The sequence below is a fragment of the Lolium rigidum genome, chromosome 6 (genome assembly GCF_022539505.1).
Source record: "Lolium rigidum isolate FL_2022 chromosome 6, APGP_CSIRO_Lrig_0.1, whole genome shotgun sequence".
Classification (NCBI taxonomy): domain Eukaryota; kingdom Viridiplantae; phylum Streptophyta; class Magnoliopsida; order Poales; family Poaceae; genus Lolium; species Lolium rigidum.
In genome coordinates, this window is record NC_061513.1 from 119,769,228 (window position 1) to 119,841,316 (window position 72,089).

The 72,089-nt window shown below is 41.0% G+C and overlaps 4 protein-coding genes and 1 long non-coding RNA gene across 7 annotated transcripts; 2 read left to right on the forward strand and 3 right to left on the reverse strand.

The window, feature by feature from the left end:
• Nucleotides 1-9,279: 9,279 nt before the first annotated feature.
• LOC124661910 lies at nucleotides 9,280-11,308 on the reverse strand. Its single transcript, XR_006990333.1, has 2 exons — nucleotides 11,177-11,308; nucleotides 9,280-9,636 (listed from the first exon to the last, which is right to left on the reverse strand). It is a non-coding gene; the product is annotated as an uncharacterized LOC124661910 (long non-coding RNA).
• Nucleotides 11,309-28,847: 17,539 nt separating this feature from the next.
• On the forward strand, nucleotides 28,848-32,260 carry LOC124660581 (fe-S cluster assembly factor HCF101, chloroplastic). Its single transcript, XM_047198404.1, has 14 exons — nucleotides 28,848-28,981; nucleotides 29,179-29,321; nucleotides 29,407-29,457; nucleotides 29,704-29,859; nucleotides 29,932-30,075; nucleotides 30,155-30,297; nucleotides 30,536-30,605; nucleotides 30,702-30,797; nucleotides 30,891-30,980; nucleotides 31,070-31,123; nucleotides 31,203-31,326; nucleotides 31,531-31,655; nucleotides 31,741-31,863; nucleotides 32,022-32,260. The coding sequence occupies exons 1-14, from the start codon at nucleotides 28,939-28,941 to the stop codon at nucleotides 32,100-32,102; spliced, it is 1,443 nt and encodes a 480-aa protein (XP_047054360.1). The 5' UTR covers nucleotides 28,848-28,938; the 3' UTR covers nucleotides 32,103-32,260.
• Nucleotides 32,261-35,923: 3,663 nt separating this feature from the next.
• Nucleotides 35,924-37,808, forward strand: LOC124659744 (GDSL esterase/lipase At4g10955-like). 2 transcript variants are annotated; one of them, XM_047197563.1, is made up of 3 exons: nucleotides 35,924-36,072; nucleotides 36,493-36,598; nucleotides 36,797-37,808. In XM_047197563.1, the coding sequence occupies exons 2-3, from the start codon at nucleotides 36,528-36,530 to the stop codon at nucleotides 37,779-37,781; spliced, it is 1,056 nt and encodes a 351-aa protein (XP_047053519.1). In that variant the 5' UTR covers nucleotides 35,924-36,072; nucleotides 36,493-36,527; the 3' UTR covers nucleotides 37,782-37,808. The 2 variants fall into 2 exon arrangements, with proteins under 2 accessions (XP_047053519.1, XP_047053518.1); XM_047197562.1 differs by lacking the exon at nucleotides 35,924-36,072 and adding an exon at nucleotides 36,316-36,405.
• A 794-nt stretch (nucleotides 37,809-38,602) lies between these two features.
• On the reverse strand, nucleotides 38,603-42,661 carry LOC124666779 (DNA-directed RNA polymerase I subunit rpa43-like). Of its 2 annotated transcripts, none has more exons than XM_047204109.1 (6): nucleotides 42,552-42,661; nucleotides 42,049-42,200; nucleotides 40,745-40,854; nucleotides 39,836-39,921; nucleotides 39,122-39,232; nucleotides 38,603-39,022 (listed from the first exon to the last, which is right to left on the reverse strand). In XM_047204109.1, the coding sequence occupies exons 1-6, from the start codon at nucleotides 42,659-42,661 to the stop codon at nucleotides 38,884-38,886; spliced, it is 708 nt and encodes a 235-aa protein (XP_047060065.1). In that variant the 3' UTR covers nucleotides 38,603-38,883. The 2 variants fall into 2 exon arrangements, with proteins under 2 accessions (XP_047060065.1, XP_047060063.1); XM_047204107.1 differs by having other exon boundaries at nucleotides 38,603-39,031.
• A 28,185-nt stretch (nucleotides 42,662-70,846) lies between these two features.
• On the reverse strand, nucleotides 70,847-71,801 carry LOC124666427 (oligosaccharyltransferase complex subunit ostc-like). Its single transcript, XM_047203762.1, has one exon. The coding sequence runs from the start codon at nucleotides 71,695-71,697 to the stop codon at nucleotides 71,149-71,151; it is 549 nt and encodes a 182-aa protein (XP_047059718.1). The 5' UTR covers nucleotides 71,698-71,801; the 3' UTR covers nucleotides 70,847-71,148.
• Between the last annotated feature and the right edge of the window lie 288 nt (nucleotides 71,802-72,089).

Genomic DNA, 72,089 nt, shown 5'->3' on the forward strand with positions numbered 1-72,089 from the left:
AAGCACTCAATGCAAAGTCAATTGCTAATTAAGCAAAGTGTAATTAATACTTGAGCTATCAATATTTAAGCTCATCAGTTGAATCCATTTAGTCACAGAAGACCAATAAGAGATATACACTTGGCTGTATCTTAAATAAAGTCCAACAGGGGATAAGTACAAGGTTGAGCCGTGCCTTGCAAATGAGGCAAACAAAGTCAAGTTTGCAACCTGCTCATGGAGAGGGAGCAACCTACCTAGCAGCTCACACACACACATGCAATCTATGTGTTGTCATCCCCACGGTAGATATCACATCGGTATAAAAACCACCCGGTAGTAGCAATAGCAGATTTCCTTGCAAACCACACCAAACCAGCCGCACCAACGATCCATTTAGCGGTCATCTCTCCATCGGATACTAGAAAGAACATGTACTGATCCATTAGAAAAAACACCAGGACAACCACTAAGAACCACATCTAAATCTTAGGAAATAGATCAAGCAGCGAGGAGGTGGAGGATAACCACAATGAGGAGAAGGAATGTTACAAGAAGATTAATCAACAGTCCAGAAGGCCAAACTCTCCAACAGCAGGTTGATCCATCGATCTCATATAAGCATCTCAGCATATTAGCTTGCACAACTAGAATCAGGGGAAATAAATGAGGAATATACAACACTCCCATCTATCTACCCTTCAACTAGACTCTGTCTAGGAGGATATGAGAGATGGATTTCTCTCAGATCTGGCATAGAAGTGCTATGCCCGAGTTCATCACAGAGAATCTTATAAAACCATAAATAGTATATCTGTTCTTATCAAAAGGTAGTGCCTCAGCCTTTGCATCATAGGCTAGGCCAAGATATCAAGCTCAACATCTGTTCTTATCAGTAATATAGAGAAAGAAATATGCAGCAGAGAGGGGAGCTTGATCGACCAGCTGAAGTCGGTGATCCCTGGTAGAACCAGCAGCTCATACCCTAAATATATACTGAGAGGGCAGTTAGGCCATGAGAGGAAACCAACAAATAATCATGTCCAGTAAACTGGCCAAGCATCCACTTTGTACAACACACACATTTATTTATTGTACCACACTAAACATGATCAGATAATCCATCAGATCATCCTCATTGCACTAACAGTAGCTAAAAATTAAACACTTCTCATCCACTTATAATACATCAAATAGCATCTACAAGATAATATGAGGACCACCAATTTATATGGACATTATAAGTTGAAACCATAAGCACAACAACAATATCCTTTACTTTAGCTGTGCTCCAATTGAGCTCAGTTTTATATAACAACTAAAGTAATTCCCGGAATAAAAAAAGTAATGACCAACTTTAGAAAACTATCACCAATAATCTGGATAAGCAAGCATATATACGTTCTTATCCAAATATATATATTCCAGCATAGCTAGCTCAAGCCAGCCATCAAATAGGGTAACCATTTATAACTATAAGCATCATATCTGTCCAAAGTATACATACCAACACTTTTCATATACTAAAAAGTGTTCAAGCATGCATATTCATAACCTAATCATCACTTAATCATTTACTTCCAAAGCAAAATAATATTATGTATGGCAATAAGCACACAAGGAAACTATCCTGTAAATCCATCATACATCAGCAACAACTAGCACCTAGTAATTAATCCTTTAGTATCTTGCAACTACAAACTCTCAGTGAACTGAGGTGCTAAAGTTCAGTTTCATCAGGAATAGCATATACGCAAAACACACCTGCTTTGGATGAATAAATCATCCAAACTTGTGCATTGCATAGTACCATAGATCAACAATTTTAAGCAGTCTCTATTAGACTACTATAAGCACCAGCGCATCCGGATGACCATGAGCTCATACACATCACACACATTAACATAGCCACCAAATTATAGTCATGGCAGTATAGAGAGGGCAGAGATTGAGCTCACGAGTGATTAAAGTAGCGAAGTAGGTGCAATAGTTGACGTTGGGGTTGCGCCCGCGACGTCATTCGGCCGGCGTCAAGGATGAAGTAGTCGCAACAGCACAGCACAACACAGCGCTAGGAACGGCACGCCTAACCACCGGACACCACCGAGATGGCGAGCTCGAGCTGGGGCTCGTGGTCGACGAGGAGGCGGGTCGCCAATGGGGAGCAGCAGCGACTTGCAGCATCACACCGGCGAACCTAGGGTTCGGCCGAGCGCGTGTGGAGGCGCTTGGGGGCGTGGTGGCGGCGCTTATATGGTGGAGCCCCGCCGGTCAGCCATCAACGACCGGGAGAATATGGCGGCGGATCCACGCCAGGGAGCGCTGAGCGTGAGCAGGAGCATGTCGGCATCGAGGCGTCGTGTGAGGGCGAAGCCTCACCGGACAACGATAGCGACTAGCGGCGACTAGCAACGACGTGGAGGTTGGCCGGCGACGGCCAAACCGACCAGCGACCACTAGGGTTTCTAGGTTTGGGGACGGAGGAGGTAGAGCTGGAAAATCAAATCGAGTGGGACAGAGAGGTAGAGGACGTCGAGGGAGCCCGAAAAACATCTCGCCGGCGCAGAGCAGGCCGGAGGCAGCCGGAGAAAAGCGGCGGAGCGCAGCGTCGCCGGTGCTCGTATGCGTGAGAGAGCAAGGGAGCGTCGCGGTACCGGGAAATAGGAGAGGATGCCAGGGCGGAGCTGCGGCGTCTGGCAGCAGCGCCGGAGGCGGCCGGTATCGGCCGGAGTGTACCCAGCAGCCACGGCCGCTGCATCGCGTGAGAAGGAGAAGGGGAATCGAGAGGCAGAGGAGCGTGCGTGTGCTGGTGTCGGTCCAGCCCAGCGTGCGTGGCTGTGTTGAGTTTGTGTGTATTTTTGGGTTTGAACCAACCCGTTAGGCTAGTGCCTGTGTGCTAATTGAGCCAAATTATAATAACTAATCTACTAAATGTATTCGATGTGTTCCTATCTAAGATAATCAAATTAGAATAAGTGGCATACTTACATTAGGGCATTTATATGTGCTTAGGTTAAATAAAAATACTTGACAAGAAATATAATTTTGTGTTTAATCTAAAAATGTCATGAAAATTATTCACGTAGCAAATGTTACATTTAAATCAAGTTAACTATAAGGCCCTAAAGGTTCTGAATTCAATTCTAATTACTTTTTAATTCCTAAAATAATATTTAATAATCATTCAAAATCTTTATTTGAATTTCCAAAGGTTGGAAATATTATTTCAACTTTAGATGTATAATTCATGTAATAAACTCAATATGTAATTTTAATAATATAATAAAATCTAACCTTAATAGTTATTCCTTGAAACCTAAATATAATATGTGTTGTTAAAACACTATTTTTCTAAAATCAATAAAATGAGTTCGCACTCATATATAAAAATACAAAAACTCTAACAACACTTGATATCATACTCTTATACATCTTTGAATGGAATTGTTTGATTTACTATGCATAACCATGTTAGGACCTTTATGATCGGACCTTAAGTAGGAGGTCAATACTAGATCATGTGTTACTTGTATTGTTTAGGTAAAACATTCATCCTACACTACCAATTTGATCTTATACAAGAAATTGGGCATGCCTCGTTAGTTATATCATCCAATATTGTACCATTAGAAGCATGGTACCAAACCTAATAATCATTAGCCATCATACCTAATTCAACTCAACTAAGTTGATACCACTCACTAATATTGTCCTCTTATATGATAAATTTTATACACCATATACCTAAGCCATAGCCTTGGCTATGTGTAGACTTTAAGTGTTTATCCTTGATTGAATAGTATTCATTTCCAATTTCTATACCAAGCTAAACACAACTCTAATAAGATTCTTGTTTGTGAATCACTCTAAAAGTGCAACACACCCTAAACCAATCATATCAACTCACTAATCCTAAATCATCGGGGTTAGGTCACTCTTAGAACGATTGCATCTCATACTTATGCATTATTGCATCCTTACCAATCTTTTAAACATCATCCTTACCGGACGATGATGCTATTTCAGAATTTGGAGTTAATGCGTATCGAAGACCTTCCCTGCATAATCTTGCAGTCAAGAAAGGCAAGTTCATCACTTGCTCATGTCATTTGAGTATCTTTATCAAATTACTTGCAAAGTACTATGATTATCACTATTGCATAAAAAACCAAAACCACTATTTTCATAACTATGAATATGACTATGTGGTGGGCAATGGAACCATGGATTGTGTTGATATGGTGGAGGTTCCATTGCAAGGGTTTATATCCATCTAGGATTAAACAACAAATGTCGCCGATGATTCTTGTGCCAGTAATACCCGTGTTAACCATAAGATGCTGGAGTGGGACGGAATAGTCAATTGTATTTCCACCTCTTGTACATCAACGGATGCGCTTTACCGTAGACCCTTGATCCAAGAGAGGACAAGTGGTACCCTTGATCCAAGAGAGGACAAGTGGTAGGGTGGGGGTCCCGATAAAGTCCCCACGGTAATTGCGGTCTATGATGGGTTGCGGCTGCCGGCGAAGGAGTTCATGGTAGAGACTCGAAGCTGTTGTCGTGGTCGGGAGTCCGTCCCTAAGGGGTGTAAGTGGACCGACGAGGACCCGGGGTCGGAGTTTGCAACAACGGGTGGGTGTATGAGGCAGCGGAGGAATATGATTGGCTATGACCTTATACCGGGCCTCACACCAAAGGAAGTGTGGACGAGAACATGACTCGGTTGGCACCAAGGTTAAGATCTCTTATGGGTAAAGCAACACACCTCTGCAGAGTGTAAAGAACCGTGACCTGTCACTCCTCGTTCCGGGATATGGAAGCTGCGAACGCGGCCGGAAAGGAGCTCCATGAAGTTCTAGTAAACCGGTGAAGGCTGACGGACATAGTTCTTCCGAATAAAAGCAACCTTTTGAAGAAATGGTTATGAAAACTTGCATTGGTATTAGACTTTATGGTCTAATGCTGTAGCTAGTGCATTAAACACCTCTTTCCTATAATGAACTTGTTGAGTACGCTCGTACTCATCTCACTCTTAAATCCCCTGCTTAGATATGGAGGCCACGATGGAGGATCTACAGTGCAACTCGAAGACCGAGGAGTCAACAACTACTTCAAGGGACGAGAACACCGTCGGAAGAGTCAAACACCACCTTCAACAAGTATAAAACCTAGACTAGACATAGAATGGAACTAGCTTCCTAAACCTAGCTCCTATTTAGCTAGAATCTATTCATAGCCCCTATAGCTAGTCAAATACTCTACAAATAGAGTTCGTGATAGAATTAGACTACGAGTCGTTCTTCGGAGTTTATTTGCGGTTTTACCTCATTGTAAAGTAGGAGGCGGTGCTGATCTTTTGTAACGAGTCCGTATGTAATTCTATAGACATGCCTTGGACCCGCATATGTTTCGTTGTACCACTACGAGCGATATAATACTAGTGGAACGGTGTTTCATTGGTGTTATATCAGACTTGCATACTACACCATGCAGTGGTATGCCGGGTCACCACAGTTGGTATCAGAGCAAATGCTTTGACCCTAGGATTAAAACCCTTTAAAGGAGACCTATAGGATTGGTAGTGTCTATAGGAAGTTGTCCTAGGTAAACCAAATAATTCTTATGACTTGAGATGGATATTCACTTGAGAATAATCCTGACACACTTGAGTCAACATTTCTTACCTAACTTACCAAGATAAAGTAAAGTTAGTCAGCTAATCCCAAACATGTAGTACACAATTAAGTCCTTAAAACAATAGATGAGTAGACCCCGGTTGGTATACAATACATGGTAGTCCAAAGAAAGGATACAACCATAAGTAAGATATCCTATTGGAAGATGTGTACCAACACATGTTATGGTTAAGTAAGAGTTATCCAGACTTGTAATATGAGTAATATCAAGTGATAAAGATAAGTATATACGGAAGAAATCCTACTAGAAGGTGTAAACCAATACAAGTAATGGGTAAGTAAATTATCCAAACTTGTGAAACAACTGAAAGTAAGCAAGAAATATAAGCTATATAAGGTAGTATCGACCATGATGAGTCAATCATGGGAGGTAAGGAAGAGATATAGGAATCAAATATGTCTACTTACATAGTATAGATAGAAATCATATATATGATTCACCTGAGAATCGTTATGTGATGGACTAGAACATCATAATTAATTAAGAGGAGTACAATAAGAAGTCAGGTCTTCAACAACAGAGCAAGATTTGTGTTCCAAAACCATGGGAATTGTGTCAAGTACATCAGAACCCTAGCAAATGGTAAGAACACATGGAAGTATAGGAGCTATATTCCAAAAGTTATGTGTTTAGAGTAACGATGTTGGAACCTAAAGATATCATGTGAGGTATTCCTCAACAAAAAGGGAAGCTAAATTAGTACTTCCAAAGAAAATTAGGTCAACCTTAACTATCCTAGACCACTTTGTTTCAAGTTTATCTCATTGCAATTGTGCAATTAAGGTAAAGGTTGAGACAAATAGTAGAATTCCATATATTCGTCCTAAGTATCATAATATAAACCTATATTATGTGGTGTTATATACTACACATCTCAGCCTGATGTTTAGAGATGTCTTACTCAACTATTATATTCAGGTTTAAGATGATGTGTATTATAAACACAAAGTTGAATCTTCTTGGATTTTATTGGATTTTCATTGTTTGACTAGATCCATACATGAAGTTTGATGTTGATATGCAAATGCATGTTGCAATATCAAGTTCTTACTTGATGCTATAGATCTAGAGGGTAATGGTATTCGTGTGAGGAAGTGACGAAATCTGAAGACTCTGAAGACAAGATGAAGGTTCATTAGAAGAAAGGAAACAAAGTTGTGGGAAGCAACCACAATATTCAGAAGGTAGTATCAACCAAAACTTATGCTTTGCCTCAACAGAGGAGTACTTTAGTACATAAGAAGCATGAAGGTGAGAAATATGGTGATTATGGTGAAGCTGAAGCGAGATCCATAGTCAACATAGAAGCGGAATGCATGGGAAATCACTTCGGATACTATATTCATAGTGTCAGTTAGTGGTTCTCTTGCAAAATAAACCCTGACAGAAGGAAGATGACCTATGAAACCATAGCAGAGATAAGAAGATCATAGTTGGTATCAGAAGACCACTGTTGTGGTATAGGATCAATACTGTGAAATAAAGTAAAGATGTCCCGATAGGTTGGTCAAAACCTATAATAAAATACATTTTTAGATAACAACTAGCCACAATTGGTATAAAGTAGTTCACCATTGGATTATTTGTACCAAGAAGTTGTGAATAAATAAAATTTTGCCGACCAAATAAAAATGACCTAAAATCATTTAGTCGAAGAATTAACATTGGATGTCCACAATTGAGTGGATACACCATAGATATTCTTCGTGAGACCTTAGAAGGATACAAACCATAAACTAGAACCTAGACCAATATTCTAATCATAAGTCCAATGGTTGGAAGAAAAGGGGTTGAAGACCATAAGAAAATTCTAAGGGGTAGAGTAAAGATTGAGTTGGATATACAAGTACTCAATACTTTAAGCTAGATCGAAGCGAAGGTCCGAACCGAGAGGAAGTTCGATCTTATTTTCATAAGATTGTTGAACACTACTTTCGAAGTATGTCGGACCGAAGCCGAGGTTTATACCTCGAGGAAGTAAGAAGTGGAATATAAATTGAAAAGGTGAGTAATATTTAATCGAAGTACGAAAGCTCAAGTAAAATAAGGATAATGAAGTTGGATGAAGGAAATACCATAGACCAAATACAGTTCAAAAAGGCCAAAGACTGAAGTAGATTGACCATACCAAAACAAAAGTCTATTTGAAAGATTCCTTTCATGGAACCTAAAGAACACAAAATAGTTATAAGTATCAACTATAAACCATGACTGGATAGTCTAAATGATCCATTCTTAGGGAAATAAATCATTAAGACGATTCCATGTTAAGTACCTTACTAAGTACCATTATTGCAGTTTTGGTAGTAAGGGAAAACAAAGACCTATTTTACCAACTAGGAGTAGGTTATCAAATTAGTCCTCAGTTAAGACAAGCAGCACCAGAAGAAGTCCCAATCATTGAATCTTCAATGAGAAAGGAAACAAGATTATGATATTGAAAGAAATCATGGAATTGAAGTAAGAAGCCATGATCCGGAGACGGACACTATTGGATTCCAGGAAGAATCTGGACAAGTGATATATTCAATTATATCTAGTGAGATCATCACGAAGTTCAAGAGAGGTCGTAGTCTGCACAAGTCAGAACCACACTCCGAAACGTGAGAGAGATCAAACTTCGAGGACGAAGTTTAGTTTAAGGGGTAGAGACTGTAATATCCCAGATATTGGGGTTACAAAAAATAGAGGAAACAGATGTGTGCATTGCATTCATGCATAGAAAATCCGGGGATTTTCGCGCTTTTGTTTAAAACCATCAAAGTGATCGAGGTTTCTCTTACATCGATGGAATTGAGTTAGTCATCGATGTGGGTGCGACAAATTTCGACATGACCTTTGTGAATTCATTTGTTTTGGGGAGAACAAACTTGAATCCAAATCAAATATGGTAATATGAATTCAAATGAGAAATTGATTGAAAATTTGAATGAAAATTTGAATTCCAAACTATAATATGAAATACAATATGTAAAAGTTAACACATTTGATAATTAAAAATAGATGGATAATTTAAACCTTATTACAATTATCATAATTCAATCATATACAAGCTCCAAAAGAAATAGAAGATTACAAAAGTAATAAAGAGGAAATCCTAAACTAAATCTTCATCTTCCAAATCTCTCCCAATCTTCTTATTCTTTTCCCGCAAAAGAGAAAGAAAGCAAAGGCAAAAGAGAAATAACATTGGGTTAATATTAAAATGTTTGTCTCCATATTTGGGAGACATTTTTAATATCGGAGACTAGCTAATGAGAACTAGGAACTTGTCCTAATCCCCAAATAGTGATTAGAGGGATTTAATCATATTTCGAAAACATATGGATCAACCAAGCATAGTTGAGTAAATCTTGGATCATGAGGCAACATGGAATAAAGGCAACCGTGGACTAAAGCAACACTACTTGATCCATATCAAAAGGCAACAATAATTGATTCACTACTTGAGGCAGCAAGGCAACAATTTTTATTCCCTCTAATCTAGCTAGAAATCATAAAGCTCACCATGTTATTTAATTGGATCATGTTTGACATGGAAGGGTCAAAATGATCCTAAGCACTCAATGCAAAGTCAATTGCTAATTAAGCAAAGTGTAATTAATACTTGAGCTATCAATATTTAAGCTCATCAGTTGAATCCATTTAGTCACAGAAGACCAATAAGAGATATACACTTGGTTGTATCTTAAATAAAGTCCAACAGGGGATAAGTACAAGGTTGAGCCGTGCCTTGCAAATGAGGCAAACAAAGTCAAGTTTGCAACCTGCTCATGGAGAGGGAGCAACCTACCTAGCAGCTCACACACACACATGCAATCTATGTGTTGTCATCCCCACGGTAGATATCACATCAGTATAAAAACCACCTGGTAGTAGCAATAGCAGATTTCCTTGCAAACCACACCAAACCAGCCGCACCAACAGTCCATTTAGCAGTCATCTCTCCATCAGATACTAGAAAGAACATGTACTGATCCATTAGAAAAAACACCAGGACAACCACTAAGAACCACATCTAAATCTTAGGAAATAGATCAAGCAGCGAGGAGGTGGAGGATAACCACAATGAGGAGAAGGAATGTTACAAGAAGATTAATCAACGATCCGTAAGGCCAAACTCTCCAACGACGAAGTTGATCCATCGATCTCATATAAGCATCTCCAGCATATTAGCTTGCACAACTAGAATCAGGGGAAATAAATGAGGAATATACAACACTCCCATCTATCTACCCTTCAACTAGACTCTGTCTAGGAGGATATGAGAGATGGATTTCTCTCAGATCTGGCATAGAAGTGCTATGCCCAGTTCATCACAGAGAATCTTATAAAACCATAAATAGTATATCTGTTCTTATTAAAAGGTAGTGCCTCAGCCTTTGCATCATAGGCTAGGCCAAGATATCAAGCTCAACATCTGTTCTTATCAGTAATATAGAGAAAGAAATATGCAGCAGAGAGGGGAGCTTGATCAGCCAGCTGAGCTGGTGATCCCTGGTAGAACCAGCAGCTCATACCCTAAATATATACTGAGAGGGCAGTTAGGCCATGAGAGGAAACCAGCAAATAATCATGTCCAGTAAACTGGCCAAGCATCCACTTTGTACAACACACACATTTATTTATTGTACCACACTAAACATGATCAGATAATCCATCGAGATCATCCTCATTGCACTAACAAGTAGCTAAAAATTAAACACTTCTCATCCACTTATAATACATCAAATAGCATCTACAAGATAATATGAGGACCACCAATTTATATGGACATTATAAGTTGAAACCATAAGCACAACAACAATATCCTTTACTTTAGCTGTGCTCCAATTGAGCTCAGTTTTATATAACAACTAAAGTAATTCCCCGGAATAAAAAAAGTAATGACCAACTTTAGAAAACTATCACCAATAATCTGGATAAGCAAGCATATATACGTTCTTATCCAAATATATATATTCCAGCATAGCTAGCTCAAGCCAGCCATCAAATAGGGTAACCATTTATAACTATAAGCATCATATCTGTCCAAAGTATACATACCAACACTTTTCATATACTAAAAAGTGTTCAAGCATGCATATTCATAACCTAATCATCACTTAATCATTTACTTCCAAAGCAAAATAATATTATGTATGTCAATAAGCACACAAGGAAACTATCCTGTAAATCCATCATACATCAGCAACAACTAGCACCTAGTAATTAATCCTTTAGTATCTTGCAACTACAAACTCTCAGTGAACTGAGGTGCTAAAGTTCAGTTTCATCAGGAATAGCATATCTGCAAAACACACCTGCTTTGGATGAATAAATCATCCAAACTTGTGCATTGCATAGTACCATAGATCAACAATTTTAAGCAGTCTCTATTAGACTACTATAAGCACCAGCGCATCCAGATGACCATGAGCTCATACACATCACACACATTAACATAGCCACCAAATTATAGTCATGGCAGTATAGAGAGGGCAGAGATTGAGCTCACAGTGATTAAAGTAGCGAAGTAGGTGCAATAGTTGACGTTGGGGTTGCGCCCGCGACGTCATTCGGCCGGCGTCAAGGATGAAGTAGTCGCAACAGCACAGCACAACACAGCGCTAGGAACGGCACGCCTAACCACCAGACACCACCGAGATGGCGAGCTCGAGCTGGGGCTCGTGGTCGACGAGGAGGCGGGTCGCCAATGGGGAGCAGCAGCGACTTGCAGCATCACACCGGCGAACCTAGGGTTCGGCCGAGCGCGTATGGAGGCGCTTGGGGGCGTGGTGGCGGCGCTTATATGGTGGAGCCCCGCCGGTCAGCCATCAACGACCGGGAGAATATGGCGGCGGATCCACGCCAGGGAGCGCTGAGCGTGAGCAGGAGCATGTCGGCATCGAGGCGTCGTGTGAGGGCGAAGCCTCACCGGACAACAGTAGCGACTAGCAGCGACTAGCAACGACGTGGAGGTTGGCCGGCGACGGCCAAACCGACCAGCGACCACTAGGGTTTCTAGGTTTGGGGACGGAGGAGGTAGAGCTGGAAAATCAAATCGAGTGGGACAGAGAGGTAGAGGACGTCGAGGGGAGCCCGAAAAACATCTCGCCGGCGCCAGAGCAGGCCGGAGGCAGCCGGAGAAAAGCGGCGGAGCGCAGCGTCGCCGGTGCTCGTATGCGTGAGAGAGCAAGGGAGCGTCGCGGTGCCGGGAAATAGGAGAGGATGCCAGGGCGGAGCTGCGGCGTCTGGCAGCAGCGCCGGAGGCGGCCGGTATCGGCCGGAGTGTACCCAGCAGCCACGGCCGCTGCATCGCGTGAGAAGGAGAAGGGGAATCGAGAGGCAGAGGAGCGTGCGTGTGCTGGTGTCGGTCCAGCCCAGCGTGCGTGGCTGTGTTGAGTTTGTGTGTATTTCTGGGTTTGAACCAACCCGTTAGGCTAGTGCCTGTGTGCTAATTGAGCCAAATTATAATAACTAATCTACTAAATGTATTCGATGTGTTCCTATCTAAGATAATCAAATTAGAATAAGTGGCATACTTACATTAGGGCATTTATATGTGCTTAGGTTAAAAAAAAATACTTGACAAGAAATATAATTTTGTGTTTAATCTAAAAATGTCATGAAAATTATTCACGTAGCAAATGTTACATTTAAATCAAGTTAACTATAAGGCCCTAAAGGTTCTGAATTCAATTCTAATTACTTTTTAATTCCTAAAATAATATTTAATAATCATTCAAAATCTTTATTTGAATTTCCAAAGGTTGGAAATATTATTTCAACTTTAGATGTATAATTCATGTAATAAACTCAATATGTAATTTTAATAATATAATAAAATCTAACCTTAATAGTTATTCCTTGAAACCTAAATATAATATGTGTTGTTAAAACACTATTTTTCTAAAATCAATAAAATGAGTTCGCACTCATATATAAAAATACAAAAACTCTAACAACACTTGATATCATACTCTTATACATCTTTGAATGGAATTGTTTGATTTACTATGCATAACCATGTTAGGACCTTTATGATCGGACCTTAAGTAGGAGGTCAATACTAGATCATGTGTTACTTGTATTGTTTAGGTAAAACATTCATCCTACACTACCAATTTGATCTTATACAAGAAATTGGGCATGCCTCGTTAGTTATATCATCCAATATTGTACCATTAGAAGCATGGTACCAAACCTAATAATCATTAGCCATCATACCTAATTCAACTCAACTAAGTTGATACCACTCACTAATATTGTCCTCTTATATGATAAATTTTATACACCATATACCTAAGCCATAGCCTTGGCTATGTGTAGACTTTAAGTGTTTATCCTTGATTGAATAGTATTCATTTCCAATTTCTATACCAAGCTAAACACAACTCTAATAAGATTCTTGTTTGTGAATCACTCTAAAAGTGCAACACACCCTAAACCAATCATATCAACTCACTAATCATAAATCATCGGGGTTAGGTCACTCTTAGAACGATTGCATATCATACTTATGCATTATTGCATCCTTACCAATCTTTTAAACATCGTCCTTACCGTACGATGATGCTATTTCAGAATTTGTAGTTAATGCCTATCGAAGACCTTGCCTGCATAATCTTGCAGTCAAGAAAGGCAAGTTCATCACTTGCTCATGTCATTTGAGTATCTTTATCAAATTACTTGCAAAGTACTATGATTATCACTATTGCATAAAAAACCAAAACCACTATTTTCATAACTATGAATATGACTATGTGGTGGGCAATGGAACCATGGATTGTGTTGATATGGTGGAGGTTCCATTGCAAAGGTTTATATCCATCTAGGATTAAACAACAAATGTCGCCAAGTGATTCTTATGCCGTAATACCCGTGTTAACCATAAGATCCGGAGTGGGACGGAATAGTCAATTGTATTTCCACCTCTTGTACATCAACGGATGCGCTTTACCGTAGACCCTTGATCCAAGAGAGGACAAGTGGTACCCTTGATCCAAGAGAGGACAAGTGGTAGGGTGGGGGTCCCGATAAAGTCCCCACGGTAATTGCGGTCTATGATGGGTTGCAGCTGCCGGCGAAGGAGTTCATGGTAGAGACCTGAACTCGTTGTCGTGGTCGGGGTCCGTCCCTAAGGGGTGTAAGTGGACCGACGAGGACCCGGGGTCGGAGTTTGCAACAACGGGTGGGTGTATGAGGCAGCGGAGGAATATGATTGGCTATGACCTTATACCGGGCCTCACACCAAAGGAAGTGTGGACGAGAACATGACTCGGTTGGCACCAAGGTTAAGATCTCTTATGGGTAAAGCAACACACCTCTCGCGAGTGTAAAGAACCGTGACTCCGTCACTCCCCGTTCCGGGATATGGAACTGCGAACGCGGCCGGAAAGGAGCTCCATGAAGTTCTAGTAAACCGGTGAAGGCCGACTGGACATAGTTCTTCCGAATAAAAGCAACCTTTTGAAGAAATGGTTATGAAAACTTGCATTGGTATTAGACTTTCGGTCTAATGTCGTAGCTAGTGCATTAAACACCTCTTTCCTATAATGAACTTGTTGAGTACGCTCGTACTCATCCCACTCTTAAATCCCCTGCTTAGATATGGAGGCCACGATGGAGGATCTACAGTGCAACTCGAAGACCGAGGAGTCAACAACTACTTCAAGGGACAGGAACCTGTCAGAAGAGTCAAACACCACCTTCAACAAGTATAAAACCTAGACTAGACATAGAATGGAACTAGCTTCCTAAACCTAGCTCCTATTTAGCTAGAATCTATTCATAGCCCCTATAGCTAGTCAAATACTCTACAAATAGAGTTCGTGATAGAATTAGACTACGAGTCGTTCTTCTGGAGTTTATTTGCAGTTTTACCTCATTGTAAAGTAGGAGGCGGTGCTGATCTTTTGTAACAGAGTCTGTATGTAATTCTATAGACATGCCTTGGACCCGCATATGTTTCTGTTGTACCACTCTGAGCGATATAATACTAGTGGAACGGTGTTTCATTGGTGTTATATCAGACTTGCATACTACACCATGCAGTGGTATGCCGGGTCACCACACGAAATCACTTTTTGAGTCCTATTTGAGGGTCCGCCCTTCTGAATCATCGATACTGCCCCGTTGGTGTCGATATAAGGACCGTTGGTTGGAGCTGCCGCCAATTGCAACTGATGTCGATTTTCGTCTGTAATTGGGGGTGGAGGTGGAAGGTGAATCTCACTCCTTGGCCCCTGGGGGTTCCTGTTCGCTGCATGTGCATTAGTATGCCCTGCGTACCTATGCAGTGCTAGGAAAGTTCGGCAGTCCTTCTGCAGGTGACCCGACTGCCTTTTCCCATTATTGTCGAGAAAAAGTGCATTTGGCATGGCCCGTTCAGAAGATCCTCGGGTGATACATATGGCCTTTGGAACCTCGGTCCATTATTTTGCCTGCTGGGACGGGGAGCATCCCTGTAATCGCTGCGTGATGTCTACTCACGCTTCTTTTCCTGTAGACAATGTTGGACCTCCAAGAGCAGAGGTTTGTAGAACAGCAACAAGTTTTCCCTTAAGTGGATCACCCAAGGTTTATCGAACTCAGGGAGGAAGAGGTCAAAGATATCCCTCTCAAGCAACCCTGCAACCACAAAGCAAGAAGTCTCTTGTGTCCCCTACACACCTAATACACTTGTCAGATGTATAGGTGCACTAGTTCGGCGAAGAGATAGTGAAATACAAGTGGTATGAATGAATATGAGTGGTAATAGCAATCTGAATAAAATATGGCAGTGAGTAAACATGCAACAAAACAGTAAACAAACGGAGATTCGATGCTTGGAAGCAAGGCCTAGGGATCCTGCTTTCACTAGTGGACACTCTCAACAATGATCACATAATAGAACCACTCTACACTCTCTTGTTGGATGATGAACACCACTAATTGTGTAGGGCTACAAGAGCACCTCAATGCCGGAGTTAACAAGCTCCACAACATTCAATGTTCATATTTAAATAACCTTAGAGTGCATGATAGATCATTGCAATTACACCAAGTACTAACATAGCATGCACACTCGTCACCATCACACTATGAAGGAGGCATAGATCACATCAATACTATCATAGCAATAATTAACTTCATAATCTACAAGAGATTACAATCATAACCTACGCCAAGTACTACACGATGCACACACTGTCACCATTACACCGTGGAGGAGGAATAGACTACTTTAATAACATCACTAGAGTAGCACATAGATGATATTCAACTAGATCACATAAAGAGAGAGATGAACCACATAGCTACAGCGGAGCCCTCAACCTCGGGGGTGAATTACTCCCTCCTCATCATGGGAGCAGCGATGGCGGTGAAGATGGTGGTGGAGATGGCTTCCGGGGGCAATTCCCCATCCCGGCAGGGTGCCAGAACAGAGACTTCTGTCCCCCGAATTGGAGTTTCGCGATGGCGGCGGCGTCCCTGGAGTCTTTCTGGAGTTTCGTCAATCGGTGTCGAAGATTTAGGTCACGACGGCTTAAATAGGCGAAGAGTCAGAGTCGGAAGAGTCCCGAGGGGCCCACCCCATAGGGTGGGGTGACCACCCCTCTAGCCGCGCCGACCTATGGGGAGGAGGCCCTGGGCCTCCTCTGGCCTGGCCCTTCTGGCTCCATGAGTCTTCTGGCGAAATAGAATTTTCGTGATTTTTCTGGATTTTTCCGAGCACTTTGGTTTTTGGGCCTTTTCTGCAATAAACAGACATAATAAACAGAAACTGGCACCGTGGCATCTTGTTAATAGGTTAGTCCAATAAATGCCATAATATGATATAAAGTGTGAGCAAAGCATGTAGGTATTGTCATAAAACAAGCATGAAACATCAGAAATTATAGATACGTTGGAGACGTATCAACATCCCCAAGCTTAGTTCCTACTCGTCCTCGAGTAGGTAAACGATAAAAGACAATTTCTGAAGTGACATGGTACCAACATAATCTTGATCATACTATTGTAAAGCATATGAGATGAATGAAGTGATTCAAAGCAATGATAAAGACAATGATTAAACATTTGAATCATATAGCAAAGACTTTTCATTAATAGTACTTTCAAGACAAGCATCAATAAGCCTTGCATAAGAGTTAACTCATAAAGCAATAAATTCATAGTAAAGGCATTGAAGCAACACAAAGGAAGATTAAGTTTCAGCGGTTGCTTTCAACTTGTAACATGTATATCTCATGGATATTGTCAACATAAAGTAATATAATAAGTGCAATATGCAAGTATGTAGGAATCAATGCACAGTTAACACAAGTGTTTGCTTCTAAGACAGAAGGAAATAGGTAAACTGACTCAACATAAAAGTAGAAGAATGGCCCTTCGCAGAGGGAAGCATTGATTGCTATATTTGTGCTAGAGCTTTTATTTTGAAAACATAAAGAGAGCATAAAAGTAAAGTTTTGAGAGGTGTTTGTTGTTGTCAACGAATGGTAATGGGCACTCTAACCCCCTTGCCAGACAAACCTTCAAAGAGCGGCTCCCATGAAACATTTTTATTTTTGGGTGGCACTCCTTCCAACCTTTACTTTCACAAACCATGGCTAACCGAATCCTCGGGTGCCTGCCAACAATCTCATACCATGAAGGAGTGCCTTTTATTTTAGTTTTATTTAGATGACACTCCTCCCCACCTTTGCTTTCTCAAGCCATGGCTAACCGAATCCCCGGGTGCCGTCCAACAATCACATATCATGGAGGAGTGTCTATTTTTTGTAAAATTATGAAAGTTAATTAATTGGGACTGTGAATCCCATTGCCAGCTCTTTTTGCAAAATTATTGGATAAGCGGATGAAGCCACTAGTCCATTGGTGAAAGTTGCCCAACAAGATTGAAAGATAAACACCACATACTTCCTCATGAGCTATAAAACATTGACACAAATAAGAGGTAATAATTTTTGAAGTGTTTAAAGATAGCACTCAAGCAATTTACTTCGGAATGGCGGAGAAATACCATGTAGTAGGTAGGTATGGTGGACACAAATGGCATAGTTTTTTGGCTCAAGGATTTGGATGCATGAGAAGTAACCCCTCTCAATACAAGGCTTAGGCTAGCAAGGTTGTTTGAAGCAAACACAAGTATGAACTGGTACATCAAAACTCACATAAAAAACATATTGCAAGCATTATAAGACTCTACACCGTCTTCCTTGTTGTTCGACCCTTACTAGAAAATATCTAGACCTTAGAGAGACCAATCATGCAAACCAAATTTTAGCAAGCTCTATGTATTTCTTCATTAATAGGTGCAAAGTATATGATGCAAGAGCTTAAGCATGAGCACAACAATTTCCAAATATCAAGTTATTCAAGACATCATACCAATTACTACATGTAGCATTTTCTGTTTCCAACCATATAACAATTAACGAAGCAGTTTCAACCTTCGCCATAAAAATTAAAAGCTAAGAACACATCTGTTCATATGAACCAGCGGAGCATGTCTCTCTCCCACAAAATCATTTATTCAAACAAAAACAAAAACAAAAACATACAGACGCTCCAAGTAAAGTACATAAGATGTGACCGAATAAAAATATAGTTTCAAGAGAAGGAACCTGATAATTTGTCGATAAAGAAGGGGATGCCTTGGGCATCCCCAAGCTTAGATGCTTGAGCCTTCTTGAAATATGCAGCGATGAACCACCGGGGCATCCCCAAGCTTAGACTTTTCACTCTTCTTGATCACATTGTATCATCCTCCTCTCTTGACCCTTGAAAACTTCCTCCACACCAAACTCAAAACAACTCATTAGAGGGTTAGTGCATAATCAAAATTCACATGTTCAGAGGTGACACAATCATTCTTAACACTTCTGGACATTGCCTAAAGTTACTGGAAGTTAATGGAACAAATAAATCCATCCCACATAGCAAAAGAAGCAATGCGAAATAAAAGGCAGAATCTGTCAAAACAGAACAGTCCGTAAAGACGAATTTTATTGAGGCACCAGACTTGCTCAAATGAAAATGCTCAAATTGAATTAAAGTTGCGTACATATCTGAGGATCACTCACGTAAATTGGCATAATTTTCTGAGTTACCTACAGAGAATTAGGCCCAGATTCGTGACAAGCAAGAAATCTGTTTCTGCGCAGTAATCCAAATCTAGTATCAACCTTTCTATCAACGACTTTACTTGGCACAACAATGCAATAAAAATAAGATAAGGAGAGATTGCTACAGTAGTAACAACTTCCAAGACACAAATATAAAACAAAGTTACTGTAGCAAAATAAACACATGGGTTATCTCCCAAGAAGTGCTTTCTTTATAGCCATTAAGATGGGCTCAGCGAGCTTTAATGATGCACTCGCAAGAAATAGTATTTGAAGCAAAAGAGAGCATCAAGAGGCAAATTCAAAACACATTTAATTCTAACATGCTTCCTATGCATAGGAATCTTGTAAATAAACAAGTTCATGAAGAGCAAAGCGACAAGCATAGGAAGATAAAACAAGTGTAGCTTCAAGATTTTAAGCATATAGAGAGGTGTTTTAGTAACATGAAAATTTCTACAACCATATTTTCCTCTCTCATAAAGATTTTCAGTAGCATCATGAACAAACTCAACAATATAACTATCACATAAAGCATTCTTATCATGAGTCTCATGCATAAAATTATTACTCTCCACATAAGCATAATCAATTTTATTAGTAATAGTGGGAGCAAATTCAACAAAGTAGCTATCATTATTATTCTCATCATCAAATATAGGAGGCATATTGTAATCATAATCAAATTTATCCTCCATAACAGGCGGTACCAAAAGACCACTATCATTATAATCATCATAAATAGGAGGCAAAGTATCATCAAAGAAAATTTCCTCCTCAATGACCGGGGGACTAAAAAGATCACGCTCATCAAAACCAGCTTCCCCAAGCTTAGAATTTTCCATAGCATTAGCAACAATAGTGTTCAAAGCATTCATATTAATAACATTCCAATTAGCATGCATATAAAGTTCCATGGGTTTTTTAATTCTCTCTTCAAACACATCATGTCCTAATTCAAGATAAAGTTCATAAAGATCTCTCATATTTTTGTTGTTTTCCATTATGCCTAACTAGTGTAAAACAAGAAACAAAAAGATGCAATTGCAGGATCTAAAGGAAATAGCTTCGAGTACTTACAACGGTACCGGAAAATAGCTTAGTAGCCGAGATCCGGAGTGTGAGTACCTTTTACCTTTCCTCCCTGGCAACGGCGCTAGAAAAGTGCTTGATGTCTACTCACGCTTCTTTTCCTGTAGACAGTGTTGGGCCTCCAAGAGCAGAGGTTTGTAGAACAGCAGCAAGTTTTCCCTTAAGTGGATCACCCAAGGTTTATCGAACTCAGGGAGGAAGAGGTCAAAGATATCCCTCTCAAGCAACCCCGCAACCACAAAGCAAGAAGTCTCTTGTGTCCCCAACACACCTAATACACTTGTCAGATGTATAGGTGCACTAGTTCGGCGAAGAGATAGTGAAATACAAGTGGTATGAATGAATATGAGTGGTAATAGCAATCTGAATAAAATATGGCAGCGAGTAAACATGCAACAAAACAGTAAACAAACGGAGATTCGATGCTTGGAAGCAAGGCCTAGGGATCCTGCTTTCACTAGTGGACACTCTCAACAATGATCACATAATAGAACCACTCTACACTCTCTTGTTGGATGATGAACAACACTAATTGTGTAGGGCTACAAGAGCACATCAATGCCGGAGTTAACAAGCTCCACAACATTCAATGTTCATATTTAAATAACCTTAGAGTGCATGATAGATCATTGCAATTACACCAAGTACTAACATAGCATGCACACTGTCACCATCACACTATGAAGGAGGCATAGATCACATCAATACTATCCTAGCAATAATTAACTTCATAATCTACAAGAGATTACAATCATAACCTACGCCAAGTACTACATGATGCACACACTGTCACCATTACACCGTGGAGGAGGAATAGACTACTTTAATAACATCACTAGAGTAGCACATAGATGATATTCAACTAGATCACATAAAGAGAGAGATGAACCACATAGCTACAGCGGAGCCCTCAGCCTCGGGGGTGAATTACTCCCTCCTCATCATGGGAGCAGCGATGGCGGGTGAAGATGGTGGTGGAGATGGCTTCCGGGGGCAATTCCCCGTCCCGGCAGGGTGCCAGAACAGAGACTTCTGTCCCCCGAATTGGAGTTTCGCGATGGCGGCAGCGTCCCTGGAGTCTTTCTGGAGTTTCGTCAATCGGTGTTGAAGATTTAGGTCACGACGGCTTAAATAGGCGAAGAGTCGGAGTCGGAAGAGTCCCGAGGGGCCCACCCCATAGGGTGGGGTGACCACCCCTCTGGCCGCGCCGACCTATGGGGAGGAGGCCCTGGGCCTCCTCTGGCCTGGCCCTTCTGGCTCCGTGAGTCTTCTGGCGAAATAGAATTTTCGTGATTTTTCTGGATTTTTCCGAGCACTTTGGTTTTTGGGCCTTTTCTACAATAAACAGACATAATAAACAGAAACTGGCACTGTGGCATCTTGTTAATAGGTTAGTCCAATAAATGCCATAATATGATATAAAGTGCGAGCAAAACATGTAGGTATTGTCATAAAACAAGCATGGAACATCAGAAATTATAGATACGTTGGAGACGTATCACTGCGCTGCTCATTAATTCTCTGATAATTGTCTCGATTATTACCTCCACTAGTTACTCGGAAGCCAGCCGATATTTGGCCGGGACCATCATAGTCTGAGAACTGTCGAGAAAAGCGTCGTCTATTTTGATTGTTTAGGTTGCGGTCGTCCTCAGGCGACCTATGCCGTTTGTTTTGAACAGCATCTTCTCCATCTGCCTAGCGATTCGCTATTTCCATGAGCGCTGCTATTGTTTTCGGGTTAGTCCTTCCTAAATCCTCGATTAGGTCCTTCCTTCGGATCCCAGCAACAAACACATCTATTGCTCTTTCGTCAGATATGTTCTCCACCGAGTTTTTGATAATGTTCCACCTCTGGATGTATGTCCTCATTGGCTCATCAAACTTCTGCCAGCAGACCCTCAGCTGCTCTATTGACGCGGGTTTCTTGCATGTGGATAGGAAGTTTTTCACAAACATGTCCTCGAAGGTTTCCCAGCTGTCGATCGATCCAGGTGGTAGCTTTTTTATCCTTGACCTCGCTGCTCCACTTAGGTGGACCTGGATACTCTGCATGGCACTTGCTTTGGTTCCACCCGTCAATTTTACTGTCTCCAGGTAGTCGACTAACCAATCCTCAGGATCATGCAAACCATCGAACTTCTTGTAGTTGTCGGGCAATTTGAACCCAGACGGGACCCGAGTTTTAAGAACTCGTCGAGTGAAGCAAGGGAGCCCACACATATCCTCCTCATCTACTTCTGGTGAATGTTGTTCTCTCCTTTCTTGCCGCGCTCTATCGACCCGCGCCTGCGTCGCAGTATCTCTCGCATCGCCCGTAATTGGAGGATCTTGCACTACCACAGTGGGTCGTGGACTATTTTTCCTTGGAGCACCTTCGGGAGGTGCACTTGTACTTGCAAACGCTATTCCCATGGATCCAACTCCTGCCATAGACATGTTGTACAATGCTTCTCTTGGATCTCCGAAGGTGGCCTGGATGCCAGTATAAAGGCCTGAGTCGTCATGTATCCAGCTTCTGGTGTTTTGGGGATAATGTTTCCTCTTATGTCTATCGATATAAAAGACATATCGAGGTTTTGGATCAGGTGTTCCCTCTCGCCCTCAGGTATATGCTGCAGCCGAGATCTTCCTCTATTACGAGCTTCTCTATGATTATCTCCCGAAGTTCCTGATTGTCGACTCTGCTCAGCTCTTCGCCTACTTGACGCGGAAGCTGTAGCTTTTCTCTGCTCGAGTATCACCCTTTGTTTTTCCAACTCTCGTCCAGCACACGCGAGTCTATATTGATATGTTTGCAATTCCTCCACCGTAGCCGTGGTGGTCATCGGATCTGTTCCATTCCATGCTCTTGATACTCTATCCCAAGATGCTTGTGAAAGTTGTAATCTCTGGCGAGGTGTAGGCCCGACATACTTGCTGCCCAAACCTCGCGTGAGATCAGCGGGATCGACGTATGGATTTCCCAAATCATCGAAAACCTCTGATTTTCGTCATCTTGACGACTTTGCTCACCGATCACACAGACTTGATGGTATGTTGCCATTGTATGTTCATCTTCGGGGTCGGTGACACCATCGTAACGATCGGCGAAGACCCCCCCCCCCCGAATAAGGGTAGATTTGTCGATGAAGCTGAAGCTGTCAACGCTTTCCGAGTCGTTGTCCAGATCGGAGTCCGTAAACGACCCGAAAGACATCCCGCCGAACAGATTGGTGAGATCTCCGCCGACGGCGGGCTTGATGCTGCTTGTCGACGAAGTTTCGCCGTCGCTCGACTTGGTTGACGATGATGATCCCGAGAAATCGGGACCAACCGCTAACGGTCCCGAACAGATCGGTGCCGCTAAACGATGTGATCCTTCTCTCCCGACACAAAAGTAGAAGCTCCCGAACTTCATCTCCTTTGGCTCTTCCAGATAGGCATATGCATCCAAACGGGCGGGAGGGTGAGGAACAAAATCAACGAGACCAGTTTTGATCTGTTTACCTCCGTCCATCGCATTGCTTGCCACCGAAGATGTCGACGATGTTGAACGTGCCATCGAGATCAGCTCCTTGTCGCCTCTAATCCCCACAGACGGCGCCAATTGACAAGGTATTAACTTGTCAATGCCTACGAGTTGTAGACTAGGGTTTCGTAGAAAGTAGAGGGCAAGTAGATCTCGAAGGTTTCAGCCGGAAAAGTACTCGACTGCTAAAAGCTAGGGTTATGTTGACAATGAAATCGATCCTTTCTTTCTCCCTCGACTCCCCCTTATATACGAGGCAGAGCCGAGGGTTTCGTGATGTACAAGTTACAAACAACGAGAGACTCTTTGAGTTCGTCCCGTATTGGTTACAAGTCTTTATTCCTAATACAACTCTATCTTTCCATATCAATACTTAATTGGACTTCCGGACTTCGTATTCTTCGAGTCATGGGCCTTCAGTAAACCCCGGGTACCTTCTTCGGCAGGCCCATTGGGAATACCTATGTCAGCCAGCCCCTACGCCGGTCTGACTGGTCAGACCCGAGCTCCATGGTCTGACTGGTCGGGCGCCGGGCTCCAGGACGGTGACCGCCGGATGCCTATACTGCTGCGGGTCGGCAGCCTGCTAGTTTGTCCGGCGCATGGTACGCCCGTCAGTCGGCTTGCCAGTTCCAAAGAAATGATTTTTATTACTCGGAGGTATGATGTTAAAATCCATGTGGAGAATACACCGAACAATCTTTGCTAACGGACAAGATATAAAAAATGTTAAATTGTTTCATCTTGATCATAGAGGCAACATTTATTACTACCTTTCCAAAAAAATTAGCTAGATTTTCTTTGGTGAGAAGCATAAGAACCACGTAAAGATCTTTATCTTAAGTGGTGCTTTAATTTTCCAAATGTATTTGCGTAGAGAACACGTGCGATCATGCATGTAATCTAGATACATAGACTTGACCGTGAAAGCACCTGATTTTGTTATTAGGTTGAGCTGTCAAGCGAATATCCATCAAACGTGTAGGTAAATGAGTCCACCTAGCCCATTTGGTGTCATCAAGTGATCTTCTAAAAGCTATATTAAGAGGATGTTGGAACACATGTGCAACAAAAACTTCTTTTCTTTGCACAATACCATACATAGAAGGATATTGATCAGATAGTGGCTTATCACCCAATCAAATATCCTCCCAAAAAACGTGTATCTTCTCTATTGTCAATCTTGAAAAAACGATCTCTCAAAAAAGGTTTTTTTCACTTTCATTAGGCCTTTCTACAAAGGTGAATTGCAAGGTCTAGGCAAAACTTGGGACAACAATTTTGAATGTAAATATTTATTTTTAATTAATTCTTGCCAGACTCCTTGCTCATTTAAAATTTTAAAGAGCCACTTGCTCGAGAGACATTTGTTCTTAATATCTAGGACTTCCACTCATAGACCTCCCTGATTTTGGCCTACATATGATATTTCATTTCGAAAGTCTATACTTTCTCATATGGCTATCACTATGCCGAAAGAAACGTTATCTAAAAATTTATACCCATACATGTACCCACGGGTATGAAACTCTACCCGCACCCGACCATACCCGATGGATACCTGTACCCGTTGGGTACCCAACGGGTAGATCAAATAGTACACAAGTTGTTCATAATTTTATATTCAGCGATAGCACATTTGACAAAAAATTCAATTATATCAATTCAATAACAGGTAGTGAGTATATGAAAATTATGAAAAATTGAAATCACAAACTCATATGTCAACGAGATATGACGAGTCACAAACTCAATAATTTGGCTATTTAGTTGCATAGAGGTCCACATGTCAGTACAAATGAGTATGTATGGGTATACCCATGAGCACAAGGTTATACCCGTGCCCTACCCATGATTTAACGGGTAGGGTATGGGTGCTACCCATGGGTACAAAAGTGTACTCATACCCTGCTCATACGGGTATGGTAACCACGGGTACCCATACCCGTGGGTAAAATTGTCATCCTTAGTAGTTTACCTACCCATCTAGCTATTGTTTGCTCAAATCGATCCTCTACGATTTTCCATTATCCATTTCTCAGTTTTCGGTAGTGAATTGGAATACCCAAAAGTATCTAAAAGGGAAAGAAGCCATCTTCACACCCGAAAAGATTTCGATATTGCTATACTTCTTCTTTAGCTTTACCTGAACAAAAAAATAAATATTGTGGAAATTAATTTTTAGTCCTGAGAGCTACTCAAAGATACAAAGAATTAACTTCATGTTCAGAGTTTTCTCAAAGTCATGCTCCATAGAATTATTGTGTTGTCTGCATATTGAATATAGACACACCTCCATCAACTAAGTGGGGAATAAGATCATCGAGTTGATCATCCCCCTTAGCCCTTGCGATTAATATAGCTAGCATATCAGCCACAAGGTTAAATAAGATTGGTGATAATGGATCGTTAAATAAGATTGGTGATAATGGATCTCCCTGTCTTAACCCTTCTTTATCTAAAAATAATGGCCTTGGCGTCATTAACTTTTATGACAACACTACCCTTACTAACGAAATGCTCTAATCATTGGCAGCATTTAGGGTTAAAACTTATCATCTGTAAGACTTGTTGTAAAACAGGCCTCTGAACCTTATCATAGACTTTTTTCAAAATCTATCTTAAGAATGACACCATCCATTTTCTTTCCATGAAGTTCATGGATTGTTTCGTGTAAAATAAGCATACCTTCTAAAATATGTCTTCCCGACATAAATGTTGTTTGTTGGCCTTATTATTTTTTGAACTACGTGTGTGGCTCTGTTTGTTTCCACTCCATTAATTTTTTGAAACTAACATTCAACAAACAAATGGGTCTATATTATTGGATATAGATTGCATTTTTCCTTCCTATGAAGTAAAACAATCATACTGTAGTTGAGATGAAACAATGGCAAATCTTGTTGAAAATTTGCAAACATATTCATCAAATCTATTTTGATGATGATCCAAAAAAAATTATATAACTCTGCAGGGAACTCATCTAGACCCGGTGATTTGTTCTTTTCCATTTGCATAATAGCCTCATAGACCTCCTCCTCTTCGGAGTCAGCTGTGTGGATGACATTCTCTTCTTAAGAAATTTGGTGTATATCACTAATTTCGTCCTCAACCAGGGAGAAGAAATTTTGGGCTGGTGCCCCGAACAAATTCTTGTAAAAATCGGTAATATAGTTTTTAATATTTTCTTGACCAGTAATGGTCCCCTTGTCTTGCTCAAGTTGGAAGATCTTCTTTCGTCGATGTTTGCCATTTGCCCATTAGCAATTAAATGGAAATACTTTGTGTTATTAGCATCCTCTTTGATAAGTTTAACCTTTGCCCATTGTGCCCATTTAGTTTCCTCATCTCTTATGAACTTTGCTAATTTATCATTCGCTTCTCTCATCGATTTCTTTCAGACTCATCTAGAGGTATTGTTTCTGCTTTAATATCAAAGCTGTCAATGATATGAGAAAATGTTTTTTCTCCCATTTGTAGGTACTACTTAAATAATACAAAAGACCAATATATGCATGATGTTGAACTAAAAATGTTGAGCGGAAGTGTAAAAAAGGAGAATTTGGAACAATGTCATTGATGACGTTCTACCCTCGTGTCGCCCCATCTAGGTGACCGAGGACGCGAAACCCTAGTCGCGCCGCCATCGTCTCCCTTCCCCTTCCCTCTCTCCTTGTCGCCCAGAGACGCCGACAGGCTAAGCCCGCGACGTCAGTGATGGGGGCCGAAGGGATCTGAGCTCTAACCCCCGCGTGGTTTCTAGGTAGAGGAGCTCCGCGCGAGGATCGCCATGGCCGAGGCGGCTGCTTGATGGGCTCCCTTTCTCTGATGGCCTCTCTAGGCCTTAGGTGAGGGAGTTCTTGTCCGGCGGCTTCCACGGTGGGGGCTCTGGATCCGAGGCAGCTGCCTCGTTTGGAGGGGCGACGTCCACCGCGCGGTCGGTGGCGTTGCGTATGATGCGGACCGGCGCCTTGGTCCGTGCGGACGGCGGAATGACGACGGATGTGGGCCGTGCGAGGTAGGGTCCCCTACTCGGGCCAGATCTCGAAGGTCAGAACTCCACCATATCTCTGGCCTCTTCCTCCCCGCCGAACTAGTTGTTGGTTGTGCTGATGCAGATGCGGGTTAGGGAGTCGGTGGGGTGCGATGGGTTTGGGAGAAATCCTTGGTCTTGTGACCACAACGGCGGCGACACCATAGGGGCATCGTTTACCTTGTGAGGAGCCGCTGAGGTCCCATCCTTCTCCTACCCCCGCCTGGATGAAAGCCCAAAATCCGCTCGAGTTGGTTGGCGGCGGCGACATAGGCGTCGTTCTCTCCTTGGAGGCTCCATCTAGGGTGCGGCGGTGTAGTAGTGATTGGCGCCTGGTTTTGTGGGTTTTGTTGGCGATGTGGCTTGTCTACTTAGCTTCCTCGAGCTCAGTGACTGCTCCCTAGCTTGCCGTGTTCCTGGAGTTCCTCGGTGATGTTGTTGGTTGCACCGGTGTGCCCCTCGCAGTGAGGAAACCTTGTGACATCCTTCTCTGGTGACCGCTAGATTTGCATCTCTCCTATTCCAGGGGAACGTCATCATCAGCCGATGGTATGGTGCTCTGCGATCCAGGGCAAGAGGGTAGGACCCTTCTTCGGCAATGGAGGTGGAAGATGCTTGTTCTTTGTCCTAGGAAGATGTCCACTCGGTGTTGCCCTCAATGCTGATTTGCTGATCTGCTGCAGCTGTGTCTATTTTGGTGTTTCAGCAAGGAGGACTTCTTCTGCTTCAAGCGGTGTTTCTAGTTTAATCTTGTGTGCTTAAGCTGTGATGTGTTGTAACCTTTCTCAACATTCTTGTATTTGTTGTCCGTTGGAATTTATTACTACCTCTGTTCATAAATAAATGCCAAAAATTTGTCTAAATTTGAATGTATCTAGACATGATTTAGTGTATAGATACATCCGAATTTAAATAAATTTTTGACATCTATTTATGGATGGAGGGAGTATTATTTCAAAGCAGGGCATTTTGCCTGATGTTTAAAACGATGTTGTCATTGTACATGTCTATTCACTTCGAAGATCTGCATCTGCTCTGTTCCTGCACAGTATAATGTCAACAGTTACACTCGTAATCAGTCAGCGCCAGCGTTGTATGCAGGTACGTCAATACTGGGGGCCACACGTCAGTGATAGTGTTACTTCCAGTGTAGCGCACACTTGCTCTGTTCCTGCTAATCCTTTAAGTCAGGAGGCAAACCAAATCCACACAACCAGCGGCCGAAAAACGGCCACTCGCTTCCTCCTCCGCCCTCATCATCCATCCCCTTCACACTCCCTCGCCGGCGGAGACGGTGGCAATGCGGACCATCCACGCCACACCCGCTTCCTTCATGGTGCCAGCCGCTCCCCATATCGTCTCCTCGGCTCCAACCCCGAGAGGTGAGCTCGCCCTCGTTCCCCATGGATGGATGATGTCTCAGTTCTCACGAAACTTCCACAGTACACACAGGTGCTCTGCCAGCGAAGGCTTCTCCTGCCGCGGCGGCGACTATCCAGTCTCATGCCCGGTTCCCCTTGCCGCTGCGCATGGACCGGCGCCGGCGGTCCTCGAGAGCCGCGTCGTCTAGCGGTAACTTCAAATTCAACTCGCACTTGCATATGTTCTGTTATTTCAGCAGTAGCAATGGCCGAATTCTTGGGGGCTGCGAATTTATGCACCGGCATGTGCATATTGCTTCGCTCAGTTACTAGTTACTACCTTGCTGCCTTCACTAACTGAAGATTTATATGCGTCTGTATGCTTTGGTGTTTGTTTAATCTCTCCAGCTGATGCAACCGTGGCATCAGTGGAGGATGCCAAGAGAGACGTGCTCATAGCGCTCTCCCAGATTATCGATCCTGATTTCGGCACGGACATCGTGTCATGTGGGTTTATCAAGGATTTGGAGATCAGCGATGCCTTAGAGGAGGTAAAGGCACTTCCTGATCAAATGAGATGCAATCCAGATTAACTGCCATTTCCTGGATTTACCTATCAGTTGGATTGTGCTTCAGGTCTCATTTCGTGTGGAGCTGACGACTCCGGCATGCCCAGTCAAGGACATGGTGAGCGCAGTTCTTGTGTTCAGTTATCTCTTCAGAATTATTCATTGACTGGTCATTTTATGGCACATGATGCGTTACTAAACGAGCACTTATATCAGCTAAGTTTCAGTTGCAATGTATGGTTAGACATGGATTTGAAATGTATAATTGTGATATAAAAGTGTGTGTGTATTTGTGACAACATTGCATCCATATTATCCACTCAAAGGAATGAATTTGCACACACTAATGAATTGCGCTGCACAGTTTGAAGAAAAAGCAAATGAGGTTGTTGTTGCACTTCCATGGGTTAAGAAGGTCAATGTTACAATGTCTGCACAACCCGCGCAACCGGTATATGCAGGGGAACTCCCGGAAGGACTACAGAAAATTTCGAACATCATAGCAGTTTCAAGCTGCAAGGCAAGACCTGATACTCCTATACATACAGAGGATACCATGAACTTCTTTTAATAACTATTTTCACTTTTCCAGGGCGGAGTTGGAAAGTCTACAGTCGCTGTAAATCTCGCTTATACCTTAGCTGGTATGGGAGCAAGAGTTGGAATTTTCGATGCTGATGTCTTTGGTCCAAGCCTGCCAACTATGGTTTCTCCAGAGATCCGCCTGCTAGTGGTGGTAAGCCTGATGGTTGAATCTGTATGTTAACATGGAATTTAGTGTTTGCACTAATAATGGTAAGCAGACTTAACTTTAGAACCCAGAAAACAAAAGTATTCTTCCGACTGAGTATTTGGGCGTCAAATTGGTGTCGTTTGGCTTTGCTGGACAAGGAAGAGCGATCATGCGAGGTCCAATGGTTTCAGGAGTCATTAATCAGTTGCTTACCACGACTGACTGGTATGCAAAGCCAATAGTTGATACCTCTCTAAATTCATCAGATGCACATAAGATGTCACATACTCCCTCTGTCCAATATAAGATGTTACAACCAATATACAAATTAACAGGTTGTAATAATGCCTTATATTACGGGATGGAGGGATTACTTACCAGCCATAACCTCCAGCTATACTTCCATTAGTTTTCTTAATTATCTGGAATAAGAGAACTTAACACGGTTGTTTATTTCACAAAGGGGTGAACTTGACTACCTTGTCATTGACATGCCTCCTGGAACAGGGGATATACACTTAACACTCTGTCAGGTGATTCTCTAGCATCTTTGCTGTGCAAGTCATGTATCCAAGTAAATTGAATCATACGTGAAAGCATCTCGAAGTATAACATGTCTGAAACACCAGGTAGCTCCGTTGACTGCAGCTGTGATTGTTACCACCCCTCAGAAGCTGGCTTTTATTGATGTTGCAAAGGGTGTTAGGATGTTTTCTAAGCTGAAGGTGTGTCATCTTCCACAATACCGATGAATGAATAGTCTAATCTGCCACGTCTTCCTATATTGACTTATTTCTGAATCCTCTTCTCTTGCCAAGGTTCCATGTGTTGCGGTTGTTGAGAACATGTGTTACTTTGATGCTGACGAAAAGCGCTATTATCCATTTGGGCAAGGTTCTGGTGCTCAGGCAAGACAAATACGTGTTGACTATTTTTTCTTAGCACATTTCTCTTGAGTATTTGTTGAATTTCTTTGACGACGCCACTACACTTTCAGGTTGTGCAGCAGTTTGGAATACCTAACCTCTTTGAGTTGCCAATAAGGCCAACCGTAAGTCCAAAAAAACGGAATTCCATATGTTTACACTTGGTTAAAGATGAATGGAAATTATAGATTGGTAATTTTACAGCTTTCAGCTTCTGGAGATAGTGGAATACCTGATGTAGTGGCTGATCCCCAAGGGGATGTTGCCAAGACATTTCAGAATCTTGGAGTATGTGTTGTTCAACAATGTGCTAAAATTAGACAACAAGGTAAGTTAATAGCTCTCAAATTATAACCTAAAAGATGAAAAAGTAGTTGGAAGTAAAATATTGTAGTATATATTACCACGAACTTAGCATGAAAAAGAAAGCTTACAAAATTGTTACTGCAGCCTTGTTCTGCATTTATATCTTGCAGAAAAAACATGCTTCTCCTTTAATATCATGTTAAAATTGTTGTTTTCCTTTTGTCAGTTTCAACAGCAGTGTCCTATGATAGATCAATTAGAGCAATCAGAGTGAAAGTACCAGATTCGGATGAAGAGTTCTTGTTGCACCCAGCAACAGTCAGACGGAACGACCGATCTGCTCAAAGTGTGGTGTGTATGCCCTTTCACTATGCAATGCTGGGAACATATGTGATGACTTATATTAGTTTACATGCTAAGTAGTTCTTGTCTGCAGGATGAATGGACCGGAGAACAGAAAGTACAATATGGTGATATACCTGAAGACATCGAGCCTGAAGAGATACGGCCGATGGGCAACTATGCTGTTTCGATAACTTGGCCTGATGGATTTAGTCAGGTATTATGACACATAACTGTAGATTCGTTATATCTTAATACTTCTGATATTTCGAGTACAACAAAGCTACGGGATTCATCTAGATGGCACTTACATTTTTCTGAAAAAAATGGATCACATCCAAGATCTAAAATGCATATGCACCTGTTGCTTTGCAGATAGCGCCCTATGATCAGTTGGATATGCTTGAGCGGTTAGTAGATGTTCCTCATCCAGCGACACCTGCAGTGGTCTCTTAATGATAGAGTAGAGATAATGTTCAGCCAGGAAAGAACAAGAAACAAGAACTTCTGATACAATAGGCTCAAGAGATCCTAGGCATACAGCGAATTTTGTGTGATTATTTGTGATAATGTAGAAATAAAAATTCGAATAAAGATATTCGTCTTTGTGCTTTTGGACCACCCGTGTGCTCTGAAATCTGAAACGGTGATTTCAGTGACAGTCGGCTTTCATCTGTGCTCACCCGTACTGTTACTTATTGTGGTTGGTTTAACAAGTCACGGGTCCTATCTAAAAATAAATTGAAAAATTCAAAATTTGGAGTCTATATAAAAATCTCTACCCTCTAATCTCAGTATGCATTGTGAACGGCAGCACCGATAAGATAGAGCAATAGAGGGTACACCATCTAGCTCCAAGACCTGGGTTTCCAACAATGGACAGTTGGGTTCAAAGTATGGAATATTTTGACACACTTGCCAATCCTCCAAAGTAAAATATCATGTAAACCCTCTTAAAACAAGGAATTGGCAACTCATTACGTGGCCAACACCTTCGATGGAAATTGAAGATTTAAGTGTTCCAATTCCTAACACAAACCATCTAAATCTTAACGCACTCAAAATTGCAACATACTACACCCCCCCCCCCCCCATTTCTTCCAAAAATGCAGTCCAATAGTTGCATCCAACCATTAATTTTTGGATAATGAACGCTTTATTGCTTAAGAAGTTTAAGCATTACATCCAGCCTCTGCATAACTAGGATGCATATAACCGTACCAATCCACACATAACGGATAAAAGGAAACTAAAGTTCTCGAAGATTACAAATGTAAAACCTGAAAAAAGGTGTAAGAGGAAGGGGGCCAATCCGTAGATCACGATGTCAGGATAAAAAATATTTCCTCGTTGTCTCACGCAATCATGTAGACATCTCCGTAAAGAGGTCACAATGCTCACATGTTGTAGAGCCAACCATAAACGGGGTGTAGTTGTAAACCATTAGATGACCTGCATAAGAGAAGCATTTTTATTATTAAAAACTTTGTTATTTTTACGTAGCCAAAGTGACCAAATAATGGCAATCACTCCCTCCCTAATAAGTAGCTTAAACCTAGGATCCACACCATTTAGTCAATTGCTGAAAATATACGCAATGCTACGTGGTGGGTATAAGGTAGAACCTATCTAGATGGCTAACCATATAGATCTAGCAAATTTACATTGGAAAAATAAGTGATTAATAGTCTCATCATGGTGACAAAAGACACAGGTTTTGCTTCCCTGCCAATTACATTTTGCAAGGTTATCTTTGATAAGAATTACCCCTCGACGAAGATACCATGCAAAGATCTTAGTTTTAAGTGGTATCTTCATCTTCCATATATTTTTATTGTTATCAACCGGACATCAGGTTGGATTAACGCATGTACATAGAAGCCACAAAGAAATTTCCACTCTCAATGAGATTCCAACGAAATACATCGAAACCTTGTGTCAAATGGGGCGAATCTAGATGCTTGTAACAAGTCATTCCATAATACTTGTTTATTCCCAATTAGATTTTTCTCAACGATACATTGGGTGGAGAAGTTTCCAACATCTTAGCGAGCATATCACTATGATGTCACACAATATTGTACAATACCGGATATTGTTCTCCGAGTATTGCATTGCCTAACTACTTATCCTTCCAAAATCTAATCTTCGATCCATCCCTAACGGAGAAAGAACTATATGGAAATAAGAATTTTTTTTTGTTACCATGAGACCAGCCAAGAGCGGACCCACGTTATGCTGAGTGGGGGCAGCGGCCCCCACTCAATTCTTTTTTTTTTGAGGGAATAGCTGCGTTTATTATTAAGCCCCAGGTATGTCCTGCGCTAACACATCCACAATACAATCTGGAGGAAATAAAAACCAAGTTTTACAGAGTTCTGAATCATCGCTATTTGATACCCATCCGAGCAAAGCAACACGCCCAGAAACACCCCCAGTAATTGTCAAAAAATAAAAGCAACGCCCCCAGTCAGGCCATTACTAGCGCCCCCAGTCAGGCCCAGCCCGGTCGCGTTTGTAAAAGCCCAGGAAGAAAACAAGGTGGGCCAAGTCAATTTATCAGGTCTCGTGCTACAGCGTACCTCCATTCTCCACCTGATCCAGTGAGAACTCCGCCGCTTCGACTTTAGGAATCCGAGGACTTTGCCGCTTGACTTCTTCGGGACTTCGCCTCCGCCGGGTGCCGTAGCTACCGGCGCGCCCACTCAAGACGTACTGTAGCATGCTCATCCCCAAATACCTAAGGTAAGCACCGTGCACAATTGGATGAACGGACCATTTCAATTAGGGCTCTTCAATTTCTTATATACTCTTTTTAATCTGGTTCTTATGATCTTCTACATGTCAAATCAATTGCAATTCCCTACTAGTACGTGAGATGAAACATCATTCTTATAGGATTATATTTAAATGGAATATTACACGTAACCCAATTTATAGATTTTGGGAATTATTTATTTTGTATAGATTTGTATGCACTAAAATACGTTTAGATTTATGCAGATTTAGACAAAGTTGAGACATGGTTTGTCGAACTGATCGATTACTATTTCTGTTATATGATTGCCTGCTCCGAAAGTCCTAATAGCATGGTTCGTAGAAGAACTTGTATTGTTGGTGTTTCAATGATTTAGCATGGAAGAGGATGAAGAAATATTTGATAAGGAAACAAACAAATATTAATAACAACACGGAGAGTAAGGGAACTGTCTAGAGTTCAACTGGAAATGCACATGTTTATTTCTCAGATACAACATTTATTTGCAAGTCAAATATTCTATTTTGCAGCATATAAACTATCTGGACATCTAAGTCCTTTTTTTGTGTAGATTATGTTTACTAGTAAGCTCTCGTGTTACTACTGAATGAAGTATCTTAGAACTTACAGAAAAATCGGTATATATAGCATATTTAAGTGTTAGTAAGTTTATGCGTTGTGATTTTCATATACACGGTGCCCCAGTCATTTTTTCTCCTGGGTCCGCCACTGACTAGCCAAGAAATTAGTCTCCAGGTTTTTAAGGTTTCTTAGAAACCTGAGACAATGCATGCAAGCCTACGTACTTTCTCCTAAGGAGGGTTCGCCAATCCCATCCTCAACAAGTAGTTTGAATAGACATTTACCAAGTACGGACCTATTTTTTATCTCAAGATCTTGAATCCCAAGACCTCCTTGGTCTTTCGGACGATAGACCACACTCCATTTAGCCAGACGATATTTCCTTTTCTCACTATCATCTTGCCAAAAGAATCTTGATTGGAAATAATCCAATCTTTTCAAGACTCTTTTTGGAAATTGGAAGAATGATATCATACACAATGCCATATTGCTAAGTACTGAATTGATAAGGACCAATCTACCACCCAAGGATAATAATTTACCTTTTCATCTACTTAATCTAATTTGCAGTTGCCCGTCCACCATTTTCCATTCGGTATTTATACTCAGATGCCATCTTGCTAAGTAATGAATTGATAAGGACCAATCTTCCAACCATTAATTGTACTCACCTGAAAGAAGACACGGGGTGAGTAATTATGTGCCTGCACTAGAAGTTGTGTGTGTGTGTGTGCTTGTTGTTATTTAAGCCACTTGTACTATGGCCAATTGTACAAGAGGGAAGACTTCGTGCTTCCCAAGTCTCTTCCCCTCTTTTGATCTCTTCTCTTTTAACTTCCCCAGCCTGAGTCAGCTTCAATAATATACTGTTCAAACCTTGCAAACACAGCGACCATCGGTTAGATGCTCTAGTTTATTGCACAAACAATCATTTTTTATCAAAATCTTATTATTTCTTTGACTTTATATATATGGCTAATGGCCTTACATCGGGGTATGAGATCCATTTCAGAGTCCAAAGTGCAATGAGGAAGATCAGGAGGATGCCCCAGAGCAGGATGTGATGTTGAAGAAGAAAATTCTCTGGTAATCAATCGTCTAGCTCGATCCGTCCATCATTATGCTGTTATGTCCCCATCGATTTGATGTATCATGGATTCATGAGTCACATTCTCAGATCCCCGATTCAGTGTTCATAATGAGTTGTTGGATATCGCTGTTTGACCTGACTCTGATTTTTTTGGTCTGACATAGATCTCAAAAAGTAGTTTAGGAGGCTTTTGCTTCGTACTTTCCTCTGAACTTCTCTATACTCTGGATTCCAGGAGTGCATCTTGTTCTTCATATCACAATCCTAAAATATCACTGCTGGAAACGTGAACTGCCGTTGACCAGAGATAATGATCTATTCCTCCTCTTGTAAGTAATAGCAGTTGTATCTTTCTTTGTGGAGTAATTGTTGTTATCTCACAATTTTCATGCACATTTCCATAATTTGTTGCACAGAGCAACCTTCTGGCAGATTGGTCAAGGGACAAAAGATGGACAAAATGCGGTCACGGAAGGATCTTTTCGAGGTTTCAGGACCTACGTATTTGACATATGTGAACTGGTAAGTTATTGGCTCATCTTTCTAGTTGATTCGATCATTCAATCTAGTATATACTGGGCCTGTTAGAACCAAAAGTATAGGTTTTGCTTTTTTCATGGGATGAAAGAGTTGAAGGCAACTAGGAAAAACATATAAGCATTCGTGATTTTGCTATGGTTTATGGGATCACCTTTGCAATCTGATGCTTGCTCCGGCCAGGAACTGCCCGCACCACCGGCGATCGGTGATGGCGAGCCTCGTCCAAGGCGCGTACGTGCTGGAGCGCGACCGGCAGCTTAACCAGCAGGGCCCGGACGCGCTGGCGCCGGCGTGGTGGAAGTTCTTCCACTTCGAGCTTCGGCAGGAGCTCGTGGACGACGTCGACTCCTCCATCTTCGGCGCGGTGTACGCGTTCAAGCCGCCGTACAACATTCTCGACCCCGCGGCGGCCGCCAGCGCGCCGCACTACGTCGTCGCCTTCCGAGGGACCATCAGGAACAAGGCTTCGGCGTCCAGGGACCTCGAGCTGGACCTCCAGCTCGCCCGGAACGGCGGACTCGAGCGCAGCACCCGTTTCCTAGTCGCGATGCATGCCATCCGCAACGTCGTGTCGGCCGCGGGCGCGGGGCACGGCCGCGTCTGGCTGGCCGGCCACTCGCTGGGTTCCGCCATCTCGACCCTCGGCGGGAAGATCATGGCCAGGGCGGGCATCCTCCTCCCCGCGTTCCTCTTCAACCCGCCGTTCCTGTCGGCGCCGGTGGAGAGGATCCCGCACAAGAAGGTGAAGCACGGCATCCGCATCGCCAAGAGCTTCGTCACGGCCGGGGTGGCCACCGTCCTGCAGCACAAGGGCGGCGGCGGGGACGAGGCCTTCGCGGCGCTGGCGCGGTGGGTGCCGAACGTGCTCGTGAACCCGGCGGACCACATCAGCGCGGAGTACGTCGGGTACTTCGGCCACCGCAAGAAGATGGAGGACATCGGCGCGGGCGCCGTCGGGAGGCTGGCAACGAGGCACTCGGTCACGCACCTGCTGCAGGGCATCGGCAAGCCGGGAGGCAGCGAGCCCCTGCACCTGTTTCCTTCGGCCGTCCTGACGGTGAACCGCGGCCCGTCGCCGGACTTCAAGACCGCGCACGGGATCCACCAGTGGTGGAGGCCGGACTTGGCCATGCAGCTGCACTGCAGCGCCTATTCGTACGCTTGATCAGCAGATCGCTGACATGCGATGGGGAACACAGAGAAACCTTTGGATCATGATTCTAGAAACCGAAACTAAATGCAGAAGACAGAATTTGGTGTTTTGATTGAATGCATGCCCGGAAGCATCACTTAGATGGATTTAACGTGAATCTCATCGAAAAGGTACATAATGCAATGATTATCCGCAAGAAAACACAGAGGCGGTGCCAATGGCTACGCGATAGTAACAACCAAGGAGCTCAGGGTAGAGTATCTGGGTAAGGGAGGGTAGGATTTTGTGTTGGGGGTTGTTCATCACAACGCACTTGGCCTAGTCTGATGCACAATTTGGAGGTTGGTGATAACATACAAGCCACAGTGCTGAACCTAACCTCAACTTCTACTAATGGAATCTGGGCAACCGACGAGATCAGATGTCCCCAATTTCCTAAATGTTTTCCTCTAACGACAAAGTAGCAGCCTGTATAATTCTTGATGCATCTCATGCCTAAGAACTTTTTTCCTGACGAAACCAGCAGGTAAGTTTCCTGCTGCATATTTTCATTCTACACAAGTCCCAAGATTACCTATCTGTATGACCAGAAAGATGGAGCCATTCGTTTCTTGCCTCCAAATGCATCCCCAATTTATAGATCCTAATTGTTCCTGCTAGGCTGCTTCAAGTGCCACAATGCTACTGCCATTTAATGAATCCTTCAATCAGGAACCAAGAAAAGATACTTCCAGATCATAAAAGGACACAGCTACTTCACTTGGTATAAAGCTGGGAGCTAAAACGAAACTGAAGTAACCATAAATCTGTTAATAACATGATCTTCTCTGGGATAAGATCACAAACATTCAGTAAACCCATTACACGTTCAATACTTGTTCTATTTTACATCATCATCAGCATCCTCATCATACAACTAATGCTACCTAAGAAATTACTGGTGCAACAGCGAAACTTCTGAACCGAGCAAAAACACCACTCTTGAATTGAACCACCATCACTCTGCAATGGTTATGAGCAGAAGCAAAATCGTGTTTCCAGTAACAAGTTGGTGACTACCATTACTGCTGTAACTGAACACCTTTGGGTTCCCACCAGACAACATCTTAAACCTTTAATTGGCATCATCATTCCTCTTCCTGGACTTGCGTGGCCGTTCAGAATTTGTCACAGTATCTTCATTGTTCACAGTTGTGTGATCGTGTACGCTCTGCTCGATTTTAATATCGACGTCCCTTGATTTACTTTTGCCACTGGAAATTTTGAGTCGCACACAATTCATTACATAAGCTTGAAAACTATTGTACAGATTAACAAGTCGGTTTAAATAGCACAGAAGTGTATATCCAGACCTGTTAATTTCTGATGCATATTTAGCATCATGAACTGATAGCCAAAGCATGGATCCTGTGTGAGGTGGCACTAAAGATCCAGTTATGTGACAATTCATTTCAGTGTCCACCCTATAAATGAATATCAAGCAAAGGCACACAGTCAGTTTACTTCACCGAAAATACAGAGCGTCACATGACCATAGCTGACTAAGTACAGAGCAAAATAAGAACCACTTCCAATCACTTGAGGAATTCTACTTAGGAAACATTTTGCCTAAATGTGCAGCAAGTAATTGGGATCGGAGGGAGTAGTATATTTCTCATGTACAGCTCAGTGTATTGTGGACTTGTGATGACGAGCTCAGTTCATTTCCAGTAAATGATTAAACAAGGTAAAAAGTAACGCTCCAGATATATGTCTAGTTAGTAGCATTACCATGCTGGTACGTAGTTTCATGCACATCACCAAAATCTAATACGTACCTGGTATTTTATTGTTGAGTGTTACTGTTGTAAGTTTAAAGTAAAGTTGGTTTAGGGGTGCCCCCTCATCAGCACAGCAGGGGAAATATACTCGAACAGTGTGCAGGTACATGAGCAACATGCAGCTAGTGTAAGTAACAAATGCAAACTAAAACATATACAGTATCTCAAATGTGTAAAGCTGCTGTCCAAATTGGAAACTAAAACAGTGAAGTTCACCTGAGAAAAGGGGACTGGATGAGCCTATACCTTTTAACAGAAAACCGTATCATGCTTCCCCTTTTAATCTCATGGCCCCTGTCTGACTTGCTTATAAATTTTCCTCCACCTCTCTTCTGTGAAAACAATATAAATCTCATGAGAGGGAATAAAACGAGACCGAACTTATTATAGTGATTGGTTGGATTTGTTGAAAACTACTAGATATACATAAGGAATTCTCAAATATAGAGAAGTTTGTTCATCACATGCTGTGCTCATCAACCACCTCAAGTTGGAAGTATCAGCCAATTTTCTCTAATCTCCAATCAATCAAAGCACGTTCACACTTTCTGGTGTTCAGTTTCTTTAGAGTTTTCCTAGTGATTTAGAAGTTTACTAAAGAATTGAAGCAAAAACATTTCTAAGGGATTTGATGGTGAACACAAAAATGTAGGTAAAATAAAAAGCAGGTTAGCTGGAGTTGCACAGACCAAAGGTCTTTTGACAACACAATCACAAACCATCAGCTACCTCTCATTCTTGTAACAGATGGCAAAAAATGAGCAGCAATGTTCATAATATTTGTCAAAAATGAGCTACAGTATACTTGCAAGTTCCAACTATTAAAGATCAACATGAAAAGAGGTAAATTTTAAGCCTCGTAATTTTATGCATAAGGTACCATAGGTGTGGATGAATGCATTCAAACAAATGCTCATACTTGGGAATGGTAGAAATGAACAATTCCTCCAGGGTTCAGTTCCCACCTCATGGATATCAGCTTTGCTGAATATCAATTTATTAAACAACCAAACAATACGTGAATTGTTAATCAATTACTGAACTAGGGTCCAGTTTACAAAGTTACATGAAACCAAACATATAGTAGACTGTAGCACATTATATTAGCATCAGAATAGCTATTTCCTTAATAATCAATAGAAAAGTTGATCTTACTCTTTTGAATCTGAATCTGTCAGCGATATCATCTGACATAATAGCTGCTGAGAAAACCCCCAAGACAATTGCATGGATTGATTCCTTGCCAAGCATTTCAACCTTCCCTTCTGAAGTACAAAAAAAAAAAACATCACACATACATATTTCAAACTTTGGCCACAATATTTCTCAAGGGAAATTTGTAACAATGCCACTAGTCTCAGCTCAAATTTTAATCATACTGCCTTTAGTGCAATTTATCAAAATGACACCGGCCTTCTAAGTTTTCTTACGAATTTTCCATGTACGGCCTTCACTTTCAAGTCAAAGCATTTTGAAAAAGCTTGGCTGACCTGAGAAGAGATGAAAGGTATATAAATCCCTTGATGAGCATGGAATATTTGCATACTCCAATGCAACATAGTACGTTTCAGCTGAAAATAAAGGCACCTCTATGATTATTGGACTGGACTAATTTTGGTCCGTTTATCATTTTTTGTAACTTATATGCTATTCTTTTCAGAGAAAGAATATTTACTAAGGTGCCGGAGCCTCAGGTGCTCACTTGAATTCCACCAAAAGGAGAAAAATGGGCAAGCAGACAACTGAGGGAACCTAATTTTTTACGGTGCATCTAAAAAAACATGATTTGGTATTGGCATGAGTATCGGTTCTTTCCTCTTTGGGGGCCTGTGACACCAAACCTTCTATCTATTCAATGAAATGAAACGCAAAAGCCCTTTTGCATTTTCTCGATAAAAAAAGAAGTATTGCCATGAGGTGCAAAGGAAACAAATTTGCACAAAATTAAGCACAAGTAGCCAGCTCATACACAATGAGGTTTTGACAAGCACAAGCAGGCATCTAACCTCAATAATCCATCTGGATTTGAGAAGCACAGGTGCTGACACTACCCGTCAGATTATACAAAATTACAATCCATCCATTGAAGTAAAATTTGTGAGCATGCTTTGCATATTTTATAAAAAAAAATCCAGCTCATTCAAAATAGTTTGTATTGATAGCGACTTCTGTGCACGGCAAACACACACGAAAACTCAACAGATGGCATTTTCACAAATAGCACTAAAAGAAAGTCATGGCCCTAATTCGAGCTGAGAACTTGTGGCATTGCTATAAGTTTCCAAGAAAATTTCAATTGCATAAGAGGTGAAAAATTCAGACATTGTAAAATGAACTGACACACCACATGATGTAGTATCCTAAAGGTTCCATGATTTCATACAGCTGATGTACCCATGACACCCAAATATGAGGCCGCAGAAGGAATGCGGTTGTTCATAGTTTATAAGTCGACCTACCCAGGATCATGCCTGGCTGGGGAGAAAACATCAGCATGTTTGCATGCACCGGCACGCCGAAATAGGGCACCAAACCATCCATGAGTTTGGCTTTATGACCCTCGATTTGAAATTCGTGTGCTAGCAACACGCCATCAAACCGATCTTCATACCTGCACATCAAGGCCCATCATCCAAATGTATCCCCTAATGAACATTACAAAGCAGGAAACTGAAATTTCAGAGAGCTTAGGAGCACAAGAAGCATAACAGCTAAACAAAAATAATTGTCTGATTTCCCCCCTCCTAAACTGAAACTATTTTTCTTCCGAGAAGTTTAAACCGGAGCTATGCAGAATCCACCACAATCTGTTCCCCCACAAACTAGCACCTTTCTTCCCAAAAAGGGTTTAGGGCTGCGCAAACCAGAATCCAGAGATGCACGGTTGCGACGCCATCTATACTGAGACAAGCACGGGCCATTGTATTAACGAGAGCAAGAGAGGTGGGGAGGGGGCACGTACGAGAAGAGGAGGGTGTTGAGCTGGCGGGCGACGGCGCGGCGGACGTCGTCGGCGTTGGAGGGGTGCACGTACACCGTGAGCTTCGCCTCCGAGTGCCGGATCCCCTCCATCGCAGCGGCGGCCATGCGGTTGCGGCGGTATAGACCTAAACCTTAGGCGCCGCGCCGGGGAGTGGAGTGGAGAGCGAGAGAGAGGACGGCGGCGGCGGGCTAAGCCCTAAACCTTTTCTCTTTTCGAGAAAGGCCAGCCCTAAGCCGGTGGGAGGTGGTACCGTTAGATCACTCGTGCTGGCCATCAGGCCCAGCTAGCACTATAGACGGCCCTGTTTCGCTGAACGACTTGAACCGTGGGCTAGCCACACTAGGCTTTTTTATTTGTTTCTTTCCGGTTTTTCCTTTCGATTTTTTAATCTTTTCTATGTTTCTTTTCCTTTTTAAGTTTCTTCATTTTTATTTATTTCATTTCTTCTTATGATTCTTTTAAGTTATTTTTTTCATAATTTTAAATGTTTTTCTCATTTTAGTATAATTTCTTTTGTTCAGTTTATAGTTGTAGTTTCTTCCATATGTATTAATTTTCTATTATATTCACTCTAAATTTTGTTCTTATTCTAGTGAGGATGTGTTCCACAACAATAAATATTTTTTTAACCTATAGTTGTGATTCTTTCTAGGAGTGCTATATCTTTGTTCGATTCAGTCTAGAAATGTGTTCCCCTACTATGGTTCGAATTTCTTCTTGTGTAAAAAAAATTATGTTCATGGGCACTAAAACTTCTCCCAAAGTTTTGGTTTTGTTCGATTTAGTCTACGTATTTGTTTCTTGTGCACACAAGCTTCATTCCTCGGGTGCTAAACACTTGTTCCATGTAGATGTTATGTTTGTTCCGCGGACGCTTAATTACATGTCTCAAATGTAGCCGTGATTTTTGCTCCTTCTGGTCTATGTATTTGTTCCTCTTACATATGAGGTGTGCTCTTAAATTACGCTCCTAGGCACTAAATTATTTCTCCCAATTGCATTTTGGTCTTGTTCCATTTGGTATAATATGTGTTCGTTGTGCATACAAGATTTGTTCCTCGTAAAAGTGATTGTTGTTCCTCGGAGGCTTAATTACATGTCCCAACTATAGCTATGATTCTTGTTTTATTTCGGAATTGCACTTTTGAACTTGGGAGCATATGCTTCTGCTACCTAGAAAAACATTTTAAAATTTCAAAAAAAATCTAAACAAAAAATTGGCACATATACGTCGACATTAGTTGTGCAGGAAAAGTGACAATTTGTATGTCCTGTGTAAAAAAGATAATCAAATCTGTCGCGAAAAAGCTTTTTTAAGCACCAAATTTTATCTTTTTTGCGCACGACACAAAAAATATCGATTTTTGGCAAGACGACTTTAAGAGCACAAAGAATATGGACATTTATGCATTAATTTTTTGTTTGGAATTTTTTGACATTTTAAACTATATTTAGAAGTTATTTTAAAAACCAGGTGCATATGCTCTAGGTGCCAAATGCATTGTCTGTTTTATTTGCTCTACATATTTGTTCCTCTTGCATACAAGGTGTGTTCAGAAATTATGTTCAGAAATGTGTAGTCCTAGTTTTGTTACATTTGGTCTACATATTTGTTCATTGTGCAGATAAGCTTTGTTCCTCGGGCGCTAAACACTTGATCCTCATATATGTGATTTTTGCTCCTTGTTACATATCCAATTGTTGCCGTGAGCTTTGTTTGGTCTAAATAATTGGTCGTCATGCACCAGGAGGTTGGTTCCACCACCCTAAAACCATGGTTCTATGTAAGTCTTAAATTCATGGTTGTGAATTGTTCCACGAGTATTAATCTTTTGTGAGAGAAGTCCACTTTACCACCCTAAATTTGTCATAAAGTTCAATTTACAACCTTAAACTCTTATTTGGTTTAACATTCAACCCTAAATTGTGAAAACAGTTCAGAATTACCCCTACACTGTTTGGACTAGTTTTGAGCTGGTTTTTTCTTGCTACATCAGCATCTTGTCCGTATCCAATTTAGTGAATTGGTCAAAATACCATGTATACATGTATTTCACGAGAAACACACATGTATTTTCCTACGAGAAACAGATGTGGTCTGACTCGTTTGCCGATCTCATCTGTCACATGAGAAAGGCCATCGTTCGGATCATCGCCAGATCACGGCGCCGCTGGCCCCTGCATAGTCCGCCGCCTTACTGTGGTGACCCGGCATACCACTGCATGGTTTAGTATGCAAGTTTGATATAACACCAATGAAACACCGTTCCACTAGTATTATATCGCTCAGAGTGGTACAACAGAAACATATGCGGGTCCAAGGCATGTCTATAGAATTACAACACAGACTCTTTACAAAAGATCCACACAGCCTCCTACCTTACAATGAGGTAAAACTGCAAATAAACTCCAGAAGAACGACTTGTAGTCTAGTCTTATCACGAACTCTATTTGTAGAGTATTTAACTAGCTATAGAGGCTATGAATAGATTCTAGCTAAGTAGGAGCTAGGTTTAGGAAACTAGATCCCTTCTATGGCTAAACTAGGTTTTCTCCTTGTTGGATGTGGTATCTGACTCCTCTGACAGGGTCTTGTCTCTTGAAGTAGTTGTTGACTCCTCGGTCTTCGAGTTGCACTGTAGATCCTCCTTCGATGCCTCCATATCTAAGCAGGGATTTAAGAGTGGGATGAGTACGAGCGTACTCAACAAGTTCATTATAGGAAAGAGGTGTTTAATGCACTAGCTACAGCATTAGACCGAGAAAGTCTAATACCAATGCAGGTTTTCATAACCATTTCTTCAAAAGGTTGCTTTTATTCGGAAGAACTATGTCCGTCGGCCTTCACCGGTTTACTAGAACTTCATGGAGCTCCTTTCCGGCCGCGTTCGCAGTTCCTTATCCCGAACAGGGAGTGACGAGTCACGGTTCTTTACACTCTGCGGAGGTGTGTTGCTTTACCCATAAGAGATCTTATCCTTGTTGCCAACCGAGCTTAAGTTCTCGTTCACACTTCCTTTGGTGTGAGGCCCGGTATAAGGTCATAGCCAATCATATTCCTCCGCTACCTCGCACACCCACCCTTTGTTGCAAACCCCGACCCTGGGTCCTCGCCGGTCCCATTATTCCCGTAATTTCAGGGTGGACCCCGACCACGACAACAGTTCTGGGCTCTACCATAAACTCCTTCGCCGGCAGCTGCAACCCATCATAGACCGCATTACCGTGGGGAATTAGAGTGGGATCCCCACCCTCCGGTTGTTCCGCAAGACACAACTGCTATGGCAAGCAATGCTTTACCGTGGGGAATTAGAGTGGGATCCCCACCCTCCGGTTGTTCCGCCAGATACAACTGCTACGGTAAGCGCATCCGTTGATGTACAAGAGGTGGAAATACGATTGACTAGTCCGTCCCATTCCGGATCTTATGGTTAACACGGGTATTACGGCACAAGAATCACTTGGCGACATTTGTTGTTTAATCCTAGATGGATATAAACCCTTGCAATGGAACCTCCACCATATCAACACAATTCATGGTTCCATTGCCCACCACATAGTCATCTTCATAGTTATGAAAGTAGTGGTTTTGGTTTTTATGCAATAGTGATAACCATAGTACTTTGCAAGTAATTTGATAGAAATACTCAAATGACATGAGCAAGTGATGAACTTGCCTTTCTTGATCTGCAAGATTATGCAGACAATGTCTTCGATACGTAATAACTCCAAATTCTGAAATAGCATCATCGTCCGGTAAGGACGATGTTTAAAAGATTGGCAAAGATGTAATAATGCATAAGTATGAGATGCAATCGTTCTAAGCGTGTCCTAACCCCGATGATTTAGGATTGACTAGTTGAAATGATTTGCTTAGGGTGTGTTGCACTTTTTAGAGTGATTCACAAACAAGGTTCTTATTAAGGATTGGTTGCTTGGTATCAATAACGGGTAGATAATAAAGCATAATAATCAATTGAGCACACAAAGAATGATGATTGGCATAATGTTAACAAGTAAAGGTTAGTGGTCAATTTTAGTACTATATGGCATGGTTATTGATTACTTGTTATATTCTTCAAAAGAATAACTTTTGAAGAACATGTTCTTTAATAAAGAATAAGTATGGCAATTGGGTTTGTTGTTGCTATAGTTTATTCTGATTTCAAGTAGTTTCTGGAGTAAATATGAGATGGATCATAACATAGTTGGATTCATCAGCAACTAGGGCTTGTAAGGTTGAGATAAGCCTAGGCATCCTAAGCAATTCATTATACATGGTTGTTGTCAAGGTTGGTTTATCTTGCTAGTGATAGCTGGCTAGGGTTTATAGGTCCTTATAAGCAGGGTTGATGATGATTGAAGAACATACTTCTTAAATAATAAGAAGTATATCAATTAGGTTGCGGTTTTTTAGGTTTGCTATTTCATTTCCTAAGTAAAGAATTATTGGCTCCTAAATAGGATGGTTCATAATTATGAAGTACTTGTTGGGTTTAGTGGACTATGGTTATGTAGTGATAATTATTGGGCATAGGTGCTATTGGAGTTCATCACAATGGTGTGATGCTAATTAAGGATATTTGAAGTTGTTGCCTCTAAGTATAAGAACTAGGGTTGGGTCCTATTTGATCATCTAGGTTGGATAGGTATGCCTACATGGACTACCAAATTATTGATAATAGGGCTCCTACAATTTTATGTGGCATGGCAAGTATGTAATTGCTATTATGGTTCTATGTATGAAAATTAGAACACCATGATTACATGAGAGGATCTAGGGTTTAGGTCTTAGAAGTAAATTAGGGTTCAAAAGAATTAGTGGAGCTAGGGTTCCAATTTGGATTAGGGTTTTAGAATTACACATGAAATGATAGGGTTGTATTATTATTCAATATGGAATTAGGGTTTGCTATTTACCATGAAGTTATATGATTAATAACTTCAATTTTAAAGTTGAAGTTATTAATAACTTGGAAATAAAAATAATATTGAATTTGGCATTTTATTATTTTTAAACAATTATCATTAGAGTAATTATTAATCAGGGTTTAAATCCTCCTATTAAGGATTTAATAAATTATAAGTAAAGGAAAATTTGTTTTAATATTTTCCTGATTTGTTTGCTGGTTTTTTTTAATTTTTGAAGTTTTTCTTAATTATTGAATTTTAATTAAATTTGGAATTAAATTAAAGGCTTAATTAATCATTATTAAATAATTGAATTTTTATAAAAAATAAAAATTTCATTTTATATTTTTATTGGATAGAGTTTTCTTTTCTAAGAATTTTAATATCTTATTTACAATTTTCTGACTTAATTTGAATTTTCTAGATTTATTTGAAGTTGCGGTATTTTTACGGTATTTGAAATAAAAATAGAAAACACTAAAGCTACCCGATGCACGAGCTAACCCCGGTGACCGACTAGTGGGACCACAGCCACGTTGGATGCCACGTGGGCTGACCAAGTCAAAATTAAAACGTGGCACCGAGCTCCTCTCCGGCGAGGCGATAGAGGACGGCGTCGACGGCGGAGGGTTCCCGCGGGTGTGTGTATAGACTAATTCGAACCCAGCACGCTTCGGTGATCATTATGGTACCAGCGCCGCCCGCTAATGACCACCGGAGCATGGCCGTCGGCGAGGTTCTGCGGCGGCGGGCACGGGTGAACGGCGCGGCGTAGCTACGGAGTGCTAGCGAGCAGGGCGAGCATGCTAGTCGGTAGAGGGGCTCACCAGGAGCACGACGAGCTTGACGGCGAAGCGAATGGAGCTCGGACGGCGACGAAATCATCCGTGAACCTGGCGGCAGTGGTCGGAGAAATTGGCCAAATTCGCCAGTCCAGGGGCTCCCCATCTTGCAAGCTTCGACGAGAAGACCGAGGAGAGGATGGTGGTGCTGGGAGTATCCTCGGCGAGGCTCAGGGATGCCTTAATCGCCGACGGTGAACGGAGGCCGGCGAGCTAGGGTTTCGTCGTTGGGGGAGAATGGAGCAGAGAGAGGGAAAATGGAGGGCGTCTGGGCGTTTTATATCTTCTCCGCCATGCGCTGGCGGTCAATATCGGCGGCGGGGACGCGGGACGTGGCGACGTCGGCTCGGTGGCGAGCTCCTGTGCGCCCAGAGGAGAAGACGAAGACGACGACCTCCCACCTCGTCTTTATCCACCGCGAAGGGGTACGGGCTGGTGTTGGGTTGTGTTTTGAGCTGGGCCATGGGCTGCTCCTGGGCTGCCACGGCCAGGCTGCTGCTGGGCTCCTTCGGCTGGCCAGGTCCGAGTAAGCTTCTTTCTTTTCTCTTATTTATTTTCTCGTTTTTCTTTTTCTTCTTATTTTCTGTTTTGTATTTGCCCATTTGAATTCATATTTGAATTCTGTTATTTTTTTGCAGGTGTTTCAATAATGTTAATTCCATTTGGATGTTGTGAAATGACTATTACACCCATAATCCATTTGAAACAAGTATTTTATAAAGCATTATATTACATACTTGTGTTTTATTCAAAAATAGCAAATGAGCATGAATTTATATCCTCATTTTATTTTTATGTTTTTCTTGTGTATCATTCTGTTTGAAGTATTAGAGTTGATACTTTGAACTCAACTTTATTTCAGAGATTGATATTCGGGCTTGGTTTTTATTTGAGGATTTTGTCACTAGCATATGATTTTATGTGAGCACATATTTATTAGAGTTTTATCATTTCTAGTATAATCCCTTGTTAAGATTAACACTATCACTACATTTGAAAGTATCTCAGTAGGGTTTGCTTCCATCATGATTTATCTTGGTTACAAAGATAAATGGTGGATCACTACACACATGGTTTACTTATAGGACTTAGCATTAGGTGGCTCTTATGTTTTATAATTGAAACATTGGATTTAATTAATGAACCATTAGGGTTCCAATGATATTTACCTAATGACACATGGTTTGAATCTTAATTATGACTTAGGTTTTAGTTGTGATCACCCAAGTGATGCACGGATTTAGGTTTGAGTTATATTTCTAGGTTATAGAGATGAAATGACACCATATTGCATGAGCTAGGTTATTCTCCCCTAACCATGATAATATGGTTACTTGCTTTATATCTTATGTGCTTCTTTAATCACTAAGGATCTGAGAATTGGTTTTATCTTCTACCAATTAACTTCTATTATTATCCTCAATTAATTATTAAAGTAACTACAGTGGTTATAGTTTTTTTTATAATTAACTTTGGTCATATGAATGGATGATTTCTCACCATTTAAGTATGGAGTTTTACTCTAAGGTTTTTCTTATGTTTCTTAGATGAAGAATAAGTGGAATGTAGATGTGGTAGAATTCTACTTGTGATCACCAAGTGGTTCACCATTAAAGGTTGGGATATAAGTCTAAGATTGCTTACTAGTGATCTCCCCATGATTTCATGTGATGAATAATATCTACTGATCGTATAAGTGTTAGCATTTGGATTATACTCCTATTTCTCCAAAGCATGGTCATGGATTAGGCATGATCCCCTTGTTCTTAATATCCTTACCTCAAGTTCTTAGGGTTTATGATCATTACCCAATTTGTAAGGATCAAAGGTTTGGTTTCCTAAAGTAGCTTTCATGATCTAAGTTTCTCTCTTCAAAGATCAAGTATTGTCTTGATTACCTAGGGTGTAGTACTTCTATTTTATTTTCCTGGATGGTCCTACTATGGTTGTCTCAATAAATTAAATCCCAGGAGAATTCCTGAGGTAATTACTTAGATTTCTCTCAAGGATTGATGGTTTAACCACTTGAATATAGAATAGGTCTCTCCCTTGAATCCAAGTGTTTCCTCAACTAACTTGAGGGTAACCCATATCTTGAGTTCTCTCATACAGGAATAGTTATTCTAGGGTTTATGGTATACTCACAATATCTCAATAGGTATTAAGTCTAAAACTCCACTTGGCTATCTGGATTGAGTTAATCTCCTCCTTACTTTATCAATTCATGGATATGGTATTATTCCATGTGATATTAGGTTATCTCACCACTTCAAGGGAAATGGTTTACAACCTAATACTTTAGTTCAAAGGTTGTCCTTTGTTCATTACTAGTTAAGGCTAGGTTTAGAATAAATGGTCTCTCTCATATGGGAAGGCTTGAATAATACTCTAGGGTTCCTCTTGAAGATAATGTTGTGATCATATGGATGTTTATATCCAAGGTTTGCCTCAAGGTTTGTCATTGCTTCCCTAAATAAAATAGGACTCTCACCTCTTTAGGTTTGATGTAAAACTATTTGGAATAGAGAAGAGTATATATATTTCTAAAGTTGATCTCCTTGTCATGATTCCATGTTTTAAGTGGAATCAATACCATGAGGTGTATGGTAGGATCATGGATAGTTTTAAGACATGGAGAAGATGAGTGAAGAATAGTTTCTCCAATTGTTGTTTCTTGATTTCCAATTAAATGGATGTTCTTGTGTTATGACAATGATTACCATATTATGATCTTTTATAAGATCAAGCATTTGATCATTGAGTAAAGTGTTGTTGTGTTGATTATTAGTTCCATTTGATCTAACCCCTTAGATCAAATCATCTCTACCCAAAACAAGATTTTAACAAAGTCACATTGAGGTTTATAGCGCTTGACTTGATGAGCTACTTCAATTCCACCAAGGTCAAGTGAAACTTCGATTCATCGTGACTGTTTTACTTTAAAGCGCGAAAATTCCCAGCATTTTCTATGCATGAATGCAATGCACACATCTGTTTCCTCTATTTTTGTAACCCCATTACCTGGGATATTACAGTCTCTACCCCTTAAACTAAACTTCGTCCTCGAAGTTTGATCTCTCTCACGTTTCCGAGGTGTAGATCTGACTTGTGTAGACTACGACTTTTCTCGAACTCCGTATTGATCTCACTGGATATAATTGAATATATCCCTTGTCCAGATTCTTCCTGGAATCCATTAGGGTTTGTCACCGAACCATGGTTCTTAACTTGATTCATTGATTTCTTCCAACTCTATAAGCTTGTTTCCTTTCTCATTGAAGAATCAATGATTAGGACTTATTCCGGTGTCTGCTAGTCTTATCTGAAGACTAATTTGATAATAAACTCCTAATTGATAAATAGGTCTTTGTTTTCCCTTACTACTAGAACTGCAATAATGGTACTAAGTAAGGTACTTAACATGGAATGGTTGTGATGGTTTATTTTCCTAAGAATGGATTAGACTCATTTAGTCCATCCAATCATGGTTTATAGTTGATACCTATAACTATTTTGGGTTATTTAGGTTCCATGAAAGGAACCATTTTATTAGTCTTTGGTATTGGTATATTCTATCTTCTTCGGTCTTTGGCCTTTTTAAGCTGTATTTGGTATATAGTATTTCCTTCATCCAACTTTATTAACCTTAGATTACTTGAGCTATCGAACTGCTGATTAAATATTACTCACTTTCTCAAGTTATAGTCCACTTCTTACTTCCTCGAGGTATGGACCTCGGCTTCTAGTCTGACATCCTTCTGAAAGTAGTGTTCAACAATCTTATGAAAATAAGATCGAACTTCCTCCCAGTTTGGACCTTCTTCATCTATCTTACTCAGAATATTGATTTATTGTACAATCAACTCAATCTTTACTCTACCCCTTAGAGTTTTCTTATGGTCTTCAACTCCTTTTCTTCCAACCATTGGACTTATGGTTAGAATACTGGTCTTGGTCTAACTTATGGTTTATACTTTTCTAAAAGTCTCACGAAGAAGGTTTGTGGTGTATCCACTCAATTGTGGACATCCAATGTGAATCCTTCTACTAAATGATTATAGGTCATTGTTATTTGGCTAACAAATTTTTTATTTGTTCACAACTTCTTGGTACAAATAATCCAATGGTGGACTACTTGGTACCAACTGTGGCTATCTGTTATCTAAAAATGGATTCTATCATAGGTTCTGATCAACTGGACGAGACATTCTCTACCTTATCTCGCAGTATTGATCCTATACCAATTGTGGTCTTCTGATATCTACTATGGTCTTCTTATATCTGTTATGATTTCATATATCATCTTCCTTTTCGAGGGTTCATTGGTGCAAGAAAACCACTAGCTGACACTATGATTATAGTATCCTAAGTGATTTCCCATGCATTCCCTCTTCTATATTGATTATGGATCTGCTAGAGCTTCACCATAATCACCAGATTTCTCACCTTCATGCTTCTAATGTACTAAAGTACTCCTTTTTTGAGGCTAAGCATGAGTTTTGATTGGTACTTCCTTCTGAATATTGTGGTTGCTTCCCACAATTTTGCTTCCTTCTTTTGGTGAACCTTCATCTCGTCTTTAGAATCTTCAGAATTCGTCACTTCCTCACACGGATACTATTACCTTCTAGATCTATAACATCAAGTAAGGATTTGATATTGCAACATGCATTTGCATACCAAGGTCAAACTTCATGTATGGATCTAGTCAAACAATGAAAATCCAATAAAATCCAAGAAGATTCAGACTTTGTGCTTATAATACACACCATCCTAAGCCTGAAAATGATAGTTGAGTAAGACATCTCTAAACATCAGGCTCTGATGTGTAGTATATAACACCACATAGTTAGGTTTATATCGTGATACTTAGCACGATTATATGGGATTCTACTATTTGTCTCAACATTTACCTTAATTGCACATTTGCAATGAGATAAACTTGAAACAAAGTGGTCTAGAATAGTTGTGGTTGACCTAAAGTTCTTTGGAAGAATCAACTTAGCTTCCATTTTGTTGAGGACTACTTCACATGATATATCTAAGTTCTAACTTTGCTACTCTAAACACATAACTATGGAAATATAGTTCCTATACTTCCAAGAGTTTCTATCATAAGACTATGGTCATGATGTGCTTGGCACACTTCCCATATCTTTGGAACACAGTTCTTGCACTAATGTCTGGCTTCTTATTGTACTCCTCCTAAATATTTTAGATGTTCATCAAATAATGATCCCGAGGTGAATCATATATGATTACTATTCCTACCAAGTAAGTAGGCATATTTTATTCCTATCTCTCTTCCTTACCTCCTACGATTGACTCATCATGGTCTATACTACCTCACATAACTCCTAGTTATTACTTACTATCAATTGTTTCACATGTCTAGATAACTTTACTTACTCATTACTTATCTTGGTCTGATATCTTAATTATCTTTATCACTTGATATTACTTCTATTACAGGTCTGAATAACTTTTACTTAATCATAACATGTGTTGGTACACATCTTCCAATAGGATATCTTCCTTATGGTTGTATCCTCTCTTTGGACTACCATGTATTGTATACCAACTGTGATCTACTCATCTATTGTTCTAAGGACTTATTGATGTGCTACATGTTTAGGATTAGCTAACTAACTTCACTTAGGAAAGATAGGTAAGAAAGGTTGACTCAAGTGTGTCAGGATTATTCTCAAGTGAATATCCATCTCAAGTCATAAGAAGTATTTGGTTTACCTAGGACAACTTCCTATAGACACTACCAATCCTATAGGTCTCCTTTAAAGGGTTTTAATCCTAGGGTCAAAGCATTTGCTACGATACCAACTGTGGAGACCCGGCATACCACTGCATGGTGTAGTATGCAAGTCTGATATAACACCAATGAAACACCGTTCCACTAGTATTATATCGCTCAGAGTGGTACAACAGAAACATATGCGGATCCAAGGCATGTCTATAGAATTACAACACAGACTCTTTACAAAAGATCCACACAGCCTCCTACCTTACAATGAGGTAAAACTGCAAATAAACTCCAGAAGAACGACTTGTAGTCTAGTCTTATCACGAACTCTATTTGTAGAGTATTTAACTAGCTATAGAGGCTATGAATAGATTCTAGCTAAGTAGGAGCTAGGTTTAGGAAACTAGATCCCTTCTATGGCTAAACTAGGTTTTCTCCTTGTTGGATGTGGTATCTGACTCCTCTGATAGGGTCTTGTCTCTTGAAGTAGTTGTTGACTCCTCGGTCTTCGAGTTGCACTGTAGATCCTCCTTCGATGCCTCCATATCTAAGCAGGGGATTTAAGAGTGGGATGAGTACGAGCGTACTCAACAAGTTCATTATAGGAAAGAGGTGTTTAATGCACTAGCTACGACATTAGACCAGAAAGTCTAATACCAATGCAGGTTTTCATAACCATTTCTTCAAAAGGTTGCTTTTATTCAGAAGAACTATGTCCGTCAGCCTTCACCGGTTTACTAGAACTTCATGGAGCTCCTTTCCGGCCGCGTTCGCAGTTCCTTATCCCGGAACAGGGAGTGACAGGTCACGGTTCTTTACACTCTGCAGAGGTGTGTTGCTTTACCCATAAGAGATCTTATCCTTGTTGCCAACCGAGCTTAAGTTCTCGTCCACACTTCCTTTGGTGTGAGGCCCGGTATAAGGTCATAGCCAATCATATTCCTCCGCTACCTCGCACACCCACCCTTTGTTGCAAACCCCGACCCTGGGTCCTCGCCGGTCCCATTATTCCCGTAATTTCAGGGTGGACCCCGACCACGACAACAGTTCTGGGCTTGATGGCGTGTATTTCACACGTTCGTTGGGCAACCCCAAGAGGAAGGTATGATGCGCACAGCAGCAAGTTTTCCCTCAGAAAGAAACCAAGGTTTATCGAACCAGGAGGAGCCAAGAAGCACGTTGAAGGTTGATGGCGGCGGGATGTAGTGCGGCGCAACACCGGGGATTCCGGCGCCAACGTGGAACCCGCACAACACAACCAAAGTACTTTGCCCCAACGAAACAGTGAGGTTGTCAATCTCACCGGCTTGCCTGTAACAAAGGATTAACCGTATTGTGTGGAAGATGATTGTTTGCGAGAAAACAGTAGAACAAGTATTGCAGTAGATTGTATTTCGAGTAAAGAGAATTGGACCGGGGTCCACAGTTCACTAGAGGTGTCTCTCCCATAAGACGAACGAGCATGTTGGGTGAACAAATTACGGTTGGGCAATTGACAAATAAAGAGAGCATGACCATGCATATACATATCATGATGAGTATAGTGAGATTTAATTGGGCATTACGACAAAGTACATAGACCGTCATCCAACCGCATCTATGCCTAAAAAGTCCACCTTCGGGTTATCATCCGAACCCCTTCCGGTATTAAGTTGCTAACAACGAGACAATTGCATTAAGTATGGTGCGTAATGTAACTAGTGACTACATCCTTGAACATAGCACTAATGTTTTATCCCTAGTGGCAACGAGCACAACACAACCTTAGAACTTTCTGTCACTCGTCCCGGGTGTCAATGCAGGCATGAACCCACTATCGAGCATAAGTACTCCCTCTTGGAGTTAATAGCAACAACTTGGCCGGAGCATCTACTAATAACGGAGAGCATGCAAGATCATAAACAACACATAAGCATAGCTTTGATAATCAACATAACAAGTATTCTCTATTCATCGGATCCCAACAAACGCAACATATAGAATTACGGATAGATGATCTTGATCATGTTAGGCAGCTCACAAGATCCGACAATGATAGCACAATGGGGAGAAGACAACCATCTAGCTACTGCTATGGACCCATAGTCCAGGGGTAGACTACTCACACATCACACCGGAGGCGACCATGGCGGCGTAGAGTCCTCCGGGAGATGATTCCCCTCTCCGGCAGGGTGCCGGAGGCGATCTCCTGGATCCCCCGAGATGGGATCGGCGGCGGCGGCGTCTCTGGAAGGTTTTCCGTATCGTGGTTCTCGGTACTGGGGTTTTCGTCACGGAGACTTTTTATAGGCGAAAGGGCAGGTCAAGAGGCGGCACGGGGGCCCCACACCACAGGGCCGCGCGGCCAAGGGGGGGCCGCGCCGCCCTAGGGTGTGGCCCCTCCGTGGCCCCTCTTCGTCTCTCCTTCGGACTTCTGGAAGCTTCGTGAGAAAATAGGCCCCGGGGCTTTGATTTCGTCCAATTCCGAGAATATTTCCTTACTAGGATTTCTGGAACCAAAAACAGCAGAAAACAGCAACTGGCACTTCGGCATCTTGTTAATAGGTTAGTTCCAGAAAATGCACGAATATGACATAAAGTGTGCATAAAACATGTAGATAACATCAATAATGTGGCATGGAACATAAGAAATTATCGATACGTCGGAGACGTATCGGCATCCCCAAGCTTAGTTCTGCTCGTCCCGAGCAGGTAAAACGATAACACGGATAATTTCCGGAGTGACATGCCATCATAATCTTGATCATACTATTTGTAAAGCATATGTAGTGAATGCAGCGATCAAAACAATGTATATGACATGAGTAAACAAGTGAATCATATAGCAAAGACTTTTCATGAATAGCACTTCAAGACAAGCATCAATAAGTCTTGCATAAGAGTTAACTCATAAAGCAATAATTCAAAGTAAAGGTATTGAAGCAACACAAAAGAAGATTAAGTTTCAGCGGTTGCTTTCAACTTGTAACATGTATATCTCATGGATATTGTCAACATAGAGTAATATAATAAGTGCAATAAGCAAGTATGTAGGAATCAATGCACAGTTCACACAAGTGTTTGCTTCTTGAGGTGGAGAGAAATAGGTGAACTGACTCAATATTGAAAGTAAAAGAATAGTCCTCCATAGAGGAAAAGCATCGATTGCTATATTTGTGCTAGAGCTTTGATTTTGAAAACATGAAACAATTTTGTCAACGGTAGTAATAAAGCATATGCATCATGTAAATTATATCTTATAAGTTGCAAGCCTCATGCATAGTGTACTAATAGTGCCCACACCTTGTCCTAATTAGCTTGGACTACCGGATCATCACAATGCATTGTTTTTACCAAGTGTCACAAAGGGGTACCTCTATGCCGCCTGTACAAAGGTCTAAGGAGAAAGCTCGCATTGGATTTCTCGCTATTGATTATTCTTCAACTTAGACATCCATACCGGGACAACATAGACAACAGATAATGGACTCCTCTTTTATGCATAAGCATATAACAACAATTAATAATTTTCTCATTTGAGATTTGAGGATTGTTGTCCAAAACTGAAACTTCCACCATGGAACATGGCTTTAGTTAGCGGCCCAATGTTCTTCTCTAACATATGCATGCTTAACCATAAGGTGGTAGATCTCTCTTACTTCAGACAAGACGAACATGCATAGCAACTCACATGAAATTCAACAAAGAGTAGTTGATGGCGTCCCCAGTAAACATGGTTATCGCACAACAAGCAACTTAATAAGAGATAAAGTGCATAATTACATATTCAATACCACAATAGTTTAAAGCTATTTGTCCCATGAGCTATATATTGCAAAGGTGAATGATGGAATTTTAAAGGTAGCACTCAAGCAATTTACTTTGGAATGGCGGAAAATACCATGTAGTAGGTAGGTATGGTGGACACAAATGGCATAGTGGTTGGCTCAAGTATTTTGGATGCATGAGAAGTATTCCCTCTCGATACAAGGTTTAGGCTAGCAAGGCTTATTTGAAACAAACACAAGGATGAACCGGTGCAGCAAAACTCACATAAAAGACATATTGAAAACATTATAAGACTCTACACCGTCTTCCTTGTTGTTCAAACTCAATACTAGAAATTATCTAGACCTTAGAGAAACCAAATATGCAAACCAAATTTTAGCATGCTCTATGTATTTCTTCATTAATGGGTGCAAAGCATATGATGCAAGAGCTTAATCATGAGCACAACAATTGCCAAGTATCACATTACCCAAGACATTTATAGCAATTACTACATGTATCATTTTCCAATTCCAACCATATAACAATTTAACGAAGGAGAAACTTCGCCATGAATACTATGAGTAGAAACCAAGGACATACTTGTCCATATGCTACAGCGGAGCGTGTATCTCTCCCATAAAGTGAATGCTAGGATCCATTTTATTCAAACAAAACAAAAACAAAAACAAACCGACGCTCCAAGAAAAAGCACATAAGATGTGATGGAATAAAAATATAGTTTCAGGGGAGGAACCTGATAATGTTGTCGATGAAGAAGGGGATGCCTTGGGCATCCCCAAGCTTAGACGCTTGAGTCTTCTTGATATATGCAGGGGTGAACCACCGGGTGCATCCCCAAGCTTAGAGCTTTCACTCTCCTTGATCATGTTGCATCATACTCCTCTCTTGATCCTTGAAAACTTCCTCCACACCAAACTCGAAACAACTCATTAGAGGGTTAGTGCACATTATAAATTGACATATTCAGAGGTGACACAATCATTCTTAACACTTCTGGACATTGCATAATGCTACTGGACATTAGTGGATCAAAGAAATTCATCCAACATAGCGAAAGAGGCAATGCGAAATAAAAGGCAGAATCTGTCAAAACAGAACAGTTCGTATTGACGAATTTTAAAATGGCACCAGACTTGCTCAAATGAAAATGCTCAAATTGAATGAAAGTTGCGTACATATCTGAGGATCATGCACGTAAATTGGCTTAATTTTCTGAGTTACCTACAGGGAGGTGGACCCAGATTCGTGACAGCAAAGAAATCTGGAACTGTGCAGTAATCCAAATCTAGTACTTACTTTTCTATCAACGGCTTAACTTGGCACAACAAAACACAAAACTAAGATAAGGAGAGGTTGCTACAGTAGTAAACAACTTCCAAGACACAAAATAAAAACAAAGTACTGTAGGTAAAAACATGGGTTGTCTCCCATAAGCGCTTTTCTTTAACGCCTTTCAGCCTAGGCGCAGAAAGTGTGTATCAAGTATTATCAAGAGATGGTGCATTGTTATCATGAGCTCCCCCATCCATAGTGGTACTAAGGGCTTTGTCAATTTTAGGCCTATAATAATACTTCTTTGGTCTAGGCACTTTAGAGACATACATAAACTTTTGCTCCTTACCCACATAAGCTTTCTCCTTATATTTAAGAGAAGAAAATGTTGAACCCAAGGTTCCCATAGCTTTTTCAAGTTCGTCAATCCTATTGATTTGATCATCATGGACAGCATTAGTTCCTAGGACACTAATTCTTTCATCAATTCCTCCTAAGGATTTATCAAGTTCATCAGTTTTATCAAGTAATATTTCCAATTTAGCTTCAATACTTGGAAAATTTTTCTCTATGGTTTCCAATTTTTTCATAACATCTTCAAGAGAGATTTCAGTTTTAACTTTATCAACAGGGGGTATTCCAAATAAGCTCTCAATAATGCAACTAGCTTCTAATGCAGGAGTACTTAGGAAGTCACCTTTTGCGAGACTATCAAGAACATATCTATTCCAGCTAGAGATACCAACATAAAAATTCCTGAGTAAAATAATGGTGGAGTGCTTCTTAGTGCATCTATTATGAGCATCGCTAATTCTATACCAAGCATCTCTCAAACATTCTTCCCCTCGTTGCTTAAACGTGCGAACTTCAACTTCAGGATTACTCATTTTAGTAGTAGTAAATAAAGCAAACTAGATAAAGTAAATGCAAGTAAACTAATTTTTTTGTGTTTTCGATATAGCAAACAAGATAGCAAATAAAGTAAAACTAGCAACTAATTTTTTTGTATTTTGATTTAGTGCAGCAAACAAAGTAGTAAATAAAACTAAGCAAGACAAAAACAAAGTAAAGAGATTGAGAAGTGGAGACTCCCTTGCAGCGTGTCTTGATCTCCCCGGCAACGGCGCCAGAAAATATGCTTGATGGCGTGTATTTCACACGTTCGTTGGGCAACCCCAAGAGGAAGGTATGATGCGCACAGCAGCAAGTTTTCCCTCGAAAGAAACCAAGGTTTATCGAACCAGGAGGAGCCAAGAAGCACGTTGAAGGTTGATGGCGGCGGGATGTAGTGCGGCGCAACACCGGGATTCCGGCGCCAACGTGGAACCTGCACAACACAACCAAAGTACTTTGCCCCAACGAAACAGATGAGGTTGTCAATCTCACCGGCTTGCTGTAACAAAGGATTAACCGTATTGTGTGGAAGATGATTGTTTGCGAGAAAACGAGTAGAACAAGTATTGCGAGAGATTGTATTTCAAGTAAAGAGAATTGGACCGGGGTCCACAGTTCACTAGAGGTGTCTCTCCCATAAGACGAACGAGCATGTTGGGTGAACAAATTACAGTTGGGCAATTGACAAATAAAGAGAGCATGACCATGCACATACATATCATGATGAGTATAGTGAGATTTAATTGGGCATTACGACAAAGTACATAGACCGTCATCCAACCGCATCTATGCCTAAAAAGTCCACCTTCAGAGTTATCATCCGAACCCCTTCCAGTATTAAGTTGCTAACAACGGACAATTGCATTAAGTATGGTGCGTAATGTAACTAGTGACTACATCCTTGAACATAGCACTAATGTTTTATCCCTAGTGGCAACAGACACAACACAACCTTAGAACTTCTCGTCACTCGTCCAGTGTCAATGCAGGCATGAACCCACTATCGAGCATAAGTACTCCCTCTTGGAGTTAATAGCAAAAACTTGGCCAGAGTATCTACTAATAACGGAGAGCATGCAAGATCATAAACAACACATAAGCATAGCTTTGATAATCAACATAACAAGTATTCTCTATTCATCGGATCCCAACAAACGCAACATATAGAATTACAGATAGATGATCTTGATCATGTTAGGCAGCTCACAAGATCCGACAATGATAGCACAATGGGGAGAAGACAACCATCTAGCTACTGCTATGGACCCATAGTCCAGGGGTAGACTACTCACACATCACACCGGAGGCGACCATGGCGGCGTAGAGTCCTCCGGGAGATGATTCCCCTCTCCGGCGAGGTGCCGGAGGCGATCTCCTGGATCCCCCGAGATGGGATCGGCGGCGGCGGCGTCTCGGAAGGTTTTCCGTATCGTGGTTCTCGGTACCGGGGTTTTCGTCACGGAGACTTTTTATAGGCGAAAGGGCAGGTCAAGAGGCGGCACGGGGGCCCCACACCACGGGCCGCGCGGCCAAGGGGGGCCGCGCCGCCCTAGGGTGTGGCCCCTCCGTGGCCCCTCTTCGTCTCTCCTTCGGACTTCCGGAAGCTTCGTGAGAAAATAGGCCCCTGGGCTTTGATTTCGTCCAATTCCGAGAATATTTCCTTACTAGGATTTCCGAAACCAAAAACAGCAGAAAACAACGAATCGGCACTTCGGCATCTTGTTAATAGGTTAGTTCCGTAAAATGCACGAATATGACATAAAGTGTGCATAAAACATGTAGATAACATCAATAATGTGGCATGGAACATAAGAAATTATCGATACGTCGGAGACGTATCAGGGCTCTACCATAAACTCCTTCGCCGGCAGCTGCAACCCATCATAGACCGCATTACCGTGGGGAATTAGAGTGGGATCCCCACCCTCCGGTTGTTCCGCAAGACACAACTGCTACGGCAAGCAATGCTTTACCGTGGGGAATTAGAGTGGGATCCCCACCCTCCGGTTGTTCCGCCGGATACAACTCGCTACGGTAAGCGCATCCGTTGATGTACAAGAGGTGGAAATACGATTGACTAGTCCGTCCCATTCCCAGATCTTATGGTTAACACGGGTATTACGGCACAAGAATCACTGGCGACATTTGTTGTTTAATCCTAGATGGATATAAACCCTTGCAATGGAACCTCCACCATATCAACACAATCCATGATTCCATTGCCCACCACATAGTCATCTTCATAGTTATGAAAGTAGTGGTTTTGGTTTTTATGCAATAGTGATAACCATAGTACTTTGCAAGTAATTTGATAGAAATACTCAAATGACATGAGCAAGTGATGAACTTGCCTTTGTTGACTGCAAGATTATGCAGACAATGTCTTCGATACGTAATAACTCCAAATTCTGAAATAGCATCATCGTCCGGTAAAGACGATGTTTAAAAGATTGGCAAAGATATAATAATGCATAAGTATGAGATGCAATCGTTCTAAGCGTGTCCTAACCCCGATGATTTAGGATTGACTAGTTGAAATGATTTGCTTAGGGTGTGTTGCACTTTTTAGAGTGATTCACAAACAAGGTTCTTATTAAGGATTGGTTGCTTGGTATCAATAACGGGTAGATAATAAAGCATAATAATCAATTGAGCACACAAAGAATGATGATTGGCATAATGTTAACAAGTAAAGGTTAGTGGTCAATTTTAGTACTATATGGCATGGTTATTGATTACTTGTTATATTCTTCAAAAGAATAACTTTTGAAGAACATGTTCTTTAATAAAGAATAAGTATGGCAATTGGGTTTGTTGTTGCTATAGTTTATTCTGATTTCAAGTAGTTTCTGGAGTAAATATGAGATGGATCATAACATAGTTGGATTCATCAGCAACTAGGGCTTGTAAGGTTGAGATAAGCCTAGGCATCCTAAGCAATTCATTATACATGGTTGTTGTCAAGGTTGGTTTATCTTGCTAGTGATAGCTGGCTAGGGTTTATAGGTCCTTATAAGCAGGGTTGATGATGATTCCTTATTTTCTTCAAAAGAATAACTTTTGAAGAACATACTTCTTAAATAATAAGAAGTATATCAATTAGGTTGCGGTTGTTTAGGTTTGCTATTTCATTTCCTAAGTAAAGAATTATTGGCTCCTAAATAGGATGGTTCATAATTATGAAGTACTTGTTGGGTTTAGTGGACTATGGTTATGTAGTGATAATTATTGGGCATAGGTGCTATTGGAGTTCATCACAATGGTGTGATGCTAATTAAGGATATTTGAAGTTGTTGCCTCTAAGTATAAGAACTAGGGTTGGGTCCTATTTGATCATCTAGGTTGGATAGGTATGCCTACATGGACTACCAAATTATTGATAATAGGGCTCCTACAATTTTATGTGGCATGGCAAGTATGTAATTGTTATTATGGTTCTATGTATGAAAATTAGAACACCATGATTACATGAGAGGATCTAGGGTTTAGGTCTTAGAAGTAAATTAGGGTTCAAAAGAATTAGTGGAGCTAGGGTTCCAATTTGGATTAGGGTTTTAGAATTACACATGAAATTATAGGGTTGTATTATTATTCAATATGGAATTAGGGTTTGCTATTTACCATGAAGTTCTATGATTAATAACTTCAATTTTAAAGTTGAAGTTATTAATAACTTGGAAATAAAAATAATATTGAATTTGGCATTTTATTATTTTTAAACAATTATCATTAGAGTAATTATTAATCAGGGTTTAAATCCTCCTATTAAGGATTTAATAAATTATAAGTAAAGGAAAATTTGTTTTAATATTTTCCTGATTTGTTTGCTGGTTTTTATTAATTTTTGAAGTTTTTCTTAATTATTGAATTTTAATTAAATTTGGAATTAAAATTAAAGGCTTAATTAATCATTATTAAATAATTGAATTTTTATAAAAAATAAAAATTTCATTTTATATTTTTATTGGATAGAGTTTTCTTTTCTAAGAATTTTAATATCTTATTTACAATTTTCTGACTTAATTTGAATTTTCTAGATTTATTTGAAGTTGCGGTATTTTTTCGGTATTTGAAATAAAAACGAGAAAACACTAAAGCTACCCAGTACGGAGCTAACCCCGGTGACTGACTAGTGGGACCACAGCCACGTTGGATGCCACGTGGGCTGACCAAGTCAAAATTAAAACGTGGCACTGAGCTCCTCTCCGGCGAGGCAGTAGAGGACGGCGTCGACGGCGGAGGGTTCCCGCGGGTGTGTGTATAGACTAATTCGAACCAGCACGCTTCGGTGATCATTATGGTACCGGCGCCGCCCGCTAATGACCACCGGAGCATGGCCGTCGGCGAGGTTCGCGGCGGCGGGCACGGGTGAACGGCGCGGCGTAGCTACGGAGTGCTAGCGAGCGGGGCGAGCATGCTAGTCGGTAGAGGGGCTCACCGAGAGCACGACGAGCTTGACGGCGAAGCGAATGGAGCTCGGACGGCGACGAAATCATCCGTGAACCCGGCGGCGGTGGTCGGAGAAATTGGCCAAATTCGCCGGTCCGGGGGCTCCCCATCTTGCAAGCTTCGACGAGAAGACCGAGGAGAGGATGGTGGTCGTCGGGAGTATCCTCGGCGAGGCTCAGGGATGCCTTAATTGCCGACGGTGAACGGAGGCCGGCGAGCTAGGGTTTCGTCGTTGGGGGAGAATGGAGCAGAGAGAGGGAAAATGGAGGGCGTCTGGGCGTTTTATATCTTCTCCGCCGTGCGCTGGCGGTCAATATCGGCGGCGGGGACACGGGACGTGGCGACGTCGGCTCGGTGGCGAGCTCCTGTGCGCCCGGGAGGAGAAGACGAAGACGACGACCTCCCACCTCGTCTTTATCCACCGCGAAGGGGTACGGGCTGGTGTTGGGTTGTGTTTTGAGTCGGGCCATGGGCTGCTCCCGGGCTGCCACGGCCGGGCTGCTGCTGGGCTCCTTCGGCCGGCCGAGTCCGGGTAAGCTTCTTTCTTTTCTCTTATTTATTTTCTCGTTTTTCTTTTTCTTCTTATTTTCTGTTTTGTATTTGCCCATTTGAATTCATATTTGAATTATGTTATTTTTTTGCAGGTGTTTCAATAATGTTAATTCCATTTGGATGTTGTGAAATGACTATTACACCCATAATCCATTTGAAACAAGTATTTTATAAAGCATTATATTACATACTTGTGTTTTATTCAAAAATAGCAAATGAGCATGAATTTATATCCTCATTTTATTTTTATGTTTTTCTTGTGTATCATTCTGTTTGAAGTATTAGAGTTGATACTTTGAACTCAATTTTATTTCAGAGATTGATATTCGGGCTTGGTTTTTTTTTGAGGATTTTGTCACTAGCATATGATTTTATGTGAGCACATATTTATTAGAGTTTTATCATTTCTAGTATAATCCCTTGTTAAGATTAACACTATCACTACATTTGAAAGTATCTCAGTAGGGTTTGCTTCCATCATGATTTATCTTGGTTACAAAGATAAATGGTGGATCACTACACACATGGTTTACTTATAGGACTTAGCATTAGGTGGCTCTTATGTTTTATAATTGAAACATTGGATTTAATTAATGAACCATTAGGGTTCCAATGATATTTACCTAATGACACATGGTTTGAATCTTAATTATGACTTAGGTTTTAGTTGTGATCACCCAAGTGATGCACAGATTTAGGTTTGAGTTATATTTCTAGGTTATAGAGATGAAATGACACCATATTGCATGAGCTAGGTTATTCTCCCCTAACCATGATAATATGGTTACTTGCTTTATATCTTATGTGCTTCTTTAATCACTAAGGATCCGAGAATTGGTTTTATCTTCTACCAATTAACTTCTATTATTATCCTCAATTAATTATTAAAGTAACTACGAGTGGTTATAGTTTTTTTTATAATTAACTTTGGTCATATGAATGGATGATTTCTCACCATTTAAGTATGGAGTTTTACTCTAAGGTTTTTCTTATGTTTCTTAGATGAAGAATAAGTGGAATGTAGATGTGGTAGAATTCTACTTGTGATCACCAAGTGGTTCACCATTAAAGGTTGGGATATAAGTCTAAGATTGCTTACTAGTGATCTCCCCATGATTTCATGTGATGAATAATATCTACTGATCGTATAAGTGTTAGCATTTGGATTATACTCCTATTTCTCCAAAGCATGGTCATGGATTAGGCATGATCCCCTTGTTCTTAATATCCTTACCTCAAGTTCTTAGGGTTTATGATCATTACCCAATTTGTAAGGATCAAAGGTTTGGTTTCCTAAAGTAGCTTTCATGATCTAAGTTTCTCTCTTCAAAGATCAAGTATTGTCTTGATTACCTAGGGTGTAGTACTTCTATTTTATTTTCCTGGATGGTCCTACTATGGTTGTCTCAATAAATTAAATCCCGGGAGAATTCTCGAGGTAATTACTTAGATTTCTCTCAAGGATTGATGGTTTAACCACTTGAATATAGAATAGGTCTCTCCCTTGAATCCAAGTGTTTCCTCAACTAACTTGAGGGTAACCCATATCTTGAGTTCTCTCATACGGGAATAGTTATTCTAGGGTTTATGGTATACTCACAATATCTCAATAGGTATTAAGTCTAAAACTCCACTTGGCTATCCTGGATTGAGTTAATCTCCTCCTTACTTTATCAATTCATGGATATGGTATTATTCCATGTGATATTAGGTTATCTCACCACTTCAAGGGAAATGGTTTACAACCTAATACTTTAGTTCAAAGGTTGTCCTTTGTTCATTACTAGGTAAGGCTAGGTTTAGAATAAATGGTCTCTCTCATATGGGAAGGCTTGAATAATACTCTAGGGTTCCTCTTGAAGATAATGTTGTGATCATATGGATGTTTATATCCAAGGTTTGCCTCAAGGTTTGTCATTGCTTCCCTAAATAAAATAGGACTCTCACCTCTTTAGGTTTGATGTAAAACTATTTGGAATAGAGAAGAGTATATATATTTCTAAAGTTGATCTCCTTGTCATGATTCCATGTTTTAAGTGGAATCAATACCATGAGGTGTATGGTAGGATCATGGATAGTTTTAAGACATGGAGAAGATGAGTGAAGAATAGTTTCTCCAATTGTTGTTTCTTGATTTCCAATTAAATGGATGTTCTTGTGTTATGACAATGATTACCATATTATGATCTTTTATAAGATCAAGCATTTGATCATTGAGTAAAGTGTTGTTGTGTTGATTATTAGTTCCATTTGATCTAACCCCTTAGATCAAATCATCTCTACCCAAAACAAGATTTTAACAAAGTCACATTGAGGTTTATAGCGCTTGACTTGATGAGCTACTTCAATTCCACCAAGGTCAAGTGAAACTTCGATTCATCGTGACTGTTTTACTTTAAAGCGCGAAAATTCCCCAGATTTTCTATGCATGAATGCAATGCACACATCTGTTTCCTCTATTTTTGTAACCCCATTACCTGGGATATTACACTTACCCACCTTCCCTTGCCGAGGCGGCGAGATAGAAAGAGTAGGGGCTTGGGGAGCAAACTGTATGTGCGGTGAGCTGGATGGTGGCGGCTTGGATGAGCGGCAGCGCCTAGAGCTAGCTCACCGCCTCACCGGCGAGGAGGCCCTCTTCCTTGATAGGTGATCTAGCTAGTTCCAAGGAAGAACACACACGAACAACCAATGCACACATGCATGTAGTACAAGATCTAGAGACGTACTAATAACTTTATGTGTCTAGGATTGAAAAAACATCGATGTGGCAAGAAAATCAGGTCAACACCTGTTAAATTGGACAAACGGGTAATTCCGATCGGTTTTCAGAGTTAGAGGATGAAATTCGAACCAAATCAAAGATGAGGGTTATAAACTGAACTAAATAACAAATTTAGGCACACATGGTCAATAACAGGCTCATGCTTGTAGCAGCAAAAGTTGTAAGGGTGCGATATTTTTTATGGCTTATGAGCTCAGCTACCGATGCATGCACCAATAAGTAAGACTACTCACAATGGGAGTATCATAGCTTAGTATCATGCATCACATGCATGCAAAAAGCTGATGTGTCACATTAATAAATGAAGAAAGAGATGGTAGTAGTAGTATCATAGGTAGATACTGTATCATAGCACGTAGAACTAGAAAAATTAATGTCAAATCAATCTTGTACACACTTTTGCATTGAGATTCTACAAATCGCTAAATATCATTAACTTATGATACTACTACATGATACTATGCATTGTGAAGATAGTATCACACACTAATATCATATGCATGATACTACTATATGATACTCCCCTTTGTGACTAGTCTAAAAGAGAGAAGAGATAAGTGAGTAGTAATGTAGTATCCTCTTTTACTTGCATGTCCTTTTTTTTTTTGCGCAGGCCATAAGAGGTCATATTTTTTCAATAAAAAACTGCCACAACACATGTCCTTATGTCAGTAGTAACACATACGAGTGATTAAATCTTGATAGTTGATAAGAGCGTTATACTACTATACCACACCAGTCCCTGCAGGCTCCGGCCAATATCATGTTTAGCTGAAACAGCATTTCCATTGGAAAGCTTCATCTCAAACATTTATATAATTGTTACACAAACCATCAAACACATGCCATTTCAAATCCCAAACATAAGCGACACATGCACTCCTGTTTCAAGTCAATGCAAGTCTTACTGCAATAAGTGCGGATGAGCCAAATTTATACAGTTCATGTTTCATCTAGCATACTTCTATTGACTAGATTAAACCAAACTACGCCACAACTTCTAACAAATGACATGATTTTCACAGATAATCATATGCAAGCAATTTATATCTCTATATCAAAGCTCATCTAAGTTCAGAGTAATAAAAGGAGAGCACACAAGTAGTCCTTTTTACAGTGTTCAAGAAGGCCATCCATCTGACTAGCAAACGAGTGGCAGCCATTCGCCAAGGCATACAAATGCTCCCAGGAAGCAACAGTTTGGTTCCAGCAAGAACAGCGGGAAGGAAGAGATATGTAGCAAGGAGAAAACAAACAGGACAGGGCCTATTTTATACTATCTGATCACGCCCACTTGTCATTCATTATGCTAGGCATGCCACTAGAACACTTCATCCTTCATGAAAATATTACACAAAATAGTCTACATCACTCACCTGTCCTTTGGCTTATTATTAAACCTAATATGGCTGTATCATAAGTGATTTAAGGGAAATTATCTTAGATCCCTCTCCTCTTTCTGCAATTTTAGATCTAACATCTAAGTTTGCATGTATTTCTGCATTGCCACTATAAAAAAACAGTATTGTTGCTTGACGGCCCTGGTGATGGACAATGTTGGGAAAAGATACCAATACATATTTTGATTGTTACTAAGTGGTGACGAATTGATTTGGTAGTCACGAAAACTGTGAACAAACCAAGAGGTAAGCCTGGTAAAGCTACATCTCACAGAATAATTACTAAAACTGTGAGCAAAGACACAACCTACAATTTTTTGGCGAGAAAGACATGACCTAGGCTGGCAACGCCTCTCACCCTAATTGCCCACAGCCGCGCACCCTAGCCAGGCTATGCCATCAATAAGAGTATTGTAGTATTTTGTTACAAGCGACAGTTAAATGTGGTATTGAACACAAGTAACATATGCTTCCAGTGGCAAACGCAAACAACATGCAAACTCAAGTACTCCATCTGGGCCTAAATAGTGCGACAAGTATTTAGGGCCAGAGGGAGTAACAGATATAGAAGATATTTTCTCAGTCACTTTTTAGTTGATGAAACAATTCACCCCACTTTTTCAATTAAGTGGTCATGAAGATTGAGAATTCAGCCGAAATAAAAGTATTTGTCCCAACATTATAATTCATTGTGGTAAAGGCACAAAAATATTGACGAGAAAATAACCACATCACTAAGCAGGCTAACACATTGAAGGACATAAGTTTGCATTATCATACAAGGTAGTCACTAAAATCGTAGAAAGAGAAGCTACACAAAAAAACATTAAAGAGACAATCCCAAGGTATGAAACAATGTGTGATGAATTAAGTAGTTCAAAAGTAGTTTAGTCCCCAATTTCAAGTGTAAACAAATGAGAACATCCTAAATATATGATTTACAATGGATTAATTGACTGCAAATAAAACATACGAGTATATGCACTCGATCCGCCTATAAGCATAACATATTACCACTTATAGAAGGCAAATTATCCAACACTCCACAATACCAGATCCTATAATCCTATTTCCAGAGGAACCCAGTGGAGAACAGCTTTTATAAACATATATCAGATACTCAGCTAAATGTCACAATCTAGTTATTAGCAATCCACTGAAATTACACAGATACAGAAAATAAGAGAAATGGCCACTCACAGAAGCATTACGAAATAAAAAATCTAGATAAAGGGGGGAAAAACGTATAGTGCCTTTTGAAAGAGAAAATCCGTGGACGAGTAGCTTAAATTTAAGACCATCGGCAACATAGTTTAAATTGTACACTGGTGTCATCAACAACAGCTTATAGATCTAAAGGCAGAGAGGATCTGGTGACGGATCTGACATACTGAAGTCGTAAGATTTTTCGGCCTCACCATAAGTAGCTCAACAGTACTCTAGCATATCCCCAATTTCAAGTGTAAAAAAATGAGAACATCCTAAATATATGATTCAGAATGGAAAAAATGGACTGCAAATAAAACATATATGCAATCGATCCACCTATAAGCATAACATATTACCACTTATAGAAGGCAAATTATCGAACACTCCACAATACCTGATCCTATAATCCTATTTATTCCAGAGGAACCCAGTGGAGAACAGCTTGATAAACATATATCAGATACTCAGCTAAATGTCACAATCTAGTTATTAGCGATCCACTGAAATTACACAGATACAGAAAATAACAGAAATGGACACTCACAGAAGCATTATAACGAAATTAAAAAACCGTATAGTGCCTTTTGAAATAGAAAAAATCCTTGGAATTTGAGACCATCAGTAACATAGTTTAAATTGTACACTAGAGTCATCAACAACAGCTTATAGATCTAAAGGTAGAGCGGGATCTGGTGACGGATCTGACATAATGAAGTCGTAAGATTTTTCGGCCTCACCATAAGTAGCCGGGAATCTTGATGCGCAGGAAGAGCATGGCCATGGCGTAGGCGATGACGATGGCGGCGACGCCGGAGCCGCCGAAGGAGATGCGCAGGCTCCGAGGCCTGGTGCGGTCGACCGCCAGGTCGAGGAGGATGATCCCGACGCCTCCGAGGAGGAACATGAAGCCGGAGGAGAGGCCCTCGATGATGTACTGGCCGTTGACGCGGCCGGGGAGGAAGACGACGGGGCGGACGGCGCCGGTGGCCGGGTCCTGGGAGCTGCCGATGCCCGGGGGCTCGACGATGACGTCGTAGACGAGGCCGGAGACGACCGCGAAGTAGGTGAGCAGGATGAGGGCGAAGACGGTCATGGGGGAGGGCAGCGCCAGGTTGGACGGCAGCTTGAGGCGGGTGCGCGGCGGCTGGAGGAAGGAGAAGGGCACCGCGCGCAGGACGTGGAAGAGGGGATCCATTGAGTCGAACTCGGATCTGTGTCCCTGCGCTGCTGCTGCTGCCGCCGCGGCGGCGCTGCCGGCGGCGTGCTCTGATCTGGGAGCCATCGCGTCGGGCCGGGGCTTTGGGAGATTTGGGGCTTTTGTTTCTCAGCACTCGGCAGCCACAGCACCTTGGCTGGTTGGTTCGGCTTGGTCGAACAGGGGAGGTGAAGTGGGGAACTGGGGATGTGGCCAACTTTTAGGCAGATCTGACTTTGTATGGATCTGTTTGATCAATTTTTTAACAGATAAAATATATTTAAATATTCTAAAAATTGACAATATACATCTGTGCTATATATGCAATCCCTAAAAATTGCAGCTTTAAATTCGACCTACACTTAGAGAACAAAAAAAAGACAAATCTTGGGTATAAATAGTGTACACCTAAAACTGACACTATTCACAATAGAGTTTGTCATTTTTGTTTCTCTACCTATAGATGGACTTCTGAGCTG

Bases quoted from the DNA above. Each gene is read 5' to 3' on its own strand.
- LOC124659744 (XM_047197563.1), top strand. From the start codon at position 36,528: ATGGACAAAATGCGGTCACGGAAGGATCTTTTCGAGGTTTCAGGACCT. The intron at 36,599-36,796 runs GTAAGTTATTGG...TGCTCCGGCCAG, and splicing joins TATTTGACATATGTGAACTG to GAACTGCCCGCACCACCGGC.
- LOC124666427 (XM_047203762.1), bottom strand. From the start codon at position 71,697: ATGGCTCCCAGATCAGAGCACGCCGCCGGCAGCGCCGCCGCGGCGGCA.
- LOC124666779 (XM_047204107.1), bottom strand. From the start codon at position 42,661: ATGGAGGGGATCCGGCACTCGGAGGCGAAGCTCACGGTGTACGTGCAC. The intron at 40,855-42,048 runs GTAGGTCGACTT...TTTGTACTTCAG, and splicing joins CCAGCCAGGCATGATCCTGG to AAGGGAAGGTTGAAATGCTT. The intron at 39,922-40,744 runs GTAAGATCAACT...TTGTTTTCACAG, and splicing joins ACAGATTCAGATTCAAAAGA to AAGAGAGGTGGAGGAAAATT.
- LOC124660581 (XM_047198404.1), top strand. From the start codon at position 28,939: ATGGACCGGCGCCGGCGGTCCTCGAGAGCCGCGTCGTCTAGCG. The intron at 30,298-30,535 runs GTATGCAAAGCC...TATTTCACAAAG, and splicing joins TTGCTTACCACGACTGACTG to GGGTGAACTTGACTACCTTG. The intron at 30,606-30,701 runs GTGATTCTCTAG...CTGAAACACCAG, and splicing joins TACACTTAACACTCTGTCAG to GTAGCTCCGTTGACTGCAGC.